A 72089-nucleotide genomic window follows, 5' to 3' on the forward strand; every position below is an offset into this window, starting at 1 on the left:
AAAAACACAAAACTAGCATGAACAGCAAGATAAATTTTATCAGTAATCAATAACTGTCAAGAATTTCCCCTTTTAATATAGCTTGTAACACTTGGATCCAAATTTCACTTACATATGATTCCAAATTCATACTACTTCTTGCATCAAACTTATGGTAGATGACATCAATTCTCTTCTGCACAAACCTACGTGCACACAAGAATCAATCAACCCTTCCCGTTCACATTAGTTAGTTAGATACCTATGATACTGTTATATCAGTTAGTTAGAGATCTGTAATTCTGTTAGCACATTCATTAGTCCGTATAAATAGTCAGTTGTAGTCTCAACGATATTCTTATGAGACTGTGAGTCTCCCCCTTTTCTAATATCACTGTTTAACTGTTTATCATACGAGTCTCTCCCTTTTCTAATATCACTGTTTCACTGCTTATCATGAGTCGCTCACTTTTCTAATATCACTGTTTAACATGCACTCCAATAAGATCCAAACATACAATCTCTTTTTTGTTTTTCTCCACGTATTGTTCATACAGTCCTATTCCCCAGTCACCATCCATTAATTAAGATTTTGATAAAACAATGATGCTACAATGGGATAAAGATTGATTTCTGTACAAATAACTTCATCAAATAATAGTTCATTGGAACTCATAAGTCAGATTGCCTGTTATGAAAGCCAAATGCTCCGTTGTATGATGCCGTATTAGCTGATAATTGATAAGAACCCTCGTATGTCAGACTGCATATTTTGAAGCCAAATGTCCCTTTCTAATGGACATAATGGACAGTTGAATTTTATTTTTTTCTGGGATAGAATAGGAAGATTGACCACTTCTGAGGTATGAGTTCTCATATAAGACAAAACCTAAAGGCTTAATGTTTGTGGGTCTTGATTTTCTTATATACCACTCAACATTTTCATTTCTAATCCAGTTGAGCTTTCAACTCATACTTGGATTCTTAACCGTCTCTCTCACAAGTGCGAGCTGGGTTTTACAACAGGCTTCTATCACAATAGGACATACCTGTTCTACTCATTTATCCCAACACAATTCCACGGACCCTTAATGTGGTTGGGTCTTACTACACTGGGGACATACTTGTCTCCATCTTAGTCAGGCGCTAAGGATGGCAATGCAGGCTGTCACGACCCATTTTGACCCACAAAAAGCAGGTTAGGCTAGGCCGCCCCACATAAGAATATTGACTTGCCCAAATAATAATCGGTCCATGGGCCTGTGAGCCAACCAACATAAAAATCTTGAAAAAAACTTCATACAAATAATGTAACAATAATATTGTTTTAATGTTTCACATCTTTGTTGGAACTCATAAGTTTATCATTGACAATAATCGAAATAAACTAAATAAACATAAAGATTGAGATTTACATCAAATAAATATGTTTTCATGAACAAAAAAAAATTATTGTCTAAGTTAAAAAAAACTATAGCAATTAATCGATGTTAAAATGCAGATTAAAAAAATGACTTAGAGTTTCAAGTATAGAACGGAGGAATTACAAAATAAAAAAATAAAATAAAAGAGTTCTGTTTGACTTAAAATTAAAATATGATAATTATTTTTTTGGGTTAAGCGTGCCAGCCCCATCATTGGCTCATGCGGGCTGCCATTCCTATCGAACATCAAGACCAGTCCGTGGACTCTGATACAGGTATTTGAAAATATTTTAGTGAGATAAACCAGGGAGATTGACCACTGTAAGGTATGAGTTGCCCAGATAAAATACTTGACATCACATTCCACATAAAACCTTAAGGGTTAATGGTTATTGATTTTCTTACATACCACTCAACTTTTGGAAGTTTCAGCTTATACTTGTATTCCTAATACGGATTAGGAGGAAGCAAAAAAAAAAAAAAGAACTCACAAAATGAATAGAACGCATCAAACAGATTCAGACAGAATAATTTTAACTATCCAACATCCTCGATTTCCTTTTATTTTTAATTTTGCAAAAGGGAAGAATCTGTCTACCCTATACGATTAACTTCACGTACTGACAATGTAATGCGGAATCGACAAAAATACAAATTAAAATAAGCGAACTGGAGATAAACGACTTTTACCAAAAAAAAGTCAATACAACAGGTAATCAAGGATTTTAAGGAACGAGCAACTCTCATCAGCAACCTTGTAGTGCGAATAAATTAATTTTCGCGTATAGCATCGCATTATATCTTGACCACAATACCTCACATACAAAAATGTAATTGACGATAAATCGTACACATACAAACAATATATTATTTATAATGGAAGTTCGAAGAGCTTACAACTCCGGCGCTGCTATAGGATGAAACTGTGAGTTTCCTATCGGAGGTGTAGTCCTTAGTCAAAAGATCTACAAGCAATAACAAATCAAAACTGCTTAGTTTAATTTTTCTTCGATCGATAAAAGCGATGAGGAGGAATGAATAACGAAGAATGTTAGAGAGCGTGTTCGTTCACCTTTGGCTTTTTTGCCGATATCGGTGAAGAGACCAGGTCCCTTGCTCATTTTCGATTTCAGAGAGAGATAGAGAGATCTTGATGCACTACGCTTCACGAAACAGGGTGTGGCGAGGAAATGACGCCCTTTTTTCACGTTTTTATTTTAAACGTGAAATAATGTAATAGAGAAATCGCGAATCTGGATGGTTGAACCGGCTATGTCAGATCGTGCGTTTCTAGCCGTTGATTTAGGAAGCGAATGTGATGCGTGGGACCATCGTGCCCGCGCTCTCTCGTTTGATTGAGGGTGATTTACAAGTTAACAATATTAGAATATGAAATGTACAGGTGTTGGTCTTTTATAAAAGAGAAACTAAAAGATGTTCCGTATTGAACGTGGTCTACTCGAAGATAAGAAAAAATTTCCCATTAAGGAAAGGAAGGAGAATTATAACACTTTGTTTGAGGGAGGTGTTCGGTATAAATAATGTCCCATCCGATAAAATAAGAGATGGATATAAGTTTGTATACACATTAGATATCTCCATTGGTAAAAATTTTATAGAGTGGTATTAAAAACAAATCCGTGAAAGCTTAACTCAAAACAGACAATATCTTATCTCTGAAGGACAGAGGACGGTTACATCGAACGATTGTAATTTTTTTATTTTAGAAAACACTTATAATTAAATGAGCTAATCCGTTTAACCCACCAATTCATGATGGGTTGGGCGAGATTCAAATTTTTTCAACTCGCTAACAAGTGAGCCGAGTTGAGTTGCTCACTAAGTGACCAACCATGATGAACTGGACTACGCCTGAGTTATCCATTTTGACAACTTTAAGTCTGAAAAACATACAGAGTTTAAAGTTCATCAAAGTGATAATTAAATTGGAAGTAATAAATTACTTTTAATAAAATTGTCTATTTTTTTCTATAAATACTTTTTTAACTTTAAATCAAATATAAATCTACCGATGTGAAGTTATAAACATTCGATGTTAATTAATTTTATAAATTTGAGTTTTACTAAAAAACTAATTATACTTATTAACAGTTAAGTTTAAAAATATTGAACTTATTTTCAGTAGAGTTAGTTAACTATGGTTTCAGTTTTCCTGTTCCGTTTCTCCATCATTCTTATTTCCTTTCTCAATCACAATTTTCTCCGGACCTTTTGTTACATCCGTCGTCAAAGGCTTTGCCGCACTCTGCTGTCGCGGAACTGTTAAAGGCTCTAGCACCATCGTCGAAGGTTCTGAGAACACTTCTCACCGGAAAGAGAAGCAAATCTGCAACCAGGTTACGGATGTTTTCCCTTCCTTTTCAAAAGAGATAAATAAAATTGAGTGAGTTTACAAGGTCGCCGTGGACTTTTGGTGTGAACCCTAGTCGCATTGTCCATATTAATTTCATAATGCATTAATGGTTCGATGTGATTTTCAGCATTTTTTTACCTGAGGTATATTTGTGTCTTGTTTAGCTTTTGACAGATGAAATCCATGGTCTCTCGGTATTTTTTTCTTGCGTTGATTCTTACCATCTGATTATTGATATTGACTTCAAAAGTCCTTTCGTGTTGAAATGATTTGTGAAATGACAATTGCTTGAAAATGCTCAGTTTTTGCAGCGTCTTGGTTTTGATTACATTGATCTCTATTATCAGCACAGAGTGGACCAATCTACACCTATAGAGGATACAGTTAATGATTTCTTCCTTTCAGAAATCTATCTATGATTTTCCTGATATACAACACATTATGTAATTAAATAGTTTGTTATATTTTAGGTGGTTGAACTCAAGAAACTGGTGGAAGAGGGTAAAGTGAAATATATTGGATTATCTGAAGCGAGTCCAGATACTATAAGGAGAGCGCACGCAGTTCATCCCATCACAGCTGTGCAACTGGAGTGGTCTCTGTGGACTCGTGACGTTGAGGAAGAGATAATCCCACTCTGCAGGTTACTTCCATTTTCTTTTTAACTTCATGCCACTGGAACTCTTGTATGTGTGGATCTGGGATCTGAGTGAAAAAAATAGAAAAAAGAAAAGAAAGAGGAAGAGAGGGCAGAGTGAAATCTTTTATTTATTATCATCATTATTAGTACTTTAATTTTGTTATAATTATTATTTTATCTATCGTAATTCTTTTTTGTACATCCTTAAATACAAATACAGACTTTCTTTCGTTCCACGCCTACATTAAATTCCTGAAAACAATAACAGTGTGAGGATGATAAAGAAAATTGCTGAGTTATGGAGAATGTGCTGGCTGAATTTTTGTGTTAATCTAATGTTTCTATTGGTACAGGGAACTTATTATTGGCATTGTTACATATAGTCCTCTGGGTCGTGGCTTTTTTGGGGGAAAAGGAATTCTGGAAAATGTGTCTGCAGTTAGCAACCTGGTATATGTTATTTTAGCATTTCTAGTTTCATGTGTGTTTCTGCTGTATACCGTGGGGATGGAAATGTTAAGATCTGATGAATAATCAACTCTCATTATTGGCTTTAAATTTTGCTGGTTTTCTTCATTGTAAATACATGTTATTGAATTTAATTTATGTTTCTCATGCATAAAAAGAGGATAAAGTTATATTTCTTTTTTAAAAAATAAAGAGATTATATTGTTTTCTGATGGTTATTATTTAACTTATCAGAAAACACATCCACGTTTCCAAGCAGATAACCTGAAAAAGAATAAGAATACATGAACAAGGTGAGATTATACGACAAGTTTATATATTTTTTAATTTATATTTTAAGTGTTCAAAAATTATGGAATATTTTATTTTATTTTTGTAGAGATAACTTTTCAAGATGAAGTGAGATCTTCAAGTGCTGCTATTGATTTGGATGATTGAAGCTTTGTCACAATTTGTTAGTTATCTAAAGTACATATGCGTAAGAGTATAACCTTAATGCTTTGTTTTTCATATTGTATTGTCTTAGAAACAGTTAATAAATGCTCAATACTGTTTTTTAAAATTACTACCTTTAATGTTAATTTCAATGCTGTGCTACAGGATGATTCATACGTTGAGAGCTACATAAACACCGTCGGAGTTGATTTTGTGAGTAAAATATAACACTTTTTTAACTTGAACTCATTTCAGACTGTTGAATTGATCATTACATTTTACATTGATTAAATACATTTTATTTGTTTAACAACTACACTTGTATCTGCACGTACCTTTTTTTTAAACATTTTTTAGGTTCTGATCTCAATGAGTTACTTTACTCATGGCATTTGTAAATTTACCATGCATAGATTGTATTCTTACTCTTACTGACTACTGAAATCATATCCTCAATCTCCTTTAATTTTAAAAAAGTAAATACGTGAAGCATGTATACTGTGTTTGTTGAGTGCTCCAGTTTGTTATTGAAGTGGTGACTCTTTTGATATAATTCTTGCTCATTTATTATTGTTCTCATAGGTGGAATTGTCGTCCCCTCAAACCGAGCTTAGGTTGCTTGAAGTTTTTTATCACAGGATATACAAGGTGTAGTGTTACCTCTATTTTAACTGATTTTTGCATTTATTTTTTATTATTTTATATTTTTCTAATAAAAATTAATAAATAATTGGAATTCAATATAATACTAAAGTTACTTTTACTTGTGTTCTTGTAATTAGTTTTGCCCTGCCTCACTGCTTGTTCAGGTTTTCCTCCCAATGAGAAGATTGAAAACATTAATGATCAATACTGTACTTTGAGTGCAGAAGAGTTAGATGAATTTGAAATTGCTTAGTTGTTGTTTAGTTGATTATAGCAGTATTAGGTTTGTTTAGATTTTATATGTTCATATTGATAGTCAGTATATTAGTTTTAAATTTCAGCTTTGCATAGTGAATTTTTGCATAGTCATGTAATTCTGCATAGTTACTTTGTTATTAGATATAAACTGACTATTTTATCTCACTATACCCCACTACTCACTCTCTCCAGCTCCTCTCCGACGGCGCTTCTCGCCACCCCGACCTCGCCACCATCATGGCTCTTCCGACTGCCGAGTCCTCCCCCCGCCTCACTGTGGAGGCCATCGGCGCGTCCCTCTCAGGCCTCCATCTAGACGACGCGCGCTTCACATCGCTATGCTTCTGCGCCTCCGTGTCCGCCCGCGCGTGGATGCTCCGGAACGCGGGTTCGAGTTTCAAGGTCCGACCTGGCTTGCTGTTGGCGGTGCTGCTGGGGTTCACGAAGGATCCTTACCCTTACGTTACAGACGCGGCGCTTGAAGGGCTCGTCCGATTCATCGAGCGCGGTGGAGAGTTGAAAGACGTTGGCTTGGTCGATGCGTGTTACCGACGTGCCGTTCAATTGCTTCGGGACTTCGATCCCTGCGTTAGGTACTCTGCGGTTCGCGTGGTAAGGTTCTCTTCTGCTATCATTTTCATCCCCATAGACTCTTCCTCCTTTTCTCTCCCTCTTCCAATAATTTCTTTATTTCATCACAGATTATTTTTACTCCTTTGCCCTTGTAATGGGAAAAACTAATATTTTAACTTAGACATTCTACAAACTAAATTACATAATATAAATTTATGATAACGTTTGGATGGATGAATTATATATAATAAAATTTCAATAGATAAATATTCTCCTATATAATTTTTTTAGTTTATTTAATAAATTATTTAAATTATTTTTATGGTTATTTTTAATTATTTGAATTTTAGAGAAAGAGTAAATTATGAATAAGAGGGTGAAGGAGATCAATTGTGAGACGTAATTTTGGTTGGTTGATCAAGAGTTTGTGTGAATGCACTCCTAAGTGAGTGAAAAAAAGAGAGAATGATGAAAGTATTTAATTTGATTTTACTGGATGATATTCTGCAAAAACGAGATGGAGGTTAAGAATGTAATTTGTGGTCTTAAAAGTGCTTGCATTTGAGAATATAAATTAACTGTTGTAATAATTAATTGAATGTTTTGAATTTAAAGTAAGATAATTTTAAAGATTTTTATTTTTCATTAGTTCTTACCCAAAATGATCATTATATAATTTGATTAAATTATATAAGCTAATTAAATTTTAGAAAAAGACTGGGTGATCCTGTTTTCTCTCCGAGAATCACAAAGACGAAGAAAGCCAAATTCGGTCCTGGCCAGCCATGTTACCACGACTATTTGTTTATGCTGATAAATCCTGCAACTACAGTGTAGATATTTTTTTTAGGATAGTTAACTTGAAAGGAGATTTTAAGTTTGAACACGAATTCCTTAAAGGTGACTTTCAAATTAATTTTTTGGAGAAATTTTTAAAATGACCTTATATTATTAAAGTATATTTCAATTATACAAGTTGTCAATATATAGTGATGCCCATGATTTTTAACTATAATAATTATTGAAATTGTGGACAAATTGCTGGTATTTAAAAACTGCAATACGATAACTGCAATACGATGACTGCAGTGAACCGCATTTAAAACCATGGTGACATCATAGTATTTCAGTCGGTTAATACCATGAAATTGGTCTTCTAGTAATTTGAAGACCAATGGATATATAAACGAAGGGCCAATATGATGTAGAAGTGCTCGTTTTTAGAATGAGAGTATGTACTGCATTTAAGATTAATTTGATATAATCTACATCACCAACAGACAATGCCCAATGTGATGTAGGGAATACTTTTAGATGACATTTAAACGAAGTGTCAAGTCCTTTTTTATTATTGCTAGTTATTGTGTTGCGGAAATATTAGAAATGAGAAAATCTGATATTTTAGTATTAGTGTCAATCAGATAGTGTTCTTGTTGAGTTCAGTCAATTGTCGAATGATTAATATTCTTTTTTGAGCTAGTTGATGGTGGTAAGTCTTTGAATGATTATATATTCCAGGTGGCTTCATGGGGTATGATGTTGGCAGCTTCTAGCTCAGAGATGAAAGCCTATTGGTCCAATGACGTATTTGCCAAGGTGTAGTATTGGGCTTCATATGTTTCAAGTTTTTTGGTCTTACGTATCTGTTTTAGTTTTCTAGAATTTCGGACAGTTGTTGCCTGATCCCTCAGTATGACGTAACTCCTTCACTGTATGTTCATATAGCTATGCTCCATGGCAAGAGATATGAATATGAAGGTTAGAGTTGAAGCATTTAATGGCCTCAGAAAGATGGAAATGGTATCGGAGGATCTTCTTTTACAAAGTTTAGCAAAGAGAGTTTCAGGACATGGAAAGCAAAAGGAAACCGGGGGTCAGAGCACATCTGAACAATGTGTCATGTTGGCAAGTAGTGTTGCTGGTGCACTAGTTCATGGACTTGAGGATGAGTTCTTTGAGGTATCTAAAATTGACAGCAATAATCTGGTATAGTTATAGTGTTTTTTCCTTGTGTGATTGTTTGATAGTATTTTCTTCATTTGTGCCTGATATGAAGGTGAGGAAGTCTGTATGTGAGTCCTTACGCACACTGACAAGCCTATCTGCTGAGTTTGCACGTGAAGCGTTAGACTCATTAATGGATGTGTTGAATGATGATTCTGCGGTGGTTCGCTTACAAGCTTTAGAAACCATGCACCATATGGCAATTAATGGCCGTTTAAAGCTTCATGAAAAACATTTGCACATGGTGTGTTTCTGATCCTCCATCAATCATTTTGCTCTGTTTCTAGTATGTATTTTAGTGCCTACGGTTTTTCCTTTCTTTGAAACTGCAAGATGCATCTCATGTTGGACAAATTATGGAACCTTCTTCATATTGATGTATGGAGATTTATTGGTTATTTGTATTCTTTTCTTTTTCTTAATCGGAAATTTTACTGTGCTACGAGGTAGGACAAAATTTGGGGGGAAAAATCTAATGTTTTATTTGGAAGTTTTATGGTTAAGGAGTTTTGCTAGTGGTGTGATTATTTTCCTGGTAAATAAGTAGGGTTATAGTTGTTATGGTTTTAAATTAATTGGGTGTATTCTTCATTCTCTATTTTTATTTTTAATAACAAAAGTTCCATTTTGTTTTCATTTTCTCACTATTTCAAAAGTTTGTGAAGAAATCAGTGACAATAACCTTTTATGGTTGTTTTTTCACCATGTCCTATACATACTACAAACTTGTGAAAATAGAAAACCAAGTAAAATTAATGCGACATTTTTATCATTAAAAGTGAAAACAAAAGGTGAAAATAGAAATTCTTTTCTCAAACCAAATGGCCCTGAGCTTTTCAGTAGATTTGTAGAATGAACTAGGTCCCTAGGGTTGACCAAATTACATTTGGATAGTGATGAATGACTATCAGGGTGCATGGAAAAGGTTATTTTTGTTGGGACCAATGCTTAGTTAGATTGCCTGTTTGTGGTTTGCCAAACTGAAAAGAATGATTGTTTGTGTGTGTGTCGGTGATCAAGTCAAATACCGGGGACTGTTATGGTTTTTTCCTCTTCTAAAAGGAAGAAACATTTTTACTAAAAACTATCTTAGATAGTCCTTAAGTTTCAGCTGATAAATTTTTTTTCATAAACAAGACCTGACCAACAGCATGAATCAGTGGTGGGGATTTTATTGATACTTGTTATGGACATTGAGTGTTTTCTTAGTTGAATTCTTGATTGATCTTAATCTTTTTCAATAAACCTAATTTGCCAAAATCGTGAATTTTTCTCTAACTGACTCACCTAATGCCATTACTTATATATATGATGCACTTATTGATATTAGTAATATATTTTTCATTTTATTTTTCAGTTTCTTGGAGCCCTGGTAGATGATAGTTGGGATGTAAGATATACTTATAGGAAAATACTTAAAGTAATGAAGCTAAACAATCTGGCATTGTTCAAATCATCTGTTGACAGACTCCTGCGAAATTTAGACAGTTATCCACAGGTTTGCTTTATACTCTGTTCCATTTGTCTTTTATATTTTCAATGGCTACGTAAAATCTCTTGTTAATTTTTTTTTTCAATATTCGAGGTTATTTTATCTGCAAAAATACCTATGTATACTACATGTATTTTTATTTCACCATTCAGGCAATAGCGTACTATATCCTTGAGTTCCTTGATTCCATATGAATATATCTTTTAACCATTTTCTATCCATTTTATTTTCTGTTTTTAGTTTTTAAATATGCAATAATTTGTGTTTTGCTTCATCATCTCTTCTTTCACAGTGCACCATTGGCAATTTTATATGTCCTCAATTAAAGACGTGTCCCTTGAGAAGAATATCCTTAATTACGTGTATTCTTAACCCTTTTACATAATATTTTGATCTTTGCTGCATCGTTGTCTTAATATTCCATCTTGTTTTAACTTTTTGTTATGGCTTCAAAATTATTAGTAATAGCCATAAAAATGTGTAGCAGAACAGGATAATCTAAACAGAGTTATAGATATTATTATTTAAATGAAAACTAGATTAACCACAGCATGGGTGGATTACATACCAAAGTAGTCCCCCGGCATTCAAAACCAGCCATTAATAAAAGAATATTTAATGGCCCTTCAAAGAAAGTTATTCTCTTTCTTTCTTTTTTCATTCCCTCACTTTTCATTATATCATCCAGACAAAGAGGTGTAAAGTGATCCTGTATTAAGTGAAACAACTTACTGTTTTGGGCAGTCTAGCAACCTCTTTTGTACCCCCCGCTTACTTGCTTGCTCATTTGCTACAAAGTCATCCCTCTCACTAAGGGATAATCCTGTTCTTTCAGAAGATGGAGCCAAGATTCTCAATGCAACTACTTTTTAACCAACCTATATTCCATTTAACTTTTAACTTTGGTGCTTCCAGGATGAAGTTGATGTATTTTCTACTTTTTCTCATCTGGGCCGAAATCACAAGAAATTTGTAAGCCTGATTGTGAAGGACACGTTTGAAGAGGTGCGCTTGTTTGGATTATTGCATATAATCATATACAAGAACTTCTTGATCCTTTCACATATTTTGCATGTCAATGAGACAGATGTACAATGTACCAAAATTTCTTTGAAGTAGTGGCACTGATTACTTTTTGTTTTCATTTTTACAGGTAGAAACGGCTTTGGAAGGAAATGTAGAATTTGATAGTGCAAGGATAGCTGCACTGTTAATTCTTTCTATATCTGCTCCACTCTTGAATGTTGATGTAGGCAGAATACCACCAGTTATGTTTTCTTATGCAGTTACGTTCCTAGGTAGAATTTATAATGCTTTTAGTGATATCATGGATAGGGATTCCCTTTTGGCCTGCCTATGTGAGAAAAGCAGATCTACAAAGTATTCTGCAACAAATATTAACCTCACGGTAGGGGAGGAACAGTTGCCTTTATTTGAAGGTGATAATGCTCCAAATTTTTCTAGCAATGAGGTCATTGGCGCACATATCACAAGGGAGCCGAAAGAGTTAGCAGATAACCAGATACAACAACAACAATCTCTTAATGATGAAGTTATAAATTACATCCTTGCAAAGCCCCCTGCTATGTGGCTGAGGATACAATCAGGTAATACAAATGAAGTGCTAAGGTCCTTAAGGTGTGGAATTGTTGTGTAACTTTAGTAACGTACCTTGGTATTTGTTGTTGTTTCTTCCAATATTTGTATCGTGTGAGTTGCATAGTAACCATTTAAAGGTTTAATAGCATTTTTTCTCCCAATTGTTGTCAGAATTATTCAACATGGTCCTTCAATTTTTATTTTTCATCTCAATGTAGTCTTCATTTTAAAAAAAAATGTTAATGGGATTTCTTCTTTTAAATTGGTACTCACATCATTTAGAGAGTGACGAGGTGGCTGTGTATATTGGTACTTACATCATTTAAGTCCAGCCATCTTGATACCACATTGGATAAACCCAGCCACCTTAGTGTCACGTCATCATTTACACTGCCACATCGTCATCGACTAAATAATGTTAACACCTTTAACGGAAAGAACTACATCTTTTTTTAGAAAAAATAGGACTAAATTGAAATGAAGAAAAAAATTGAGGGACTGTATTAAATAATTCTGAGAAAACTTGGGGCTAAAAAGACTATTAAACTTTAAAATAATTCAATTTCCACATATTGATTTATATTTTGTGTGATTAATTTATGCTATATACAGAATATGGGGATTCTAGTTAGTTGGCTTTTTTGCTTGAAATTTAAGATGCCGTGCAAGCTTTTATAATATAATAATAATATAACTTTTTCTTATATTTTTATTGTTAAAATACAGTATGCATGTGCCCAATATTCTCCTTGTTCTTTTTAATCATTTATTTCTGTGCTGATGCCAATGATGCAGGTGTTTGAAGGAGTTAGCTGCCATGAAACATGATTCTTTGGGATCTGGTGATGCTGATGCTTTGGCATTTACTATACTATACCTCCGGGTGATAGAGCTACTTGCTAAAGTATGGGAGCCCTTGCTGCCATCAAAAAAGTTGTGTTCTCAGCGAATAGGAAAAATGGAATTCAAATTGGGAAAGCTTGATAGGAGGGTTAAAGAATTGATGAGTAGGTTTATAGGCTTGTCTGCAGAAGAGGAATTAAACGTCTTGGAGCTAATGTTATTAACGTGTGCTCTCAGGATATGTAAAAGTGAAATCATCTGTCATAATCATACATTGAAGAGGCTGAAAACTCTATATTTATGTGTTGAATCTGTCCTAAAAGAAAGTTCAGCGTTGCCATCCAATTTCGTAGTTGAACTTGGGAAAGTATTAAGTACCATCTCAACGGATGGAACTTCTTGCAGTCCACTTCAGTTTGATGCATGTCTCAAGTTTTTCTCTCTGAAGCAGTTTATGCTTCATGAAACAATCAAACATGTAAACGCAGAACTAAGCATTCCCAACAATGACATGGAACACCCTCTTCCCTTCGTTTCAGGGCTACCCGTTGGTGTACCATGTGAAATCACTCTCCATAATATTTCAAGTGAGAGTAAGTTGTGGCTAAGGATGACTTTGGATGATGGTTTCGTACAACATGTCTTTCTTGATTTGGACTGCTTTGAAGGCTCTGAAGTGGTAAGAAAATTTGCATTTGTTGCGCCCTTCTACAGAACACCAGAAGCTTATTGTCTTACATTGAAGGTTTGCATTGGTGCAGAATGTTTGTTTGAAAATGTTGGTCCAGTCCAAAGGTTTGGGGGACCAAAACGTGAACTAGTACTTCTTTGTAAAGAAAAACAAGTTTATCTTTCCAAGGTTAATAAAGATTAATTTATTATTATCTTTCTGCTTTAAGCTATAGGCTAGTGGAAACTGCTGCACTATAAATACTGATCTTAGTTCCTTTCACCTGTCATTTAATGGTTTTTTTTAACTAAGAAATAAATCACATTTAAAGGTTTTTTTAACCAACATATGCATATGATGTTATATATTCACCTTTTCTTTTATTAGAAAACAAAAAATAATAATTTTATTATGATTATTAACAGATAGATAAAAGTAAATAATTTTTTATAATTTATTACAAGTAGTTAATTAATTTTGTTTAAAATAAATATAATCTTAAAAGATAAAATAATAAAATAATTTATATTAATTAAAGTAAAATTAATAATGAAATGTGTAAAAAAATAAACTTATAAGATAATTACAAAAATGATTTTTTTTATAAATAGATATGAATATTTTTATTTGAAATTAAAATGCAAAAGTTTTCTTATAAGACACTCCGTCAAATTTAACATTTTTCTTTTTTCATTGTTTTACTCTCTTGCTTTTATCGTTAAACTTATAAATGGTGTAAATATGATTATTTGAGGGGTGTAACTTAATTAAATTTAAACAATTTTTTAATTCATGCATAGACATGTTACATATCTTTTTGTATTTATCCGTCACTATATATTAATTTACCTGTCAGTATGATTAATTTAGCACTAAATATAATAAAGCAATTAAATAATTTAATTAACTAAAAATATTTTTTTTAAAATAATTCGCTTATATATTGATGCCCAATTCAATTACTTAACAAAAACAAGGTAAATAAATATCTTATTTCACTTTTGAACTCAATCATTTACTTTTTAGCATTGTACTTTTATTGAAAAATAGTTGTATTGTACTAACATGACTGTAATTTTTTTCTATACATTGAATATATTAAATATTTTTTTAACTACTAGTTATAATATGCTAATATATATATATATATATATAAAACAAAAACACATGATCCGGTAAATATATTTTTCTTTATGATTTTTAAATTTATAAATACTCTCAAAATATTTATAAATACTAATTAAATTTTATTTGAATTTATTAAAAATCTAAACATGAACTTAAGTCTTATTAAATAAAAATAAAAAACAAAATTCTCAACTTTTTATTTTCAGATATTGGCATGAAGATAATATGAAGTCTCTTTATTTCTTTAAGGAGTGTTTTATCCTACACTTCCAACATTTCATCCTACATTTTCAAAAATTCCATTTTTAACCTTCTCACATCTTCACCTCCAACTTTTCTAAAATTTTTATTTTTTAATAAATATATTTTTATTTTCTTCTCTCTTTTATTAAAGACACTTTAATAAATATTTTTTTATTTTTTTCTCTTTCTTATTAAAATCCATCTCCATCATCTTAATAATAATCTAATTTAATTTAAAATTTAAATATTATTTAATATAATTTTATATTTTAATAATTATTAAAATATGATTTATATCATAATAATAGTTATATTAAATATATAAAAATCAAATAACTAAAATAAAAGTAATAATGATAAAAATAAAAAATAAAATAATAATAACAATAATATAAATTTTTATTTAATATATTCAAATATATTAAATTATATAAAACTATTACAATAAATTAAACAGTTATTAAATTTTAAATAAAAACAAATTTTTTAAAAACTTATTTATTGGATATCGTAAAATATGTTAATAGTTTTTTATTTAAAATTTAATAAATATTTAATTTAATTAAAAATAATATTATTATTTATTATATTTTTCTGATTTAATAATTATTAAAATATTATTTATATTTTATAATAATTTTATTAAAAAAGTAAAATAAAATAACTAAAATAAAAGTAATAATAATGAAAATAAAAATAGTATTCAAAATCACATAAAAGATATTTAAATATATTATATTATATTAAAATATTAATTTAATTAAATAATTATTAAAATTTAAATAAAAATAAATTTAAAATTTATTAATCGGATATAGAAATCCGATAATATATGAATCGGATATGATATCCGATAAAGAATTTTTTAAAATTTGGTTTTTTATTTAATTTTAATAATTATTTAAATGTGATTTTAAATATTATTTTTATTATTATTATTAATTTTATTATTATCATTTTTAGTAATTTTAATAAAACTATTATGAAAATATATATTATATGTTAATAATTATTAAAATATAAATTATAATAAATAATATTATAATTTTCAATTAAATTAAATATTTTTAAAATTTTAAATAAAAAACTATTAACATATTTCACGATATCCAATAAATAAATTTTTAAAAATTTTGTTTTTATTTAAAATTTAATAACTGTTTAATTTATTGTAATATTTTAATATAATTTAATATATTTGATTATATTAAATCAAATTTTATATTATTATTATTATTATTTTATTTTTATTTTTATCATTATTATTTTTATTTTAGTTATTTGATTTTTATATATTTAATATAATTATTATTATGATATAAATCATATTTTAATAATTATTAAAATATAAAATTATTTTAAATAATATTTAAATTTTAAATTAAATTAGATTATTATTAAGATGGTGCAGATAGACTTTAATAAAAAAAGAGAAAAAAATAAAAAATATTTATTAAAGAATTTTTAATAAGAGAGAAGAAAATAAAAATATGTTTATTAAAAAATAAAACTTTTAGAAAAGTTAGAGATCCAGACGTGGAAAAGTTAAAAGTAGAATTTTTAAAAGTGAAATTGGAGGTATAGGATGAATCACTCTTCTTTTAAGTATTCAAAATTTTTTGGAGGCCCTATGATATGAGTGAGGATGGTCCTTGGGGACGAGTGTCCTTTAAGACACTAATTGGCAGACCAATAATAGAGATCCTTGTCAGAGGCGTCCTTTCACGCGTTTTGCGTTTTGTTATAGGGAAATATCTTCACGCGTTTTTGCGTTTCAATAATCGAAAGTTTTTTTTTAGCGTACACGGTGAAATAAAAAAAAGACACTAAAGAACATGTTCATAAACTAAAGATGAAAACGAAACCTCTTTAATAAAGATTTTCCACTAGTAATCAATTCTTTTAAAAAAAATTTCCAACTTCCTATATATATAATAACATAAAACCACACAAGAGTTACAAGGACCAGCAGAACAAGCATTCTTACTATTTGACCCGGGTTTTTCCACCCTATAGCCTCCAAAAATAGTTATTCTATCTACTGCTACAAGAACAAGAAGAACAACTTCTCTTACACAAGACCAGGTATTAGAAAATTCATCCTGCTTTTCTACGAGGTCCACCCACACCTTCCTCTCTTTCCACGAAAGTCCATTCAAAGTTGGTGTCTAATTTCCGAGAAAGAGGCTATTACTTGTTGTTATAAAATGGTTTTAAAACCAGGGAATTAGGGACATGACAAACATCCCATCACTTTATATGACCCGGGTCTGACGGAGTCCATTCTGGCAAAGGCATCCACAAAGGATAATAGCTCATAGCAAAGCTAAGTGTTTTTTTTTTCTGCTGTTGTTGTTGTTGAAGGATAATGGAGGGTTATTTGAATGAGAATTTTGAAGTAAAGCCCAAAAGGTCTACTGAAGAGGCTCTTCAGAGATGGAGGAAACTGTGCGGGTTTGTCAAGAACCCCAAAAGACGTTTTCGTTTCACAGCCAATCTCCCCATGAGAGACAAAGCTGCTGCTATGCGTCGTACCAATCAGGTGTCTATTTTTATTCACCATATTCTGATGTTCAGATGATATTTTAGGTATCTATGCTCAGAAGAAAAAAAATATTTTTTCTATTAATTACTCTATTTACGCTCTTTTCATGATTAAACACTGAGATAATTAAATTAAAAAGAAAAAAAAAAACTAGCCGTGCTGTGTTTGACCGCTTTCTTAATTTTGTTTCACAATTTTTTTCATAAACATTTTTCTTAATGTATGACAGACTAAATAACTATAATTCTTTTAAGATACTAAATAGATAAATAAAATATATATGAATTATGTAGCATCATTGTACTTGTATACTTCTGTCATTAATTTTTGGGATATTTTGTTAGACTCTTTGGATATTTTTTTCATTCATAGACTCTTTTGGGATACTAATTGAAATTGGTTTTCTTTCTTCCTCTGAATGCAATAGACTCTAGTCAATTTTGGCACTCAATCAGATACTCCTTGATCGTAAAAAGTGACTGATAGAAGAGTTACAGGTGTTAGAGCAGCGATTTTGAAATTTAGCCAAATCGCCAATGCATGATGATGTTCACATTATCTTCGTTTCTCCCTCGTTCCTCCAACTTCATTCTGTTAAAGCTAATTTCATGATTGTTGTTAATAATAAGTACATACTTGGCACTAAAGAGTTTGTACGTTTTATTGAGTTTATATCTAATTGGCTGTTGTTGAGCAACTTCAAGATACAAAATGCATTGCTACAAGTAATAAACTTCTCAAGATAATTATGAAAACATTAGGAGCTAGCTGGATATTATGACCAACATTTGACTGTAGTCACACTTGCTCTATACAAGTATAATAATAATGTAATGTTCTTATTTTCCTTTTATGGCGTACTGTTGATTCCTCATTTTTGTTGTTGTAGTGTAAATTCTTTTATTCATTTTTTTTTAAAATTTTCTCTTGGTTTGATAATTTCATAATCAGTATCACGCTTTTATCTCCTCAACACGTAGAATGTGACATCTCCATGTTTTACTTCTCCACGACTTATGCTCTTCTTGCTGCAGGAGAAGCTGAGGATTGCAGTTTTGGTTTCCAAAGCAGCTATTCAATTTATCCAAAGTAAGTTTCTTCAGAATCATTCTTATAGCTTTTCTATTTAAGAGTCAATATGTTAACTTGTGATCACATCCGCAGGCGTGCAACTAAGCGATTACAAAGTTCCAGAGGAAGTTAAAGCTGCAGGTTATCAAATCTGTGGCGATGAATTGGGGTGTATAGTTGAAGGCCATGATGTAAAGAAGTTCAGACTTCATGGTGGGGTTAATGGCATTGCAGAGAAGCTTTCTACATCAACCACTGAGGGGCTTAACAGTGACAGCGAGTCATTGAATAGGAGACAGCAGATATATGGAATCAACAAATTTACTGAAAGTGAAGCTACAAGTTTCTGGGTTTTTGTTTGGGAAGCCTTTCAAGACATGACTCTGATGATACTTGGAGTGTGTGCTATTGTGTCACTATTAGTTGGCATTGCAACTGAAGGATGGCCGAAGGGAGCTCATGATGGTCTTGGAATTGTTGCAAGTATCTTACTTGTTGTTTTTGTGACAGCAACAAGTGATTATCGCCAATCATTGCAATTCAAGGATTTAGACAAGGAGAAGAAGAAAATATCCATTCAGGTCACAAGAAATGGATACAGGCAGAAAATGTCTATATATGAATTACTTCCGGGCGACATTGTGCATCTTGCCATTGGTGATCAAGTCCCTGCTGATGGACTCTTTGTTTCAGGATTTTCTGTGTTGATTGATGAGTCAAGCTTAACAGGCGAGAGTGAGCCAGTTATGGTGAATTCTGAATATCCATTTCTTCTTTCTGGAACCAAGGTCCAAGATGGATCATGCAAGATGTTGATTACCAGTGTTGGCATGAGGACCCAATGGGGTAAGTTGATGGCTACTCTCAGTGAAGGTGGAGATGATGAAACCCCGCTACAGGTGAAGCTGAACGGTGTTGCTACCATTATCGGGAAGATAGGTCTATTCTTTGCCGTGGTTACTTTTGCAGTTCTGGTGCAAGGACTTGTAAGCAAAAAACTCCAAGAAGGAAGCTTGTCGAGCTGGAATGGGGATGATGCGTTGGAGCTGTTAGAGTTCTTTGCAGTTGCAGTCACTATAGTTGTCGTTGCCGTTCCAGAGGGGTTGCCATTAGCTGTGACATTGAGCCTTGCATTTGCTATGAAGAAAATGATGAATGACAAAGCCCTTGTGAGACATTTGGCAGCCTGTGAGACCATGGGATCAGCCACAACTATATGTAGTGACAAGACTGGGACACTAACAACGAACCACATGACTGTTGTGAAAACATGCTTTTGCATGAATAGCAAGGAAGTGAGCAATAATAAGACCTCTGGTTTGTGTTCTGAACTCCCAGAATCTGCTGTGAAACTGCTGCTGCAGTCAATATTCAATAATACAGGAGGAGAGGTTGTGGTTAACCAAAACGGAAAACGTGAGATTTTAGGAACTCCAACTGAGGCTGCAATATTGGAGTATGGTTTGTCTTTAGGTGGAGATTTTCAAGGAGAGAGACAAGCATGTAATCTTGTTAAAGTTGAGCCATTCAATTCCACGAAGAAAAAAATGAGTGTGGTGGTTGAGCTCCCTGATGGAGGCTTAAGAGCCCACTGCAAAGGTGCTTCCGAGATAATTCTGGCTGCTTGTGACAAAGTTCTCAACTCAAATGGCGAGGTTGTACCCCTTGATGAAGAATCAACGGGCCATCTTCAGGCCACAATAAACCAGTTTGCAAGTGAGGCACTTAGAACACTATGCCTTGCTTATGTGGAATTGGAAGACGGGTTCTCTCCTGAAGACCCTATTCCTGCTTCTGGATATACTTGCATAGGAGTTGTTGGTATAAAAGATCCTGTTCGTCCTGGTGTTAAGGAATCTGTGGCAGTGTGTCGCTCAGCTGGAATAACAGTACGAATGGTTACTGGGGACAACATTAACACTGCAAAGGCTATAGCCAGGGAGTGTGGAATTTTAACTGATGACGGCATAGCAATTGAAGGACCAGAGTTTAGAGAGAAGAGTGAGAAGGAGTTGCTTGAACTGATTCCCAAAATTCAGGTGCCACATACATTCTATATGCATTATATTTTTATTCCTACATACTGTTGATACTTTAACTAACATAGTGTGTAATTTCTTTTAGGTTATGGCTCGATCTTCACCTTTGGACAAACATACATTGGTGAAACACTTGCGCACCACGTTTGGGGAAGTGGTAGCCGTAACAGGTGATGGAACTAACGATGCCCCAGCCCTTCATGAAGCTGACATTGGACTTGCAATGGGCATTGCAGGAACTGAGGTGAGTGCAATGATATGCAATGTTTCCCTTTGAGAACCACTCATTCTACCCAGCAAAAGAAAAGGAATTTATTGTAATGTTACTCCTAGCTTTTTAGTGGAAGAAGCTAATATCATAATATGTGTATGGTACAGGTCGCAAAAGAAAGCGCAGATGTCATAATTCTGGATGATAACTTCTCCACGATAGTAACAGTGGCCAAATGGGGACGTTCAGTTTACATAAATATTCAGAAGTTCGTACAGTTTCAGCTGACCGTTAATGTGGTTGCATTAATAGTAAACTTCACGTCAGCTTGCTTGACAGGTTAGAAAGTGTAGCTTATTTTGATGTACTTCTCCCAAGCCTGCATGACAGGTTGCAAAAATGTTTTGTTCTTGTTATTTATCTTATGATCTTACGAGCATTTTCTCTCTCCAGGAACCGCGCCCCTCACAGCTGTTCAACTTTTGTGGGTGAACATGATAATGGACACACTGGGAGCACTTGCGCTTGCTACTGAACCTCCAAATGATGATTTAATGAAACGCACACCTGTTGGAAGGAAGGGGAATTTCATCAGCAACGTCATGTGGAGGAACATCTTGGGACAATCCTTGTATCAGTTTATGGTGATATGGTTTCTTCAGTCAAGAGGAAAATCAATCTTTTTACTTGACGGCCCCAATTCGGACCTTGTCTTAAACACGCTTATTTTCAACTCATTTGTCTTCTGTCAGGTAACTTTTCTGAAAAGTTGACAATTTGCTTAGGATTATTTATAATCCAAAATGTTATTCAAAATGTATGTTTGATTTTTGTACAGAAGTGTCTTACCAGATGTGGGCTGATTTGGTTTTGCAGGTTTTCAATGAGATAAATTCACGTGAAATGGAGAAAATAAACGTTTTCAAAGGCATATTGGATAATTATGTTTTCGTGGGTGTGATCAGCGCTACAGTTTTCTTCCAAATCGTAATAGTTGAGTACTTGGGAACCTTCGCAAACACAACACCTCTCACCCTGACACAGTGGTTCTTTTGCTTATTCGTTGGATTTTTGGGCATGCCAATTGCTGCTCGCTTAAAGAAGATCCCTGTTTGAAGCACGTGAATGGATAATCTCTTCCTCAAAAAGCAATCATTGATTATCATCATTAGTTGCTTCAAGGTCCCGTTATTCCTATTCATTCTCTAACTTTGGCTTGGAAGAAAATATGGAGCAGCGATGATCACTGGAGTCTCGGAGCAAATGACCAACCATTAACCATTTTCTTTGATACATATTTTCTTAGAAAGCACAATTATTTATGGCTTGTTGATGTAAATAACTAAATTTTTACTAGGATTCCTCTGTTTATTTCAATTGTTATTTACAAATCCCATTTGTTTTTTCTATAATTGTGGTCCTGAATCGTCCCTTCCATTATTTAAATACGCTATTTCCTCGAGCATAGTCATAATCTTGTCGTGTTCACTGAGTTATAGCAAGCCGTAATACCAAACTAGAACCTCGATCCTCGTTGCTCCTTAGTTAAATGATAAATTTCTGTGCAATTCAGATAAAATAGATAACAATGTTTTGGGAAACTAGATGGGGGTTGGGATGTATGTAATAATAGAACAAGCTAAAACAATCTATAGAGGAGTTGGATACATTTCTGTACACTTCAGGAAAAAACAAAACAACAATGTACTGGTGAACTATCGTTTTAATGTTGCCAAGTATAAAAGTATGTACATACAAGCTTTTATAAATCATACTTATATCCCTACAGAGGAAAGAAACACACAAATCAAATTTTTTAGTCATCAATCAAGGTGACTCTTCCAGTTTCATACAGATGATAAATCCACTGAGGTTCAATCAACTCCTTTGCTCGAATTAGTTTTCCCAGCTCATCTTCATCATTTTCTTCTGCAATTTCCCTGTCTATCTTGGGAAAAAGTTCTTGCAGAGATGACAGCATAATGTCACCCCAATCCCGGTCATCATGTTTAAACAGCTTAAGACAAACAAACCGCAAGAGTCCTAATAACAGCCCAAAGTTCTTCTGTTCTAGCCCAACAAGTGAAGAAACCATGAAAATGTTGCCAACTACATCCATGATATTGCGATTTTTTTTCAGTAATATAATCAACATTGCAAGAAGCTTACTGAAAGCTGAAAATTTTTCTGGTTGAGAACATTCATCATCTTCTTCAGCTTCAGTTACTTCAAAAAGTTCGGTCTTGGCTATAATCAAGGGCCATTTTGGAAAATGCAACTTCATCTGTTCAGATACAGATGAATGTTCCTCATCAGAGTCAGTATTTTTTTGAAAACTTGTAGATCCCAACCCTAGAAGCACATCAGGCAGCCAAGTCTTTACTGATGCAACAAGACGCCATGCATACCCAGAACCCATACACGATTCAATTGAAATGATTAAATCAAGCATGTTATTTGCAAGAACAAAAACTTCTGGTAAAGTACGTGAGGATCCACTAGACCCCGCAAGTATCACATTAAGTATTTTCGCTGCATACGTGAAAGAGCTTTTCAGGCAAATAGCAATATTTCTTTTATCCTCTTCCTTAAATTGAATTTGGTTACGATGTAGTTGGTCCAATGACGATATGATATATTGAACACATTTAGATGTGCAATTTAAGAATAATCCATGCTTGTGAGGAGCAAAACACATAGCAGTGACATCAGCCATGAACTTGAGAACGGCAGTGAGCATCTTTACCATACAAAATACTTGTTGGGCATCATTTGTGGATCCTATGCATGTGTTCAGATAATTAGTCACGGATAAAAGAAATATACAAAGAAATAACATGGATCGTGTCTGCATACACAAATATAACTTGTCAAAAGTTTTGATCAGTGTGTTAGCAACAATGGGCAAAGACAAACACCACCATACAAACACATTCTCTTCTCTTCTGCAGAAAATTGGAGTTTGTCGAGTCCCAAGCTATATAGAAATCAAACACACTCTTTTGTTCTTAATAAGAAAAAAGCAGATGTCTTCTCAACAGACTCATATTTAAATGCAAACTGAGCCTTTACAAATTAAATAACACACATGTTTTTGTAGATATTTGGATGATATTTAATTCCTAACAGTTCAGAATAATAAATTGACATATTTTGCTCATTCTGTAGAACCAATAATATAAACGGTTTAAAGTGCGACATTCTCGTTATGATAGGAATGACTAATGGTACTTATTAAATATGAAGATCAAAAGACGAGAAACCTGAAAAGACTGATTAGAACTAAAAAAAAGTATAAGAAATCTGTGAATGATAATCCCCAGACCCAATAAACCAATATCTTGTTCAATATAAACCATATAAATTTATTTCAATCCAAGGATTGACTTAAGGGTTGCAATCAATTGAACTTCAGGTATTGTGCTTGAGCTGCATTTTTTTTCCTTCTATCCAGTGTGCTTGAGTTACTTACATTGGGTTAAAAGCACCTAATCCATTAGGTGACCAAAAAAACAGTGCCTTATATGTATTTACTCACCTCGGTTGCTTGGGCCACTTGCATCCGTAGGAGATAGCCTACGCCTTTTTGTGGAATTTTGATCCGTTCTATTAGTAGGCTGCGACTTACATGAATCTGCATCGTGGTTTTTCATGATGTCACCTTCTCCAAATAGTTTTTCCAAACAGTTGAGCACATGATCTATTGTCAGCTCCAAGATATTCTGCTTAAATGATTTTTTTTTAGAAAACAGAGGGAATCAAATCAGGCAAACCATGATTGAAACATCAATCTGGTCAATGGATGATGTTATCAGATATTAATTCATCAACAAAAAGAATGGGAGTGTTATGAAAGCTGGCTCAGACCAAACTGTTGCGGCCTAGACGCAGTGATATATAAATGGTTTTAGCTGGTTGTTGTACAAAAAATGTAATGGAATCGATTACTCAGTAAAACCAATTTGAATACAAAATATGAATCTTTAATATTTTTTTTAATATAAGAACTTTTTTGGTTATATACATGTTTGGGAACTTTTTAGTATAGTTAACCAATGATTAGTTTGACCAATAAATTGGTAACCAAATGCTCTGATCAAGTTAATAACTGGTATAAGTCCAAGAACATGGTAGAAGGTCTTAAAAATAAAATTAATTAGTTCATGAAGTATAAACATTATACCATAATAATCTGCTGGAAACCTGAAAATTTCAAGAGATAAACAAATTCAACAGTTTGCCAGACAATTGCTTTTTTTTTGTTGTAGAAAATAATGAAAACGAAAAGTCACCAAAAAAACTGGCAAAAGAAGATATAGGTAAATCAAATTCCATGGCAAACTTATGTTAGTCAATAAGTCAACATGAAATTGCAGTTCCCATAAAGCTCAAACTTTATTGGTGCACACTTCAATTCACCAAGCTAATGCATTTCTAAACTTCCTAGAAAGATTACATTGGTGCTGGCCGCAGGTATCATGCATGTGATCAAAGTTTATAATATATATTTTAAAATTCAAAGAAACAAGAGAAATGAGACGCAAGACAATTATAATTTAATAAATTAAGAAAATCATTGGCATTAATGTGCAAGGCAATGAAAATGTACAAAATCATTCTACGGACACATCAAAATCTGAGAAAATCAGAAATCCAAAAAAAAAGTCAGGTAGATAAATTATAACGAGGCGAATATTTAAAAATAAAGTGCAAAGATTCTACTTGCCTCCGACAAAAATTTAGAAGAATCAATCTTAGTTTTCTTCCTCTTTGAATCACCGTTTTGTATACTTCTGCCAACGTTATCAACAGTCATTTGCAGAGCAAGGGCTATATATGCCAAAACAGGAGATACGTCCATTTTTTTACAGTGCCCACAATGCACAATACTGACTTCAGAAATCACCTTAAGAGAAACAAACAACATCTCTAAACTCTGAGATTTCATAATAGCCTTTCTGAAATCTTCATGCAGAAGCAAATCTCTAACTTGCCATGCCACTCCAATAGCTACTGAATAATCGTCCTTAAAAGACTGCTTTCTGTTAATTATCTTCAATTTAATTGAAAATTGTCCAGCGAATTTAGATTTCTTTCTTTTGGCAAATGAAACACTTTGATTCGGCATGTCTGCACCAAATTTAATATGACAACGATAGGCAGCCTTATGCAAGAAGGCCGTTAAGGCTTCAATCAAGTCATCAAAACCACCCAGTGAAAATAATAACTTATGTACAGACCTGATTTCAGTTTGTCGACCAACATCCTCAGTTAAACCACTGCAGTTTGTGACAACACCCATGCATTCTTCAAGAAGTCCAACAACATCATCTGGACACACAGTAGAGACAATGTTGAATAAAGAAGAACGGACTTCACCTTTAGACACCAGAGATAGTAAACCTCTTAGTTTCTCTCCATCAAGTAACTCTTTGAAAGCATTTATATAGTATGGTTCACTAGCTAAGTCATCACAAACATAGCAAATAGCAGCAAGGAAACCCTCAATCTGATTAGCATCTAGCTGATGTGGTGACAAAATCAAACTCAGGAATACTTTAACCAGTTCCATAAGATGAGATTTAGATACTCCTTCCAAGATGGCAAACTTGCAAAATCTTGCGCCAGCCGTTGGAGCCCTTTTTACAAGTGTAATGCAGCGATTACATGCTTCCTCAACGGGTACTTTTGAGGGAAAGTACGAAGGCATAAGTAATTTTGTTATCTTCTGAGCTACAGGAGGTTGATCGATAGCAAGAGCAGACAATAGCACATCTAGCTCCATCACCTATATAACAAATAGGTAACGTATACTACTAAGAATTATATTAGACATAGAACCTTACTAAACAATTATAATTTAACTCATGTACCTTGTTGAACTGAAAATTTCTAACATCCTTAAGATGGACTAAGAGATCTACTGCAGCAATTCGTACTGCCAGGGCCTTGTCCAGCATTAGGTGCTGCAGTCTTGGCAAGAGCACCTTAAGGATTTCGTGAGAATGGGGACTTCCAAGCAAATAAATGATTCCGTTTAACGTGGAAACCCTAACATCAGTGCATTCATCACGAGACATATCAACAAATATTTTTGTCAATACCTTTGTTATGATTGGTGAAGGAATAACTTCCCAAAACAGATGGAGGACGCGACAAGAACCTTCAACAGCAATTGTTCTCACTTCTGGACAATCATCCATAAGTAGCCTTTCTAACAGGAAAAACTGCTTATCAAGTAATGTATCCTTCTCCTCTTTGGTGGAATCGGGATCTTCAAGGGGAAACATGTCCAGAAGAAGATGCAAAGCATTTTGACGAACATTTGAGTTTGCAACCTAGTAAAGAGAAGGCTATGTAAAACTCTGAATGCAGAGACAAAAACGAGAGATTAATGTAGATGATGTATATATCAGCAATATCACTTTTACTAGTTTAAATTTATTGCAACTCAAACAAAACGGTTTTCGAGAAACTCAACTTAACAGGTTCCCTTTAATTTATATGAGCAGCTATAAAATTATAATTTAGTATAACAGTCATAGAATTAGTTTGGTTCAAATGAGGGGAACAAAGGAAAAGAATGTTAGCGGAAGGAAGGAGAGGAAGAACCCCTTGTTTGGTTAAAAAAGAGGGAGTTGGGAAAATAAAATAATCTACTAGTATACCTTTTCAACAAACAAATTAAATCATTAAACTTATAAATTATTCAAGAAAACTCATATAACACCATTACAAAAAATACCTTCTGAACTTTTTAAGGATCCATCAGTTTCACCTTAACACTTCCCCGCTAGTGATCTTAGCAACCTAATAATCAACATAGTCTACCCGCCAAAAACAAAATCAAAATCAACATACAACAAAAGTAAACCAGAAGAGGGAGGGGTGCGGGGGCGGCGGGGAGGACTTTATTAACTCTATCTTCATTTACCTGCAGAGACCTAAAGACGACAGGCTCGGCGAGACGAAAAAGCATTTTCTCAACCCCATCGGTGGTCCTCTGGTTAATAAAAGCTCCCAAGACTCTCCTAATATACGAAGCAAAAGGTCCGGAAGAAGCATGTATGGCAGCATCAATCAAATCCTGCAAGAACCCATTCTCTATCTCACTTTTCGAATCCCCTTGGGCAGCTCTCCACGCCCGAAACAGAATGTCACCGTAAGCCTCCAGCATCGACTTTCTCCCGAAGGGAATTTGGGACCGAATCATCGCCAACAGTTCCTTCCCAACCTGATGGCTCAGCCCAAAGACAAATGCAAGAAATCTCCTCCCATCCTCCGCTTTCAAATACAAGGGCGAAATCATACACCGAATCAGCAACAGCTTCAAGTCATCGATGCTCTCGTCGTCGAAATCGAACAGAGTGAACGCCTCGCGGAGCAGGCAGACCTTGTGCACGTCCACCTTCTTGTTGAGCGTGAGCGACCGAGACAACAGGAAAGGGAGACTCTGCGAAATCAGCGACTCCCTTCCCACCAAATTCTCTTTCCACCATTCCTCGCACAAACCCTCAATCGCCGACGACAGAGACAACTCCGACTCAAAAACAATCAAATTATCGTGCAGCGCCTGAATGCCGGGAAGCAGAGCAGAGAGCAAGAACGGTTTTCTTGGATGCGAAACGCACAGCAGAGCAATGTGGGCGAGAATTTCGAGGCGCGCGATAAGTCCATGTTTCTCGTCGACTGGTTCAGGTTCGGAGCAGCGGGAGGAGCTTCGGCGACGCTTGGAGGGAGGACAGTGAGGGGAGCCAGGGTTTTGTTCGGAGTTGGACCGTGGAAGGTTCTGGAAGGATTGGACGGAGGCGGAGATGGAATCGGAGAGGGTGGAAGGGAGAGAGGTACACAGAGGAGAGGAGGGTTTAATGGAATGGATTAGGGTTTTGAATGAGGATTTTGAAGATTTGAGGTTTTGTTTGGTGGCTAAGGAAATGAACTCTTCCGCTGAGGATTGCAGAGAAGAACGAAGCCTCTTCTCCATCACGCTTTCTCCACTGTAACATCACTCACCTCCGACCTTCTTTTTTCAAATTCATAAAGAGGAGGGAAAAGATTCATTTTCAAATTCTCGTCTTCATTGGGCCTTTTTAAAATTCAAAGCACAAGGCTCTCCACCTTCAAATTTTGAGTGTTACTCCTTGCACCACCACACAATACTTCCTATACCTTCTCATTCTCCTTTTGCCCTTATCTAATATTTAATTTATTGTGGTTAAAATTTTTAATTTTCATCAGCATAATTTATATCTTGTTTATATCTTCAAACGCATGTGAGTATCAGTTGTATTCTTAATCAGATATCAACATCCTCTCACGGATCTCTAAGTCCGTTTAAGCATAAACGGATCTCGGTAATTAAACGAATATTGTTACAGTTTAATTTTTCACCACCTAGCTTTAAACTCTTCCGCATTCTTTTAAACTCTCCAGCATTCTCAGCTTTAAACTCTTCCGCATTCTATTGAACTCTTCAGTATTCTCTTAAGTTCATCCATGGTCTTATTATATTATGCAGATCATCAAATGTCACATTTTCTTTCAATAGGTCAAAAACAACTGATTGAACCGGAGAATCAAAGGACACGTTTTCCGAGAAGACTATGTTATCTTGATCTGGGATGGGAGAAACTTCTTCAGGAACAACAAGTACTAACCACCTAATTGGTCAATTAGAATATGAGTGTTAATAACTTTAGTGGATATTTCAACACAAATTTGAGCTGAATCCAGACACAAACTTAATCTACTACCGATAAATATGAAATAAATAGTGGTGCGTGATGCATATGGGAAAAGACAAGGAAAAGGTGAAGAAAGAACAGTAGAATAGGAAGAGCAGTGCTGCCATTGCCGCAACCAACTTCCAAAAGCTTAGAGTTTGGGGGACATGAGAGTAATTTTGGGAACTCCTTCAACAAATAACGTCTTTCCTGAATGGCAATAAGCGGTTAGGTTTGGAAATTTGAAAGCGAAAAATGCGAAGAGGAAAACGGAAGGGACCTTGAAGAATTTTCCAAAAGCGTGACGAAGGTGAAATTGCTTCCATGTTAGGACGTCAGATTCGGGTGGAGGAGACGGTGACGAAGAAGACGCGGATTCAAAGTGGTAGGCATAGGAAGGGTTTGCTTCCACCTTTGCTCGTAGGTCTTCCCAGTGGAAGTCCTTGCAGAAGTATTGCGCTTTTGCTTCTCCTTCACTACTAGTTGTCCCTTTCTCCATTTGCTTCCACTCTTTTTTTATAGCTACAGTGATCAACAACAAGTACTAACTACCTAATTAACATTTGCTACAAAGAGCATAAACAAACCTTTATCATCAGATCTATCACATGAGTCAGTGACAATGGAAGAAAAAAATGAAGGAGAAAACGAAAAAAAAAGAAGTGAGAGAGTTAAGAGAAGGAGAGAAAGAAGACGGTGAAAGGGAGTAATGAAGGTTATGTGAGGGTGTGGGGGTACTGCAGCAGTGAAAAAGGAAATGGGAATGAGATAAAGATTTTATATTAAAATATGTAAAAGTAAAAAGTAAATATTTAGATAATGTTACTTTTGGAAATAAGAAAAGTTGGAGAGGTGCAGAAAGGACTATGTGGTGGTGGAGAGAGTAATTATCTCAAATTTTTTTCCTTAATTCCCAAATTTTTCTAAATACCTTATATGAACTTTTTGAATAGGGTAAAAAAAATCTCTCTCCTTATTTTTTAATTTTATTTATTTTTTTCTTTTGTTTAGAGTTTAAGATTTATTTTATGTGATCTTAATTAGTTTATTTATTTTCTTTAAATTTAGTTATTTGTTTGATTAATTGGTTTTAATCTTTATTTCAATTTGTTTGATATAGAATTTGTAAAAACACACCGTGCTTCTATATATATTGGGTTGAGAATTTTGAACAAGGTAAAACTAGGACGAGACTTTCAATATCTCTTGGTAGAAGGGATGTTGTATATTCATCGTGGAAAGGTCTGAGTTAGTAATGTTTTTAATGGTGGATGACTTTTTTAAATTTAGATCAATGAGAAATAAAGTTAATAATTTTCATTGACTTAAATTCTTAAAATTCAATTATATTAGCATAACTTTATTCACTTAAATTCCTAAAATTCAATTGTACTAACATAAAACTTAGTAAATATTTTTCAAATCAACTTGTTTCTTTCTTAGTCTATCTAAGAGTAACTTGCTTGTTCATGTTCAATAACAAATTTTAATAATAATATCAATAATAATAATAATTAAACATCTATATTTTTAAAATGAAATAAATAATACAATTATGCATCTTTACTATTAAATGTAAAAAGTTATTTCACATTAAAAAAAATTACAATGAAAGTTAATTTATAAAAACAAATCGTGTTACATAGATGTATACGTGAAAATTATATACAAACTTATAATACAAAATAATTAACTGAAGTAATACAAACTTTTAAGTGACACGGGAAATTTAATTAAATCACTTAAAATTAAACGAATTGCTTATGCAGGGAAAATCTCCAATTTTTAAAATAGCTATAAAAATGGAGATGATAATTTCTAATCAATATCAAATATATTAAAAAGGCATATACTATATTTTGAAGTATTTTTATTAACTCGTTTATTTTTCAATAAAAACCATTTTAGTAAAATGTGTTTTTCTTTTCATTTTTAATTATAATTTAAACATGTTATATCTCTCATTATTACAAGTGTATAATGTGAGACATCTTGCAAAAATAACAAAAACACAAACAAGTGAACATACAGTTGCACAGTTTGATGAGGTATTACAACTCTGACATGCACGATTATTTGAAAATTATGTTAAAATATAGCAAACAAACAATAATTTTGTGAGAGAAAAAAAACTTTGTGCACATGGCATGTGTTATTAACAGATGTTGATATTTATAGCTAAAAACGAGTGGGGGATAGATTTGAGGTGTTTTTTTAGCTTTATGTTTCCTTTTTCATGGAAACGTATGCAAAATTGCAGTCAGGCTCTGATAACTCATCCTCCTCGCTCTCCTATTCTCTTTTGCATCACCAATCTTCACCCATTTTTGAATTTCTTATGCAAAGCAAAAGGTGGTGATCTTCTTGAAAGGAGAGTTTTACTTCAATAATTTATTTTAATTATATTAGTTAAGATTAAGGTCTTGAAGGATTTTATTGTGATTCCACAATTTTTTGTTGTGTTTTTATCCTCTCTGGGATTGTAAGTTTTTTGAAACAATATTCAGAGGAGCACTTTAAAAGTTCAGACCAGGTAATCCAGTTCACTTTCTTTCTTTATTTTTCATTATTAATTTGGATCATAATTTGTTCTATTGATATTCATTTGTTTATCTTTTGTTGTTTATTTAAGATTGTCAATTGATCCACATAAACCATATCATTTAGATCCTTTTCACGTATGTAGAAACTTCATTTGTTTCACATGGAAAAAATCTCGATTATTTCATGCAGTTTGTTTACAAACCTGCTGAGAGACAATATGCAAAAACTTACAAAAACTTTTCTCAAAATGATATATAAATACATTTTTTATTTGAAATTAAACACTCAATATATAAATACTAATTTATCACAAACTCTACATCATGGTTGGACTTTGCTGTTGTTGCAATTTCTAATGTCATGCTGAAATTTATGAAATGAACCAACACTTCTGGATATGGTATAAAGTATTTGGTATGAATTTTTAGATGTTTAAGTTGGAGGTATAGATCCATTAAAGCTTTAGATTTTTTTAGTTAATAGTTTGCTTTTGTCTAATTAATTGATATAAAATCTCTCTACAACAGTCAATTAAGACAACTGGTTTTCAAAAGTTAAAGAACTGATTATTTCTGAAATATATTTAAAACTATGAAAATAAATATAATATATCAGAATTTTCTTAGAAAAAATAAAGAAAGATGAAACCCACTTCACCAACCTTGGTGTATTAAAGATGTGGATAAAATTTCATATGATACTTTCTTTTCAATTATTTGTGTGAAGCTACAATCAGATAAATCAGCTTAGGTTTATATTTTAACAAGATCATAATAATAATAAACATTTCATATAACATTGATAGTGTAAATGATATCATATACATAGAAAATATGAATATTTTGTTATGCTTCTGATGATATTTATTATAAAGAACAAGACACTTGAAAGTAAAACGATGCTGGGTTTTAATCTTTAAAAAAAATGGAATGGAATTTCATGGATGAAAATGTGTAATATGTTTTTGTATATTAACTTTTGTATAATTATTTTTAAAATTATAGGATTATTTGTTATTACTCATGTTTCTTTTTTTATACTAAGAGTACAAAAAATTAAACAAATTTTAACCAAAAATTAACATAAAAAAATAAGGATCTAAGATATTTTCATCGAAGACTTAGAAAGATGATTTCATTTTTTTTAAGATTTAAAAATAAAAACATTTAAATATTATATTCAAATAAATGTTCGATGTTTAAAGTGATGCATTATTAAATGATAATTCAATGTTTACATAGGTATATAATACACATGTTTCTTATTTGCTCTTAAAATATTGTCTAAAATTAAATGTAAACTGAGTTATGAAATTAGAATAAATATTTTTTTTAAAATTAATTATATGTGATATGAATTATATTATAAATAGTAATTTTTTTACTAAATAACATTTTATATTTGTTTATGTAGGAAAAGAAAAGCGTAAAACAATGACTAACATGATTAACGATCATTCTAAGTCTCTTCAAAATGTCAATAAATTAATTCCTATATCACCTCCTATGCCACGTTCAATATCAATCAATTCATTTTACGATTGTAAGACATCTTATAATTCAAAACCAAGAACACAAAACAACAACGACTCTTCGTCAAGAAAGGATTTGTGGGAGCGCCTTTTCTATCAAGGTTATAAAGCAGATGTTTGCATTAACACTAACAGTGGTGATGTTGTTTATGCTCATTCTAACATTATTGTAAGTTCATTCATCCTATTCCATTAAAGACTCATCTTATGATCGTATTATGAGATTATGATATGATGTTAAATTTTTCTAAAGTATTGTTTACACATAAAATAAAGTCATTCATATTGAGTTAAGGATATTTGGAATGTTTTATATTACTTTATGATATTAATCATCGGAAAATAAATACATTATATGATCAGTCCTTAAAAACACATTGAATATTTTTTTCTTCCATTGTTGAAGTCATTAATTCATATTATTTGAATAGGCCATGGCTTCTCCTGTATTAAAAGGCATGCTAAAGCAAGCACATCGACATGGACGATGGCGAAAAATATCAATCATTGGGGTTCCACATGATGCAGTTCAAGTTTTTATTCGATATTTGTACACTTTTAGGTATGTTTGATCCTTTGTCATGATGTCATGTAAATCATTAATAACACACACAATTATACAATAATGTTTGATAATATTTTGAATTTTGTTTACTACACTTAGATGTAATTGATTTGTTAATGTAATCAAACATGATAGTGAGGGTTTTGATCTTAATTCATTGTCTTTACTCTTCTTTATAATATATTATTTTAATATACATTTGTTAAAACATTGTTAAATTTGTTTTATAGATACGAGAAAGAAGATATGGATGAATTTGTTCTACATTTGTTGGTGTTGTCACATGTATACATGGTTCCTCACTTAAAGTGTGAATGTGAACAAAGACTAGAATTGGGTTTACTCACCATGGATAACTTGGTTGACGTGTTTCAACTAGCGTTGTTATGTGATGTTCCAAGACTTAGTCTCATTTGTCATCGCAAGATATTGAAAAACTTCAAAGTTGTTTCAGAGTCAGAAGGATGGAAAGCAATGAAGTTGAGTCACCCACTTCTAGAAAAGGAAATTCTAGAGTCAATGATCAATGAAGAAACTGTAAGACCATGTTTTTATTTTTCCTTCATTTTATCTTGGCTAACCGATCCATTCTATTTTTTAGATTTGTTTCTATTTTAAATTTTAGCCTGTGTAAAATAAAATATATAAATATCTAAAGTAGTTTTTATGACAATTTATAATCGATAAAAATATTTTTGTTGCAAAGTTATACAATTCAACCTCTTTATAGTCTGAGCAATGTAGATTAAACTTAATTTATATTCACATTAAGAACTAAACTTGTCGTTTTTGTCTGTGAAAACTAAAACTCAATAAAAGGACAAATATATTACGAAATAAACAACTCAACCTTTTTTATTTACCGTGTGGTGTGAAATTTGATTAGTCATATTAAATATAGTGAAGAAGATTAGGAGAAATCTCCCTTATGTGTTTAGCATACACATAGGGTAGTTTATTTATAATGTAAGATAAGGGTTAAACCCTAAATACAGAATGGGCTAAGCCCAATTAACAGAAACACACAACTTAACATCTAACACTCCCCCTCAAGCTGGAGCATATAAATCATATGTTCCAAGCTTGTTACAAAGATAGTCAATTCTAGGTCCTCGTAAGGACTTGGTGAATATGTCTGCCAACTGGTTGCTTGAGTTAACGAACTCAGTCTTGATATCTCCGGATATGATTTTTTCTCTAATAAAATGACAATCAACTTCAATGTGCTTGGTTCTCTCATGGAAGACAGGGTTAGAGCTAATATGAAGAGCAGCTTGATTATCACATATAAGTGTCATGTGAGTGGCATCTCCAAATTTCAATTCATTAAGTAATTGTTTAAGCCACACAAGCTCGCAAGTAGCAGATGCCATAGCTCTATATTCTGCTTCTGCGCTGGACCTTGCCACAACACTTTGCTTCTTACTTTTCCAAGATATCAGGTTGCCACCAATAGAGACACAATATCCAGAAGTAGACCTCCTATCAGAAGGGGAACCAGCCCAATCAGCATCTGAATAACAAACAATTTTTGTATCGTTGTTAGGGCCATATAGCAAACCTTTTCCAGGTGATCTTTTAATATACTTCAGTATGCGAACAACTGCATCCCAATGGTCTTCACATGGGGAGTTTAGAAATTGACTCACCATACTAACTGCGAAAGAAATGTCAGGACGCGTAACAGTAAGATAGTTTAATTTACCAACTAGTCTTCTGTACCGTTCAGGATCTGAGAAAGGCTCCCCCTGATTTGGTAGGAGTTTGATGTTAGGGTCCATAGGTGTCTCAACAGATTTACAGTTCATTAACCCTGTTTCCTCCAAGATGTCTAACGCATACTTCCTCTGAGATATGACAATACCATCATTGGATTGTGCTACTTCAATACCCAAAAAGTACCGGAGTTTGCCAAGATCTTTGGTTTGAAAATGATGACAAAGGTGTTGTTTCATCTGAGAGATGCCAAGATAGTCGCTTCCTGTGAGAACAATATCATCGACATACACTATTAAGTAGATACATCCAGCACTCGAGTGGCGATAGAACACTGAATGATCCGCTTCACTGCGAGACATACCAAATTGTTGAACAACACAACTGAATTTACCAAACCAGGCCCGAGGAGACTGTTTTAGGCCATATAAGGATTTGCGAAGCCGACATACCAATCCAGATGACTCCCCCTGAGCAACAAAGCCAGGCGGTTGCTCCATATAAATTTCTTCATGCAAATCACCATTGAGGAAAGCATTTTTGACATCAAGTTGGTAAAGAGGCCATTGGCGAAGAGCGGCCATGGCAATGAAGAGGCGAACAGAGGTCATTTTTGCCACTGGAGAAAAAGTATCACCATAATCCAAACCAAAAATCTGTGTGTAGCCTTTGGCAACCAGTCGAGCTTTCAGACGATCAATCGTGCCATCAGGACCAACCTTGATAGCATACACCCACCTGCAACCAACAACAGACTTTCCAGATGGTAATTGGACCAGCTCCCAAGTTCCACTGTCCTGTAAAGCACTTAATTCATCCATCATAGCTTGACGCCAACCAGGATGAGTTAAGGCATCACTCACAGATTTGGGAATTGACACAGAAGAAATGGATGAGAGACAAGTATAAAAAGATGGAGATAATCTGTTGTAATTAAGAACAGTATAATGGGGGGAAGGGTTACGGGTAGAGCGTATACCTTTACGGAGGGCAATAGGCAAGTCAGACTCAGTTGCTGGAGCCGGAGGAGACACAGGAGGCGGCACTGGAAGTGAGTCATGAGGGAGACAATTGCGGCGACGATAAACCTGAAGGGGTGGTGGTGAAGGACGATCCTGTGGTGAATGAGAGTCTAAAGAAGGAGACAAAATGGGTGGAGCATCACCAGGAGGATCACAGATAAGAGGAATATCAACAGTAACAGGGAGAGGTACAGAACTAGAAGATAAATGTGTAAAGTAAAAAGAAGATTCATCAAAAGTGACATCAGCAGAGATAAAATGACGATTGAGGGAAGGGGAAAAACACTTATAGCCCTTTTGTGACCGTGGAAATCCTAAGAAGACACATTTGTGAGACCTAGGAGATAACTTATCAAGACCAGGACTAAAATCATGAACAAAACATGTAGACCCAAAAACTCTAAGAGGTAATGGATGTAGAGGGTCTTGAGGAAATAATATAGAATGAGGGATTTTGTTTGCTAGGACGGAAGATGGCATGCGGTTGATAAGATAACATGCCGTGAGAACAGCATCACCCCAAAAACGTGAGGGTACTTGACCATGAATGAGAAGGGTACGAGTTGTTTCAATAAGGTGTCTATTCTTGCGCTCAGCCACCCCATTTTGTTGAGGGGTATAAGCACATGAGGTTTGGTGAAGAATGCCATGAGAAGCCATAAAATGTTTAAACTGTTGAGAAAGGTATTCACGACCATTATCACTACGTAAAGTGCGAATAGAAACCCCAAACTGAGTTTTTATTTCATTGAAAAAAGTTTGAAAAATAGAAAACAACTCAGAACGATTCTTCATGAGAAACAACCAAGTACATCTGGAATAGTCATCAATGAAGGTAACAAAATACTGAAATCCTAAAGTTGACTTAACACGACTAGGTCCCCAAATATCAGAATGAACCAATGAAAAGGGGGATGACGCTCGTTGTGAAACACTACGAGGAAAGGAACTACGAGTATGTTTACCTAACTGACAAGACTCACACGACAAACTTGATAATTTGGACAGACTCGGAACAAGTTGCTGCAGTTTGGCAAGACTGGGATGACCTAACTGAGCATGAAGAAGGGATGGTGACTCCATGATTACGCCAGCATGTGGAGAAGGGCTGAGATGATATAGGCCATGAGACTCACATCCTGTGCCAATCATGTGTTTCGAACTCCGGTCCTGCAACCAAACAGAATCTTTGGTAAATGAAATAACACAATTAAGGGAACGAGTTAGACGACTTACGGACAATAAGTTAAAAGGAGACCCAGGGACATAAAGTACATTATCAATGGATATGGACGGAAAAATATGAACAGTACCAATACCATGAGATGAGACTCGAGACCCATCAGCCATCGTTACCGAAGGTAAATTAGCCGGACATGACAAGGAAGAAAACAAGGACTTGTTACCAGTGATATGATCGGTGGCACCTGAGTCAAGGACCCAAGATCCGAGAGAGTGAGTCAGACCGACAAAAGGAGTACCTGTGCGTGTAACAGAAGCAGATGTAGTGGAACTAGAGTGCTGACGGTCCTCATACCATCTGAGAAATTCCTGAAAGAGTAAAGGGTTATTCATGGTATTTGATGAAGTAGGATGGTCTGCAGACGGTGATCGGGGAGGTGGATCAGAATTAGCCATTGCTATAGGTCGAAGAGGACGTCCATGAAGTGCATAACATCTATCAATTTTGTGGCCTAGCTTGCCACAGTGGTCACATTTTGGACGTCCTTTACCTGGTTGGCGAGACCGACTCCGATCATCAAGGTGGACAGCCATGGAGAGGGAGAAACCCTAAAAATTCAAAATGCTCCGATTGACGCAACGACCACAGATCCAGAAAGAGGGCGAGGAGGCGATCACGGCGGTGCTGATCGGCGGCAGAAAGCTCCGGCGACGCGCCGGCACGCGCGGCGGCAGCGGCGGCAGCGGCGACTTTTGCGGCGGCGCGTGGAGGCGCGTGAGAGGTCCGTTCGCCGCGATCTTCGTACGACGGTGGTCGCCCGGCCGAGACGCTTCCGATGGTGTGGTCGCCGGTCGATTCTGGAACTCCGGCGGCGGCGGCGGCGACGGCGGCGGCGACGGTGGCGACGGCAGCGGCGGCGATTGCGACAACAGCGGCAGTGATGGTGCCGGAGACCGTGGAGTTGACTGGAACTATTCCTGTGCTCTAGATACCATATTAAATATAGTGAAGAAGATTAGGAGAAATCTCCCTTATGTGTTTAGCATACACATAGGGTAGTTTATTTATAATGTAAGATAAGGGTTAAACCCTAAATACAGAATGGGCTAAGCCCAATTAACAGAAACACACAACTTAACATCTAACAAGTCATTTATCTAATTGCTTTTACATTAATTTATTACGCAGATAAAAAAGGAAAGAATCAGAAAAATGAATGAAAAAAAGGTATATCTACAATTGTATGAGGCCATGGAAGCTCTTGTTCACATATGTAAAGATGGTTGTCGAACTATTGGTCCTTATGATAAAGATCTTCAAGCAAACCAACCATGTAAGTATTCAGCATGCAACGGATTAGAGTTGCTTGTTCGTCATTTTGCTGCATGTAAGTTGAGAGTTCCCGGAGGATGTGTTCATTGCAAGAGGATGTGGCAATTATTCGAGTTACATTCTCGATTATGTGTTAATCCGGACGATTGTAGAGTTCCTTTATGCAGGTAATTAATAATAATATGTGTTTTATATTGAAAATGTACTTTTTTACAACTTGTTCATCCACTGCAATAGTAACACATTTTCTTTTTATTTCAGGAACTTTAAGGAACGAATATCAAAACAAAGCAAGAAAGATGAAATTAGGTGGAAAATTTTGGTTGAAAATATCTTGAGAACAAGAGGAATCAAGATAGCATCATGTTTTTTGCAACAATGATTGTGATGTTGTGGTAGATGCATAAATTTTGGATACTAAGAGTTGGTCTAAAACCAAATGCTAATTGTATATTCAATTTCTGTAAGTGTTAATAAGAAAATAAGGTTAAAGATGAAAATTTTCTCTTTGTTACCTTAATTAAAAAAAAAACAAGTAGAAGAACATCTTTTTCTAATATGTTTATTATTTTTTTATGTCAATTTTTTATATATTTATTTAGTTTCTTATTCATTTGGTCATGGAACTGTTTATTTATTCAAAAGTGTGGATATCAATCTATCATTTATATTTATGAATAGAAATTTAATATGTATATGACTTTCAATGATGTCATCTTACATCATTAGTAAGTACATCTTTAATTAATGAGCTGTATGTATTTGAATTAAGCTTTCAATAAAGTGGGTACTTATAATTAAGAAAAACACATAATAGCGAATAAAAAGATTAAATATGTTTTTCATTTCAAACTATTTATTAAATTTGTTATTCGTCACTAATTAAAAATATTCATAAGAAGTGGATAAAATGATCCAGAATGATAAACCAATTTTTCTTTGATTTTTCTTCAACTTTCCAACTACTTTCATGAAAAACCATTTATCTTCAAAATCGGCTTGAGAACCCAATTAGTTTATCAACAAACCCTAAACACACAAAGGAATTTGATAAAGATCGTGAGAGAAGTTTGTGACAAAGATCTTCAACCCCAACCAACACCATTCTAGGGTGTACTTCAAGACATTTGAAATAACTCTAACCCCTTCCCCGAATAAGTAGTTATAGGTGAAAGTTCGTGGTGGAGATTTGTCCTGATAACCACCATCACCACCACCAAGCTCGTCACCTTTAGGGATACCTCTAAGTCTGTCACCACCAGAAAAAGTTGTGTAATAAGAAGAAAAAGTGTAGTAAATTTATATTTATTTATAAATTTGAGGAACGAAACTGATATATACTTCAAAACAACAACGAAATGCAAGTTTAGTAAATAGTTTAGAGACAAAAAAATATATTTAAGTCTAAATAAAATAAGTAAATTATAGTAGATTGGATTTTTTATAATATTTACTTAATATTTTTGTTTATTTTGTAGACAATTTTTTTAGGAATTTTATTTGTTTTATATACATCTCTTTTCAAGGGACCTAGATAAGCTAACCTAAGTAATTTAATACTTAAATTAAATCAACTTTTAATTTTCAGCAAGTGCTATTAAAAAATAGTAAGAGAATGTTGTGTTTTTTTCCTCAAAACTCAAGGTTTCTTTGTGCAACTTCTTGAAGTGCTTGAAAACTATTTGTTCGTGTTTTAAAGTTTTAGGTTGTGAAATTTGAAAACATGTTTTAGATAGTACAATTTGAAATATATTTTAAATAAAAATATATATTTTAGATTTTGTAATATATATATATATATATATATATATATATATATATATATTATTTAGAATCTTCTGTGGGTTACACAAACACCAATAATATTGGAAACTATATAAGGGATCGACACAACTTTTTATCCAAAATCTTAAGACAATAGATTAAGGAGTTTTTCATCTTTATATAGTCTTTATATACTTTTTTTTTTCTCAATTTTATCCAATGTGGGACTTAGACTCACACTTGCATATCCAATAGAAATATGTTAGATATATATTAAGATTTGTATATAAAAGGTTTAGACGAGAGAAAGAGAAAGGAGAGAGATTTTTTATACAGAAGTTGTGTCATGAGAAAACGGATTTGGAAACGCAAACCAACATGAATCCATTTTCTAAGTCTGCTCGTGTTTCTAAATCCACTGTTTTCAGTTTGAATTTAATTATTTTAAATGATTTAATTGTACTTTAAATAGAATTTTTAATTTATTATATTTTTGGTGATTATAAATTGCTTTATTTTTAATAAAATTTTATGATTTGATACATATATATTTATAGTAATTAAATAGTTAATTATATTTTAATTAAATTTTATTATTTTTAATTATTTAATGTTTTATTTGTTTTATAATTTTTAAATTTTTTATAATTTTAAGATATATAGTTGTTTTTTAATGAAATATTAGGATTTTATAAATATATAAATATTTGAATTAATTAAATTAATTATGAATTAAATAATTTTGTTTGTATATATTTAATATTTATTTTAATTTTTTTAATGAATTAATTAAATTGATTAATTTTTTTATTTTAAACTATTTAATGTTTTATTTCTTTTGTAGTTTTTTTATTTTTTACAATTTGAAGCTATTTTGTTATTTTTTTGATGAAATATTATAATTTTGTAATTATATCAATATTTTAATTAAATAAAAATATTTTGAACTAATATTAATTGTTTGTAATAATTCAATATTTAAATAATCTAATATACTTAAAAAAAACACAAAAATAATAATACTTAAGACTACAAAAAAATATTTTAAAATTTTTATATCAATTTTAAATAAATTTATCAATTTTAAATAAATTTAATTTTTTAATCAATTATATAAATTCATATAAATTATCTAATTAAACATTTAAAAATAATATAATAAAATATTTTAAAACAATATAATAAATATTTACAAATAATATAGTTAAAAATTGAAGAAAAAACTATGAAAAATATATATGGATTTTCATATCCGATATATGTTTTTTATACTATTAATTTATATATGTTTTTCAAAACTACCTAAAATTTTTTACAATTTTTTCGTAACAATTTTAAATATCAATCTTTTTAATAAATTAAAAAATTCATACACTTTATGTAACATCCCAAAAATACAGTGTAAGACCATATAGAGAATAATCACATGTTAACAATACTACAGATCAGTTCAACGCTCGATTACCATTACGGTCGAACGACCTTACATAACAGTAGGGAATTTAAAAACTAACGCTAGCTACTATCAGACCGAACGTTTACCAAAAATATACTAATACCGCACGGTCTTTACAAAAGATAACGCCAACACCAGATCGAACGCTCTCAAGGTTCGGCCTTCACTTTCGTTGCATCTTTCAATACTTCTTCAAACAGTTCTTCTCTTTTTGCTCACATGATCATTGCAAAAGGACAACGACAGGACGCACAACACAGACAAAAATTATAAACAGGGTAAGCTTATGTAATTTAATTTATTCAATCACAACATACAACATATAACAAAACCAACAACGACCACATCATAATTCATACATTCATGCATGCAAAGAACGACCACATGACTCTGACTGTCCGGACTGTATGAATCCTGTGTAGCTACGACGTTCGTGCACCCGGGTGATGTAGTAACTGGGATACCCTCAACAGCTGCCACCCGAGGTTGATCTGTTCCGTCCAAGTTAACCTTATGGATTAGGACCTCCTGCCATTCCCACACGTGACTTACTCCTCTCTACATGAGAACGAGTAATCATGGAATATCAGGATGAACGCCCGCTAAGCTTTGCCCACATTCATACTTTACCAATCAATAGCCATTTTCTGAGATATTCCTCCCTGGAATACTCATTCATAATCAACTATTTCATACACATCACATCTCAATTTTCCTCATACTTAATCATCCATACATTCAAATGAAATAAGATCATACGCTCTTATCATAACCCAAGTACCACTGGAATAACGCTTCTTAGAAACTAATGAGACTGAGCGCTACTCATCTACTTCAATAAACAGACTCCTAAGAGTTCAACAGGACGCCACAAAGCCTAGGCCGAGTACTAAGACTCTAGGCCGAACACCTTTTAAAGACCAACACTAATTTACACTAAATACTAATACTGATGAGAAAATATGAAGTAACGGACGCTATTGAGTTTGAATGAAGACTCTCATTCTAAGAACGGTAATAATATATATTACAGAAAACAAGACCCAGTGCTTGGTTTAAGACCGAGCCATGTAGAAACCGAACACTATTGGACGAGCGTTGGTCAAAGACCAAATGCTTATCATGAACGAGCGCTACTGAGACTGAACGCTTGATTCAAGACCGATCACTAATAAACTCACATAAAACAAATGAATATAAATCTATACAATTGAGCCACCACTTAATTCTGAAGGAAAAAGAACGACAATGCCTACGAACTTAAGTAGTATATAACACATTTAACTAAATTGTTTAGGAAGTCTAAAGAAAAACTACAATTATACTGAACACTCATATATACATATCTACTATTATAATAGGCTCTTCATTAACGAAATCCTTTCTAGAAGAAAAACTTAACATGAACGGACGCTCAACGAAAACTGAACGATGAATACAAACTCTCGGTCACAGTTTACCTATTCCTATATAATATTACAGAAAGACTCTTAAACACTATCCCTAACGCATGATAATTCAAGTAAGACCATGCACTCCCAAGAAAAATCGAACGCTCGCTAATGACGCTCGACCATACTATCACCTTTACTCAGACTACCGCAGTTTGAATATCAATTCCTATCTCAACTCAATTCACAACATGCATCATTCATCCATCCACACGTTCAAACAAGCAGTACACACAAATCTCATATTCATCAAATAATCAAACAACGTATCATGCAAACATGCCAACGTTCAAACAAGAATTTAATCAAATTATATAAGCTTCCCTTACCTCGACACGTAACCGAACGCTCAACTATGCAGGATTAAAGCTCCCTACTACCAAAGACTTAGCGTCCGACGGCCACGTTTTAGGAATACTGAACCACATAGAAACTCAGAAACGCTCAGAATTATACTATCTACTCAGGCAACCAGAAATAGAGGGTTGCATGCAAGACTTAAACGAACGCACTAGAGAGAAAGAGACTCACCGGCTCAGAATCATAAATCGATCGGTTTAAATGGAAGCTCTTGACGCCGGGAGTGTTCCAGCGGTGCGTGAGAGGTGATCGGAAGAAGAAATGGTGAGGTTTTCTTAGAGAGGAGGAGGAGATTTTAGAGAGAAGAAGGAGAAAATGGTTTCAGCAGGGTCTGAGAAGAAAGGCATGCAGAGAAGTGGCACGACATTTGAAATTTGGCCTTAAATAATGTCGTCGCCCAAAACGAACGATCACTCTCCTGCAGCCACCTGTTCTCCACTAACTGAGACGCTCACTCACTTCTTGGTACATGGATCCCACTACTTGAAGTTTTTGGGTGTGTTTTTAATGGGTTCTGACACTTTATTTTATAAAAAAAATGTTAACAACATAAAAACTAATAGAATAAATTAATCATATAATTAAATTAAAAAATCATAAACTAATACAACAAATTAAACAGTTATAAATAATCTAATATACTTAAGAATTACTAAAATAATAATATTTAATACTACCTAAAATATATCTTAAAATTTTCATATCAGTTTTAAATAAATTTATCAATTTTCAATAAATTTAATTTTTTAATAAATTAAATAAATTCATACAAATTCTCTAATTAAACATTTACAAATATTATAACAAAATATTTAAAAATAATATAATAAACATTTACAAATAATATAATTAAAAATTACAAAAATAATTATGAAAAATGTAGGATTTCCATATCTATATATGTTGTTTATACTACTAGTTTATTCAAAACTACCTAAAACTTTTTACAAATTTTTCATAACAATTTTAAATACCAATTTTTTTAATAAATAAATAAAAATCATACACTTTATTTTATAAAAAAATGTTAACAACATAAAAAATAATTGTAAATTAATCATTTATAATTAAATTAAAAAATAATAAAATGATGCAACAAATTAAACAGTTATAAATAATCTAATATACTTAAAAAATACTAAAATAATAATATTTAACACTATATAGAAAAAATTTTAAATTTTTCATATCATTTTTATATAAATTTATCAATCTTAAATAAATTTAATTTTTTTCATAAATTAAATTAATTCATATAAATTATCTAATTAAATATTTATAAATAATATAATAAAACATTTTAAAATAATATAATAAACATTTATAAATAATATAATTAAAAAATAAAAAAATTATCAAAAACATTATATCGGATATGAAAATCCGATAGAAGAAACACCAGATTTCGAAATCCAGTGTTTTTTCTTTCAGATTTTCATATCCGATACAATGTTTTTGATACTAATAACTTCTATATCCTACATGTTTTATTAGTTTCATTGGTTATTAAATTTTTTAATTTTCTAGCACAAATCAAAATACCAAACACAACACAAATGCTAACTTTAATGTACGACAATAAAGTCATAAATGAGTAATAATAATAATACAGTGATTAGGATAATATTGATAATCATAAATAATTAATTGGGATCTAATATATTATTAGTTAGGAAAGCTAAAATCATTAAAATTGAAGCAAAACACAAAAAGCAAAAATGATAATAACACTAAGAACATGTTAAACACATATCAGATATCAAAATTTGAAAACCTATATCGGATGTCAAAATGTAATTTCTTTTATATCATTATATAGAAGTCCAAATAGAGGAAGATTCAGATTTTGACACTCAATATACATGTTTTCAGATTTTAATATCCGATCGAATGTCAATAACTGGAGAGTATGTGTTGGATTGTGAAATCTGATCAAGACCTGAAGCTTTCAAATAGACTGATGTACCAGTTTGACACAAAAAAACTTAAAAAATCACTCTCCCCAACTCTAATGTCAATCACGAACACAACAACACTTCCACCACACTTTTACAACGAAAAATCTATCTTAAAACTCTTTGAATGTAACGAAAATGGAAGATATACACGAGGACCATATACCAGAAAAAACAACATGAAAGAAATGAAGAAGAGTGCGGACAAGATACTATAAAATACAATCAGCTCATTAAATAAGTTAGTTAATCACTTCATTATTTTTCACCTGACTTCGTTAATCAAAAGATAAATCTAAAATTGTCCTAAAAAGAATTGTCCAAATGTTTTTTTTTAGATCAACTCATTAGAAAAAAAATGCATGACCATTTATTCTGCACCCTACTTTGTTTGTTCTGCATCCCATAAAAGTGTTAATCTTGAGATTATTCTTTGTTAAAATAATAAAAAGGTTACATCTCTTACTCTTAATATTTTTTGAATTAGATAATTCAAAATACTTTTAAATTGGAAAAATATCTTTTAAAACACGAAAAATAAATATAATCTAGATGGAATGTTTTGAAAATATTTTTCAAAATATTCATTTTAGAAAGTAAAAACAAATTTTGAAACATATGTTCTAGAAAACCTTTCTATATCCAAAATTTCTTGCAGAAAACTTATTTCAGAAAAAAAAATTCAGAATTAATTATAATTATAATAATAATATGATAATATACTTTTATTTGATACATACTATAAAAATAAAATAATTGTTAAACTTTATATTATTTTAAGAAAGAAAAAAATAAAATTGTTTTAAGAAAGAACAGACTAAAAAGTAAATAACAACAATGTCAAATATTTAGGTTGTTAAGTAATCTTTAGTCTTATCACTTATATAATTATTATTTTCAGAACTAGTGTTCCAAAATAAATTTGTATGTCTTTTGAAACAGCTAGCTTCAGGGTTTCTTCTTCTCGAAATTTCCCTTCTCCATGATCCTTCACCGTAGTTACCATCCATCTTCTTCTTCTACAAAAAAATTTCAATTCTTTCTTTCCGCTAAACTTTCCACCATCACCTTTCACTTCACAAAAAATAGGTAGAATCTGGGTCAGTTCCCTGAAATATTGTCGCCGGCGTCGATGTCGCTGCAATCGCCTGGGCTTTTCTAGAAACCGCAGACAACGTCGTTTTGGCACGACTTGAGCCCGTTTTGGTCAACTCACAGCTTCGTTGCAAGTTTGTTGGGGGCAGCTCTCTGCCGCCACGATTTCTCCGTTGCCGTCTCCGGACTTCTTCAATCGTGGCAACCTGTGCAGAGCCCTTTCGAACGAGCAGCTGCGAAGCGTGGGTTTTAGCAACCCCTGCTTAGCAATCTTTCGGTGCCGCCGTTCCCTCAACATTCTCCGCCAAACTCGCTGCCAAACTCACCGGTGCAGAAGGAGACTGGTACAGGGCCGGTACGGGGAAGAAGGAGATGACAAAATCGTCTTTTAATCAAGTCTAGGGAGTGCAGGAAGAAGAAATGGAGGTGCAGGAAAAAACAGCCGAAAGCATGAGTTTGAGGATGCAACTCAGTCCAGTACAAGATAAAAGAAAAAAAAAATGGACATATACCTCTAACTTTCTCTCACCCCTCTCAAGCAAAAACCAGAGAATGAGGAGAAAATAAGAGAAATTAAGACTATTACTCTCCTCTTATTATCTAATCAAACTTCAATAGTTTATTTTCAAACCCACTCAACAGCAACATTTTAATAAATTGAGCGTAGTTGTTCAAATGTTCTAATAGACTCATTTTGACCAGTTCATGCCAACAATATTTTATTTGGTAGATAGTTAGATATTTTTGGTATATGTTACCCGTGTTATTCATGCGATTAAATGGCGTCTTAGTCATTTACCTACCGTTTGCATTTGAATTTCTTTGTCCAAATATTTAAGATCATATTTCTTTTGGTATCATATAGAAAATGTTGTATATTGTTCAAGGATCCTGTCTCTCACGCGTGTCTTTCAGGTATTATCTACAATGGTTCAAGCTGGAAGCTATTTTAGCAGGATTTACTGTGGATAAAGTTACTCCGACGATGATTCACCCTAGAAAGGTACATATATCAGTGTCTGATTGTATTTTAATTACTGGAATTTATTGATGATGGTGACCATTATAACAATGAAAGACTGGTTTAAATCTAGTCAACGTACTACTATCACAATGTTTCCTTACATGTTAGTTTATAAATTGCTAGAATTTTATAGAAATTGATTTTATGATAAACTGCTGTAGAAAACTATCGCCATATTCCCTTCTAGGAGGTATTGGGGTATGCTTAAACTGAAATAGGATTTTGAAACGAAAGATTTGCATAGTTTGTGTGAATTATTAGATTCTTTTTAGATCTCATTTCCTCCTTCCACGTCTTCTTCACTGGAAAAAAATATAATAACCCACTAGAATACGTAACGATAACTTTTTTTTAATTTATACGAGATCTTAGATTAAAACAAACATAAAAGTTATGTATATATAGTGTTCAGAATAGAGGATTTTGGCTCGGTAACCAAGCCAGTGGAACGTTTTGACGATGAAATTTGCTTACTGGTAATGTTCACTTTCGAAACTCACTAACGGATTGGTTTTTCCATAGTGAAAAGAGTGCTTAAGAGATTGGGGTTTATCACCCACTGCAACATTTATTTTCTTATCCCACGTGCTTCAAACATTGAATGTATTTTGTTGGACACACACAAAGAGTTGCTGCAAAATTGATATTTATTATTTATAATTGATTTAAAAAATACATATAGGAGCCTCTTAAGTGAAATCGAAACGTTCTACAATATGACAATTGTGTGGAGCTCTGACCTAATAAAATCTATTTTGACTGTAGAATATGCATTGGAGAAGAAACAAAATGACGCATTCGCTGAACTTCCCATTTAAAATTTTATTTATGCTTCGTATGAAGTAGGATGAGGATGCCACGAACCTTTGCAGCCCATTTCTGTATACCGCCGGTAAACCAGCGAGTTCAGTTTCTTAACCCCACCCCAGCATGCATTTTGGAGTTTTGATGTTTGATGTTCAGTCTCACGGAGGGCTGTCTTTTCACCACCATTACAATTGAAATGGCCCCAATGAATCCAATTCTGGGAAGGTGGTTATCGAAAATCATTCATTTACTTGCCTGTTATTCTGAATGACACTGGTTTCTTTCATATTCACACACTAGGGGGATGAACTTTCCTCGTCTGAGCTTCTATCCTGCTTTGGATGGTTGTTCCTATTGAGAACAGGTAATGATACATTTGGAGGTATTCGGAAAGATCTGCCAGAACCACCAACAATTTTATCATGCATTTTTTCCACTTCTTTGCACACTAGATCCAAAATACTCAGAAAGTCTCTCACAATCATGAAAATTCTGAGAGGGTGGGCTTCTTCCTTTGCTGCATTCCCATGAAAGTATTCGGTGACTTCTTTTACAAGGTACAAAGCTTTTCTCTCATCCGCTTTAATCCTTACAATTTCATCTTCAGCATATTTCAGAAATAGCTTCGTAGAGTTAAAGAAATTGCCAAGCACATCTGGCTTTTCATATTGCAAAACCAATCGCACTTTATCAAGTCCTGTTTCAAGCTTTGAAAGATAGCTGCTCAAGACATCTGAATCCATTCCAGCTGCCTTTTTTACATTACTAAGATCTCTACTGAGCCCTGCCACAACCTGCAATCCTTGCTTCTTAAACTCATCCTCATTAAATTTGGAATCCATTTTCACATTCTCATTTGCAGATTCAGCTCCTGCACCTTCGGATCTAATGATCTCTTGAACCACAAAGTGGAGCAATGTGGTTTTTCCATCTGTTCCTTTTATATCTACTAGTTTCAAGAGTGTCTCCAGTTTGAAAGCTTTAGCATCCCCTCGATTAGTGCCAACATTCATTCTGTTTCCCGTCCTTAGAACAGCTTCAAGGAGTTTGAGGAATAAGCGGCTGTTCTTTAATTCATCACTTGCAGCCTGAAAGATATTAACAACTGAATGATCACTTTCCTGTAAGAGATCAAGAAATCAAAGATAACAAGGAATTTGTGCAAAAAAACAAAGATATAAAGGGTAGAAACTAGACCTCCATGGTTTGAAAAGACTTTCTAAGGTAGTTAATTTCTGCATCAAAGTTGGCTCTATAGAGCATAGCTTCAACTCTTTTAAAGGCAAAAGGGATATCAAGCACTGCTTTAAGAAACCTTTCTGCAGATCCCAGTTTTGAGAGATCACCATCGTAGTTTTTAAGCTTTATCTCTTCCTCTTTAGTCGGAGCCATCTTTACTAGTGTTTCCAATAGCTCAGTGCCCAAACCTTCGGGATTCCCTGTTTCATTGAAAGAAATACTGCCAATTAGCAAAGTGAAAATACATCCTTTGCTGTTCTCAAAGTGAAAATACAGGATGCAGATAAGGAATTGCTTTTGAAAACAAACAATAGGCATGTCAAGGAAAATTTCTTTCAGTACCCTTCTCTTCCTCTACTTCTTTTCAAATGGCTATATCCCATGCAATTTACTTACACACAGTTGCCTACAATGGCCTTCTTTGCCTGTATCCAAATCACCTTATTTTCTAGTTTCTATCAATATTTTCTAGATAGGTATCACACCAATATCTCTTCGATATACAATAATTATGTATTCTTTATTCTCTCGTGTAGTCATACATACATCCATCTTAATATACTCACTTATGCTAATCCCATTTTTTTCTCTTGCACCTTCAAAGCCTAACATTTACTACCACCATAGGTACGGTCAGATCATATAGTAGTATAACAACTTTTGAATATGTACTTTAGAATAAAAAATAATTCCTCATGTCTTTCTCCATTTTAATCACACAACTTGTAACCATATTCATATACTACTCTATCATTATGTAATATTGATCCCCATGTAAATAAACTCAGAAACTTGTGGTATTACACATTTTTCATTTTCTTCTCCTCAAGCAAAAAAACTTTGATTTCAATCTGTCTCCAAAATTCAAGTTTAGAATTCTTTTTATTTTCTTGATTACTCGATCAAGAGAATGCCATCCTTAAAATGCATGAACTTGAATAAAGCCTTCTATATATCCCTGTAAACACATCCAGGACTATATATTAAACAAGGATTTAATATTGAGTCATGGTGTAAACCTATCGTTACAGGAAAGTCCTCATTTTTGCCTTCACGGGTTTTCATGCTAGTAATTACCCTATCATATGTCTGCTTTTAGAAGGATAAAAAGCCTTACGTCCGTCTTTTTCTTTACCTCGGTACTTTTTATCAACCCCCACAGAAGATAAACACTATTAAGAAATAAGAATAGCTTTACTTTAAATTTGAGTGTAAAATATAATGGCAGGCTTTTTTATAGAACACGTTACAATTACTAGTGCTATTTGAGGTGGATGTACAAAAGTAAGGCAGACCCTCTGTTAACGATAAGAATGAATAGACAGTAAACCTGCATGACGTTTAAATCTTTGACAGCAATATACTTTAAACCGTTTCTAGGAAAAACTGCTGACAGGCAATGGATTATAAGGAAATTAGAACTGCTTACTGGCTTGTCCACAGTTTATATCAAGGAATTATATATCAGTACTTCTAAAGAAAGGATATACACCGACACAAAGACAAAAGATTAAAGAAGAAATGTCGTGATCCCACAAGGAAGAATAATCCATCTTTTGGATTAGCACAGGAAGCAAACATGGTGTGTTGGTCTGGTTGTGCCATGTGTGAAATTCATGTGTTTGTTAAACAAGGTCGCCGCTCTGTTTAGTGACAGTCAGAGCCCAAAACTGCACATCTTGGAAGTTTTGGAATTGTAACAATGATAAGCTAATTAAGTACAGTGACCATGTCAGTATTGAGTTTAGTGACAATAATTCCAATAGAAATAAAAGAATAGTATGTGAATAAAAGATCTTTCTCAGTTTGGAGTGGAGGATGAAGTGGGTGTGATCCCACCTTGGTGGATGTTCAATTATTCTTTTATACTTCTAAAGGATGTTTTATGACCGAGAGTATTATAATTTATGAGTTGGATTGTATCTATATTGCACTTTTAAGATCACAGTTACTGAATACCTAATTTCATAGCTTAACATAATAATGCACATGGCATGATGCTGCTTAGACATTCTCATACTTAATTTCAGATGCTATGATGGTGACTTCAAGATGAAGTCCTTGTACTATGCACTCTGTCTTCTTGTATGATATATTCTCTCTTCATCGCTGGCATAAACAGTGATAGAACTTTATGCCCCTCACTCCATGTTTCCCCACACAGTATACAGAATCGAATATATTAACATATCTTAGAAGCATTGTTTTGGTAGGTGACATTAACAACCTAATTAAGGGAATACTGCAGAAGAACTCAGTAGTCAACACTGTAGCTTAGGGCCCCAAAAATGTCTAACAGTAAGATGAACGAATCACCCTTTTAGTATAATTTACCCAAATTAGAAATCTGTCCTCAAGTATCAAGTCTAATTTGATCCCCTAATTTGAAAAAATGAGAAAAGCAAGTTACCATCTAAAAGAGCTTCAGACACCTCCTCTCTGGTCACATTCAAAGCCCTGAGCAGTATAGCTATGTTCTGTGACTTCTTCGGGTCTAACACCCTGTTCTCCTGATCAACAGAAGGAAAAACTGATTTTCTGGGAGGTTCTTTCGGAGCAGAATTCGTGGCTTTGCATCCAAACAACGATTCCATCATGTCTTCATTTAACCTATTTAAAGAAAAACGCCATATCATAGAAACAAAGAAACATTAGCTTCCAGTTATACTAATATCTGAATACTGTTAGTTAACTAATTGAACTCACTGAAACGAGCTTGATTTTATCTGGTCCCACACTGTAGCACGGTCTGAGGTCGCACGCACTTTATCCCAATGCAGAGCCTTTAATTTTGGTTTGGCTCCATCCCTGTCATTGGCTTCAAGCCTCTCGGAAGAACTCACACTCTGTTCAACCTCTTCTGAACCTTTCGTCACACTACCTTCAATTGGTGACAAAGACTGCCTCTTTACAGATGCAGAATTAGAGGAGACACTAACAGCCGGAGACTCTGATTTTCGCGGCGGCGGTGGAGGAGGCGGAGGTGGAGGTGGTGGAGGAGGATTGAGTAAAGTATTTGACACGTGCGAAACAGTGTCGGTTGTTGACTGAAGATGCTTCAAATTCGGAGGTGGGGGAGGCGCCGAAAATTTCGGTTTTCTGGAATGCTTAGGTAGCGGCGGCGACGGTGGAGGGGGCTGCTTTATCGACGGAATGATGACACGGCGTATCTCCGGCGAGGGTGCCGAAACGCGTGACTTGGGCGAAGTTCTCTTGGAAAACGGAACAACGGGTGTGGGCGTGGAATTCGTGTCACGCTTCGCGGGACTACCGTTGACAAGAGAGCTCTGCCGCGAAGCCGGCGTGTAGTACCCATCGACCGACGAGTTCTGCGGCGAGTGAAACACCGTGCCGCGGCTTTCCTCATCGGACTCCGATGAGGAGGAGACCGCCGGCGGGTAGTTTCCGTCGGGAGGCTTACTGAGCGGTGGCATTGGCTGCAACTCAGGACTTGGACGGTAGCGATCGGATCGCTTGAGCTTGTGATACGGCGATCTGTTGGCCTTATTAACATCTCTGTTGTCTCGCGAGTCGTTGGTAGAGGCTCGCGTGGGTTCCACTGTCCCAATGTAGAGGAAACTCGACGGTGGCGCAGTTGAATCAACCTCGTTTCTGTTTGAGATATGGCTATTGTTATTGGTATTCCCACTCCCAGCGACCAGTTTCTGAGACTCCACTGGGTGTTTGGCTCTGTGTTTGTACAAAAAGAAGGCCAACGCTGATAGCATTCCAAGGGTCACAATCCCCACTGAGATCGCGATTGCTACCTTCTTTGTTCCCTTTGCGGGTTGTGTTGCAGTTGGGTTTGCAATTGAAGTGTTGGAATTGGACGGGGCTGCTTGGCTCTGATCCGGTGGGGGCCCCGCCGGGTACTCGTGGAAGAAGGGGATGTTTCCGCCTTCCGGCGATGGAGGACTCTCCACCGGAAGTGGTGGCGGTGGTGCCGAACTCGCCGGGAACAATGGCTGGTGCAGAATTCTTCTTGTACCAGATTCATTAGCGCTGGTATTACTATTGACCCTTTTTGCAGTGTTGACTGGTATGGATAGGAAGAGGAACAGTGTGAGGAGGATGATGTAGAAGTAGAAGAAGCTCAAGTGAGGAGCTTTCATGGCGAATTATCGTGGGGTTCGCTTGTTACCTTTTGTTTCACCCAATTCATGTCTGGGTTTCGTTTCTTTCCCGCAAATTCCTCTCCTCGAAATAAGAGAGAGAAAGAGAGTGTGTGTGTCTGAAAAGAGAGAGAGAGAGAGAGAGAGGAAGCTTCTTTCGGCTGTAATGTAAGATCTGGATGCTACAAAGCTTCCGTCAGCAGGAGCCGTTTTTATTTTATTTTATTTATGTTTTTTACTTTAATCTTTTTTTAATTTATGTCATTCTCAAGTGCAATGTTGTTTCTAAATTTTACTAAATTATGAATTTACGGTGTAGTAAACGAAGTCAATGATGAATAGAGAGGAAAGATTATAAGCATTATACTATTAGTGGGAATGAAACGTGGCAATGTTCTACGTTCTTCATTTTCGCATTATACACGTGGAAGTAGATAAACATATTGTGGATGTATAAGGAAAATATGACATATGGTTATGTAGTGGTAATGTTAAAAGAATAGTACCTTAAGATCCCTTATTTTTTGTTTGCAAGTAATGAGGGAAAAGCACAAATTCCCCCTTGTTGGTGTTATATTCTGCTTGTATGGCATCCCTTCTACATTCTTTATCCAAATGAATAATATTTAAATATAAGTTAAAAATTAGTTAATTCTATGAATTGTTATCATTATAATTTTCTGCACAGTTAGGGTTAATTTTGAATAGAATCATTTTGTCTACTAATCTTTTACCATTGTGTCTTGAATACACTAGTCAGAAGAAAAAAATAGTAAAAATAATTCAAAAAAAATAGCAAACAGGGATCTTGTGGAGAAAATGTGACCACACACCAAAAAGTGGACAAGCAAAATAATGAGAAGACATAGCCATTGGATTCTAGAGGTGTATCTATCTTCGTCTTGGATTGTGTTTGTTTGTGAAAAAAAATCAAATGGACGGTTTGTTTATTGATGGAGATCCTTAATTAATAAACAAACGTATATTTTACTGTCAATAATTATCATAATTTTCATGAAGATAAATTATTTTAAAGAGGGGAGCTATTGTAGGTTTATTTTAAAAAAGGTTATAAAAACATACTTTTGATTTAATATTGTTTAGATAGAGATATATACAAATTGAGATTTCCTCATTTAATGTGTATATATATATATATATATATATATATATATATATATATATATATTACACTTAATAATTATACTAAAAAACCATAATAAAATAGTACTAATATAAAGATAAAAAAAATAGAAAAAAATGAAGGAAAATGATAAAAAAAAGAAACTAACAAATAGCAGAGATAAAATACCACAAATTTAAGACAAGAAGTAATTGCTTATATATAGGATTAAGTTGTAGATGTCTAAAATATTTGATATTATATAATTATTATTTTTTTATCTCAACATCTTCTTTTAATACAATGTATAATAATAATTATTTTATTTTTATTTACCAAAAAAAATCACATAAATTAAAAGATTATATATATATATATATACACACACACGAACAGAACCGCTAGTATATATATACGTTTGTTATAATGGACATTAATATTTATGACTCATAGTCATGTGATAATCAAAAATTTATATCAAAATAAATATTTTCATTTTATTTTGAGAACATCTAGCTTTTGATTTGTCTTTAAACTCAATTACTTATTCTCATTTTAGTTTTTAAATTTAACCATTTATTATTGTTAAATTTAACTCAAGATTGTCATTAAGCACTAAAAAAAAGAAAATTCAATCCACACATTCTCGAAATCCGTTGTGAATGTTCTACTCTTTTCTCACATAAAATATATCTTAAAAAATCATCCATGTAGTCCTTTAAATCTCCACTTTGTCGTGTTCATTCATATACACCACTAACAGATAAAACTTATAGTGGGAGCACTTTAATGTTCCTTTGTTATCTAAAATTTACGTCTTTCTTTGATTGTATTTTACTTTTCGTGCTTTTAAAATTTTGAATCGTGGAATATATATATATATATATATATATATATATATATATATTTTTTTTTTTTTTTTGTTGATATAAATATGCTAATAATAATTTTAGATACAACCAACAGGGACTTAATTGAAAAATTAAAAATACTTTTATGAATGAAAGCAACAATAAATTATTATATTCAAGGATCACATTGATAGATTAAAGATTAGACTAGTAATGGTATATTTAAGACTTCATACATATATTTAAAGAGTACTCTAAACCTCATCTTCCATATATAATAAGAAAATAGAAGTGGTAGCCTTTAGCATTTGTGGAGTAACTGAAAAAATAACATATCCTGGTTTACTGTATCATTTTTTAAAAAAAGTCAAACATGTAAACTATAATCCTTTTTATTACAATAACCAATGCGTGTTAAACTATAATCACTTTTAGCTTGAATTTTAAATACGTCCCTGGTTAGAGCCTGGTATGTACGAACATGATCAACAATATTATTATAACCTATTTTATTTATTAATTTTATTAATTTAGTTATTACTGCAGATCTATCAATTGAGGCAAAGGTAGGTTTCACCTGCTAATTAGAAATTAATTTATCTGGTGAAGTATGTCTAAACCACCTCAAATATATGTTATTTTCAAGTAATTATTAGAAAAGTTCATCGCCTTATTATATATTATAATTAATAGTTTAGATGATAAAATATAAAATTTCTTCTTAAGCAATTAACATAAACAACGATAAAATTATGGAAATTTGTAAAATAAAAAATATTAACATCATTTATTTATTCTAATAAAGTCTACTTTTAATTCTTTAAGTAATAAATAATAAAGAGCCCTTATTAACATGATGTCTTTTGATATTAACATTTAATTTATCCACCATATATATCTTATTTTTTTTCCTCTCCAATGTGAACTCGTATGAAATCTCATAATTCGTAAGTATTTGTTATTAATAATTTTAGCCATGTGTTTCGTAGCTATACATATTGTGACAGGAAACATGGGTGAGGTTCAAGTTTTTGGCATCTTGCCATGAACCATGTGAATAGGTTTCACTGTATTTGGTCATTTCTATATCAACAATTCGAGCTAAGCAACAATCTTCTGAACTAAACTACATATTTATTGATAATTTAATTGACTCCAAGTGTTATGAGTCTTATATAACAATGGTAGTTCGATCCAAAATTAATCATCAACTCTAGTGTTGTTGTTGGATATTTACGTTTATATAATGTTTAAATGTGAAACTTATGTTTATATTTAAATTTTTAATAATATATATTAAATTGACTTCATCTAAATTATGACTTCCAACAATATTATGTTATAATTTATTTTGGTGAGACCAATTCAAATTATAACAGTATGAATGAATAAATATAAATATTTGAAATAATAAGTGAAATACGAATACATAGTCGTGTGTGTGTGTATATATATATATATATATATATATATATATATATATATATATATATATATATATATATATATATATATATATATATATATATATATATGAAGATATTTTGGAAAAAAACTATTAAAATTGCAATAAATTTTATCCTTTCAAAGATTCATTGATGTTAATCAAACTGAATACAATTTGACAAAATTGATATTGTATTTTATGGTCACTTATGACAGAACTATCTGAATGAGACCGAAACGATCGGTCGAATAGTTTTCTGTCAGCCACCAAATTTCATATGATTCAAATAATTAACATACACACCTTTCGATCATAGAAGAATGGAGACTGAACAGACAACCTACAACCATAAATCATCCCTAAACATCACCTCTAATTAAGATTACTGAAAAGCATTACTTAGCAGGTGGTGCGCTATGATTGGGTCATGATTAGGGTTTCACTGATATCAAACTCATATAGAAACCTATAAGTAGAAGTCAAAAATAAGAAGGTAGGTGATTACATTTATTACATATTTAAGACTTTGTTGTGATTCCGAATTAACTATTGACTTGTGCGTCCAAATGCATTGACAGATACAATATGACAGTTTAGAATGTAACCAAAGAAAGACTTTGAATAAGAACACTCATAATTACTTAAACCAACTTGGAATAAAATGTTATATGGATATCCTCAACTCTACGTCTAAAACATTTTTAATCATGGAAAAAAAAAAATGGTTTATGAGTTTAGAAAGAGTCTGTATTAAAAGACTTATAACTGGTACGAGACAGTACCGGAAGAAAAGCATAAAAAGAAAAGAGAGGTGGAACGCTATGCTTGTCGGATCCTGCCGACGGAATGGAGGGAAGTGATTAGGAAAACGGTAAACATATTTATTGTAAACCCTGGAGGTGTATTATGTGTGAGAGGATGTTGTAATAGAATGTCGGGAAGCAGTTAATCTGCAATTGTGGGAAAAGATGTAACCGTGGGGTCACCTTTGACATGGTCTTCTTCCACTTTGTGCTTTGTTTCGTTGATTCGCCGACCCTGTTTGTGGTGTGTGGGGAACATGCACACGCCCCAGGCTAATGCTTTTAGCTTTTCTTTTCTCCCTTTTCACTTTTGTTTGTATTTGGACTCCTCCACTACGCAATCACACTCTCTTACCATAACTCCTTTTCTTCACAAAAGTTATGCCTTTCTTCACCACTATGCATTTTGTCACTTCTAACTACAGGATTACCTTTCATTTTTAAACAAATACGTAATCCTTTTCTTTTCACTCTTCCATCAACTATCACTGCCCTTCCATCTCTTTTTTCTCTTTCATTCAACATAATATATATCACGTTATTCTATGAGATCATTCTTCTTTCTTTCCACTCTTTATCTTTTCCTAATATATACTTACTCCTTATCATCACTATATTAAAACCATAAACATATATAAACAAATAAATATCAAAATGAATAACATGTATTTACGACTTGTTGCACTTCGCCGAGTAGCGTAAATGAATTTAAAAAATATATTTATACTTGTTAAGAATTTAAATAAAAGTAGAAGTTTATTTGGTTGAGTATAAAGGAGAAAGATAATATATAAAAAGATAAATATCAACAGTACACTTTAAGATTTTGTGTTGAACGTTTTATCATCATATTAAATGTGCAACTCCTATGTTAGAAGTGGTGAATTTTCTTAGTCTAACCTCATAAAAAAGTTTCAACAATGATATCACTATGGTCAGAAAAAATATGAATTAGATAAATTATGTCTTATATTATGATAAAAAAAACAAAACTCGCAAACATTAAGGAATATATATATATATATATATATATATATATATATATATATATATATATATATATATATATATATATATAACGTCTCACAAACATAACATAAATATTAGATTTTATGTTAAAGATAATACACTTTTTTTAATTTTCCAACTCTATTTAGCAGACACCTCTCTTTTGTTGTGTTAAAATGGATTACTATAAACTAAATATTGAAGTTCCTTGTTTTGGCAGTTTCTTAAATGTGGTAGTAGGTCAAGAGTTACAAAGCTCCACTAGATTCTTTTGGCTCTCTTTTGACCCTATTTATCAGGCTAATTATATATTATTAATGTATCCGTTAACCATAATTAGGAATAGTATTTGGTGTTGAGAAGGTAATTGATCAAAATACCCACATTTTTTAACGAACCCTTGTCAGCGGTTCTTTAAGGATGCTATGGGAAAAGTCTTACCCATATCCTTACATGTAATTGAATATATTCTTAGATCATGTGGAATAAAACCAAACCATCCTGTAATGTTACATTGTATTTAATGTTTTGCTTCCTTACTAAATGGTTGCAGATATATTCCCCTTTATGTTTCTCCTACCTAATCACAACAAAAAGAATAAGCCATTAATAGAAAATATGTTTTGTATGCATTTTTTTTTTCAAATACACCAACCCTTTCTCATTTTCCTTCTCAGTCTAACTTAATTATGGAAAACATGGGATAAACCCTTGTTTTAGTAGCAGTGTTCTACATTATGAAAAAGGCCTCTCTGAAACTTAACCTAAGCTAAATTATATCCATTTTTACACAAAATCTAAGATCTATGTTGTTTTAGTTAATTAATTAATAAACACGTTTTTGTCTAGTTTTTAAAAAACTAAGAAAATAATAATGATGTTTTCTTTTATAACCAGAGTTCTTTTGATTGTGATGATGTCTTTAATTAAGATCTAAATACCATTGATGTGAGTCGTCCCAAAACTAAACAATTTTAAAAGGTTAACTTAAAAAGGAAGTTTTCTTTATTTTTTTTTCTTATAAAAATATGCTAATACTTTTGGAGGTAACACAGCATGTACTAAATAAACAATGCCGAGATTTTAAACTAGTGTTAAGTTGATAAATTTTAAAATATAATTATCTTTCAATTTAAATTATCAATTGTTACATAACAGACAGATTATATGTTGCTTTTTCATTTAAGTAAATTATTAGGTCATTTATAGAATGGAATGATTTGTTTTTCGATAACTACTTGAAATTTTTTAAATTAAATAAATTAAATGAAAAATTATCAAGTAATTCTATAACTAAGTGCTTTAAGGTGAAGTTGACTGTTTAGAAAAGTTGAAATTGACTCTTTTCATTTATTTAACATTTTATTGTTGATCTGTAGTGACAAACAATTACAAGTGAATGTTATGTTTTTATAAAAAATATTTTTATTCTTTTATTCCCTAAGTAATGTAGGGGTTAAAATGGAAAGAGATTTATTTTAACACTTTTATTATACCTATCTCTGTGTGCTCATATTAATCAGAAAAAAAAAACATATATTGTGTCTTGTGTATAAAGGTTGTATTTAATTTTATTTTCGTGGCTTATATATACCGTAATGCACATTGATTTTAAGTGTATAGTCAAAGAACAAATTTCTTAAGGTTTTAGTTAAATTTATTCAAAATTTAAAATTGTTTGTACATTTTTTTAACAATTATGATTCTCATCTTATAATTACTTTTAAAAAAAATCATATTATCAATATATTAAAAGGAAAATTCTCGAATTTATAATTTATCTTGGTTGATATAAAATAAAATTAAAATAGCTTGAATTTGAAAAATGCGGTTATTGTCTTTAAAGTAATATATATATATATATATATATATATATATATATATATATATATATATATATATATATATATATATATATATATATATATATATATATATATATATATATATATAATTAATTCATCGTGATTCACAGACAAAAAGTTAGTCATTTATTTGACATAACAACAACCTTTTATATTAATTATTTTAGATTTTTTTTATGTTTGTTTTAAGCTCGATATTAATATAGAATAGATAAATTTACGTGGAATTATATAAAGTTTACATAAAAATGACAAATTTATGTTGAATTATATCATATTTGACTTATAAAAGTTTGCTACCAATAAAAAAAATTATAATAAAATGAGTATTTTTAAACTTTCTCAATTTGTATGTGTTACATATTAAATGAAGTTGGACTCTAAAAAATTGAGTTAGGTATTGAAACATAATTGTGAAATTTTAATCTTTCTATATCATTTTTATTTGTATAATTTAATATTCTTCCCGTATGACTGTTTGACGATGGTGATGGATTAAAAGTTAAAGGACAAACATTTTTACCAATGCGAAAGTTGAGGTTACTAATATTTTTATCAATAATGAAAAAACATAATATACAAATAAGATGACAATAATTACCAAATTCCTAAAAAAAAAACATACCAGTCACAAATGAAAATACATATTTTAACAAACAAACCTCATCTAAAGATGAATACTTAATCATAAATAAATCCCAAACCCACAACATTTTGACATAAAAAATAAATATTAACTCAAATTAATGTTTTCCTCGTGTTTTCACACAAAACAAACTTTAAGTTTGTTCTTTTAATATTTGACATAAATTATATATTTTATATTAGTCAATAAAAAAATTGATGTTAATATCTTCGCTCATTTAATAAGTGTCATTTTTATTAATTTTAAAATTTTAAATTTTATTTATATATTTATAGTAACTATCCTCTTATGTATTGACATATATTAATTTAATACATATAATAAAAGAAATTAGAGAATACCATAATTATTTTATTTTTAATTAGAACCTTTACAATCATAAAATGAAAAGATAAAATGTATTTAAAAAAAATTGCATCAAATTTATATATCTGCTCATAAATAAAGAAGAGGGACATCCCCTTAATATTTTTTTAAAGTAAAAACATGATTATTTTTTTAAATAAAATACAGAATAAACTGTTATTATCTTAATTAATTTTTTCAAATAATTACTTATTTAATAGTGATACATACCCAGTGTTTTAAGATGAAGATGTAGTGCACGCATATTTGTTCCCTAAAGAACAAACCATTCACGCCACTCTTTCTACATGTTTCTTCAGTAGCAAGTGAAATTATTAAGCCCATCAAGGACCTCCATGAAAATTAAAGGTAAGAATCTATTATTAATAACATTTCCTTTTGCTTCTCTTACTCTCCATTCAATTCATCAACAAAACCATTATAAGTTTACAAATGAATGATATTGTTCATATTAATACCATTTATCATATAACTTCAATATTAATTGAATATTTATACTCACTATATATATATATATATTATGATTTAGTTATATTGTATGAGATTTTTAATATTTTATATTTTTACTTAAAAAAAACAACTTGTATAAAATTTTAGTTTCGGACATTAAACTATGTACTCTTCTATCTAACATTAAACACTTTTTTATTATTTTTCTTCTTATCGTATTATATATTTTACAAATCTATTATTTAATTTTTTTAAAGAAGTATCTACTATGAATATGAATATTTTGGATATGTATGAATATTTTTTTCTTTATTTTAATTAGCTTACAATTGACACAACATGTAAACAGGGAGAGTAGTCAATTTATATTTGGAAGTATATCACCCTGTTTTATAAAGAAGCACATAAGCTTAAGATTCCAAAGGTGGAAAAAGAAATTCTAAAAAAAGTCAGAGATATGGTTTGTGTGGACCAACCATCATGGATTCAAGCTAGGGTTCCAGCTGGAATATGGTGTTCTGAACTCACACCGAACAATCTTTTTTCACACTGAAATAGTGAGTAACGTCTTTCTTAGCTTATAACATAGAAAAAAAAGAACACTAACATCTCAAAGTTTACATGGATGTTGATTAACATGATTCAAGTGTTTCAGATCATATGGTGAAACAAGAGTTTTTTTTTTTCCTTTTTGTTTAATATTTCAGTTAATTTAAATATTATATATGTTCCTGGATAAAAAGCATTTTTAGTTATTATCAAGATATTTAAATTCGATTTTAATCTTCTAAAAACTAACCCATTTTCTACTGGCCTAATTTTGAAGTATTTTACTTTTATAGTTCTTAAAATAATCATAATTTATATTTAATAACGAGAATAGACCACCACAAAATAAGTATTGACATATAAGGGAAATACTTTTAGATTAGAAGGAAAAAATCTATTGAGAAAACTAAAATCGAATTTGATAAGTTTTAAAATGAAAACATATTTTATATTTTTAATCAACTAAAACATGTCGGTAGATATTTTAAAACACTTTTCATTATTGGTTGTAATTTATAAACAAAAAATTTACAAAAAAAATAAAAATTAAACAAAATTCATGAAATGTCAAGTTTTCTTACAATTTTTAATTAATCAAGTGTGTGTTTTCAGTGTATTTTATCTAATATTAAACTAATAATCACTTTGATGATTTTTCTCTTCTTTTTTTCTCTCTATGTAAATATATTTTTTTCCTCAATCATATAATAAAAAAAATATAGTTTTTTTTCTTTATATTTTTCTTTTCCATTTAATTTTCTTTCACACGAATACCTAAGAATGTATTTTAGGCAAATAATGATACCCAAATGATTTATTTTACATACTCATTTAACACTTATTATTACTCTTTATATAAATTGAATATTCGGGTTGAGTAGTTGGAAGCAAATATAAATGGACCAACATCTTTTTTCCATAGAGTTGAAAAACAAACAAATAGAAGAGTTCAATACATAGAAATATGATTGATGGGAAATTCTCATTCCTATTTTCTAATCAAATGTGACATATTAACTACTAATTAACAATTTATTTATAATAATCATTATACAAACAAGACGTATTTTTCAACATTAACTAGAAATAACTTTTATAAAAAAAAATAGTTAATCATTTAAAGAACAGGTATTCTAGAACCTATTATTTTTGTTTAAGAAAAACATATTTAACACAAGTGATATCAACTACTTAAAATACAAGTAGCCACTGGCTATTTATGTCAAGTGACTCATTTTAATTGATGTCTCTTGGGCCTAGTTCTGTCCAATGCTGCTATTTTTTTTAATTGGTCCAGTTGCTCCCTTTCAATATATTTGTTTAGTAGCACCTTTCAAACGTGAAAAAAAAATTACAGAGTGTAAACAAGCTTATGAACTCGATTTATGGAATAATTAATTAAACTGTTTTCTTCAGGTAAATAATAAATAATTTTAAACCTAGTTGTAAGTTTATTATATAAATAATTAATCTGAAAATTTACTGTCATAGACATGATAAAACATAATGTTTTACTATGACAGCCATGAACGGAAAACAATATTGTTTAAGTTGTTTGGTGGAATTTTGATTCAGTAGTTGTACGTTAGGGGTAGGAACCGTCAATGAGGCTATTGTCCTTGACAGTCTCTTCCAGCAAGGTACTGAGAATTGGGCCATTGGGTCTGTGGTGGGCTCATTGTAACGTCTTGATTCCTTTTCTGTGCTCGTTCAGTGTGGGTCTTTTTCTTCAATTCACGAGTTTCACGTCTTTTTTGTTTCACGTGTTACGTTCCTTTCGACAAATTGACATTGAAAATGATTGATTTAGGTTATTTTAAAAAATAATTATAAATAAAATCAAATTGGGTTAAGTAGATATGACTTTATTATAAATAAGTTGTCATTAAATTATAAAATTTTAAAATTTTGAAATTAAAATCATGTTTACAAAACATCATTTTTGTGTTAGTGATGAAGATTAAATATAACTTTATTTAAAATTAATCCCGTTTAAATAAAGTTGTGTAATATATACCACTGCAAAATAAAGCTTCAAAGTCTCACGTTCAACTTCATAAAACAAAAAAATTAACGCTAAAAAAATTATTGTTGATATTTTTGTAAATAGAAGTTCAATTAAGACGTCAGAATTTGGACTTTTTTTTACGCAAATTGGTTATAAGATGTCAGAAATTTAGAATTCTGGCATCATATTAGATAAATTTTTAGCGCAAAAGTGAAAATGTATTTACATATGACCTCAAAGGCCCTAGTTTTTATAAGACATCAAAATATCACTTTTCAAATGTTATATGTTAGTGAATTCAATAAAAATTTGGGCGAAAGATTTTTATTTTTGCACGAGACTTTCTTTTCTGCTTAAACTTTTAACCCACAAAGTTTGTCGACCAACACATGTAATCTCTCTTTCATTTTATACAAATGTATGTTGATTAACTACTTTAGGTATGATTTTTGTTCGTTTTGACTTATTGGTTTCATGTTCTCTATCATTAGCGTGTTCTCCTTTCTCTTTCACTGGTGACAACACTTTATTTCGACTAATCTTTCTTCAAAAATGTTAGTTTTTGTTTTCGTTTTGAAGAAGGTTGAACCTATTGGTATTAATATTGATATTGATATTGATATTGTTGAACTTGTTTGCTGTATTGTTGAATTTGTTTGTTGTATTGTTAAACTTGTTTGTTGTTCATACTAAATGTTGTACATCACAACTTGGGGTAAAACTGAAAGTATATTCAAAACAACTCCAAATGACTTGAAAATTTGTTCAAGCACCAAAATATGAGAAGCTCTCACAAAGAAAAAATTAGATCAAGATTCAAAGTTTAAGTATGTGAAATATTTTTGCAAAGTTTGTAAAAAAATTAACAAAAAATAGAAAACAACCTTTTTTTAAACCTAGAAGGAACAACCGTCTACATGAGCTATCACGTGATTGAAAATTTTGTTCTACCCTAAATCAACATATAATAACGACAAATCGGTCAATCGAAACTAATGATATGGTTGTTTAAAGATATATTACAATTGACTTTCTAAATAATTTTTATATTTCATGTAGACTCAAAGTAAAGACTTTTGGTGTTTTTTTTATTCTGAAACACGAGTTCTAAAGAGTGGTAAAAAAAATCTAACAGAAAACAATAACCATAACTATCAAAACAATTTCAAGTTCATACTACTATTCACCATAACACTATTTACTTGTGACAATTTTTTTTTATAGTTCATAGCTTATAATCAGTGCTTTATAAAATGCCAAAAATTAGACTACATCTTTTTAATTTTCTTCTTTTCATATCTTGTAGAATTGTAAAAATAAATCACTTTTAGTTAAAAAAATAAAAAAAATTGACAATGACAAAAAAATAAACATAAAAAATTTTCATTTTTTAACATTAATTAACACATTATCTTATTTTCAATGTCAATTAACGTCCTAATTTTTTTATCTCTGACATCTGATAACCGTCTTCTTATACAGCGTTAATTTTTTTTTTTTTACTTTAAAAACTAAAGAAAACACATGTCAGTACATTTTTTTGCATTAGTTATTCTCTGCTATACTTTTTTTAAATACGATTAATTTTAAGTGAGTTTTTTCACAACATCACCGCTATGAAAGTATGTTTTATAAACATAATTTCAATTTAAAAAATAAAAAATTATTTGATTTAATAATGATTATTTTTGTAGTATTTATTTAGGACGCATCTATAATTTTTATAAAAAGTAACTTAAATATGTAACTTTCCCATCAACTAACCTAAATTAGTCAATTTGGCGCACTTTTTCCTAGGTCTATTTTCTAGTACGAGTTGACACAAATTTTAGAATGATTTATTGTTTTTGTCTTTTAAAATTTCATCACAATCATTCAAGTTGCAATGAACACATTTCAATTTAAAAATCACCATTGTATTGATAACACCATGCTTAAGGCAGTTGTTCTTTTTGAATGAATTTGAGGGAGTGAATTGGAGGGGATTTGAAGATAAATTTTTTTATCATTTATTTGAGTGAATTTAAAGGTAAATAAGAGTGAATTTGGAAATAAAATTTGTGAGAATTAATATAGAATTGTATTGACGTGACAAATTAAAAAAATTTATTTTCAAATTCACTCTTATTTACCTTCAAATTCACTCAAATAAACGACAAAAAAATTTATCTTCAAATCCTCTCAAATCTATTCAAAAGAATAAGGTCTAAATGAATTAAATAAGTTGGATACAACGCAAATATTAATATTTTGAGTGTTCAATAAATTTTAAATTTACAAAATATTCCTATTTATAAGTGGTTGGATTGTATACTTGGAGTTGCATCTACTATTTATGGGTGTATATAGGTTCGATTTAAGTGAATTAATTACTGAACTTGGAAAGTAGAGATTAATATTTACATTTTTATTAAATTTAATCTAACTTAATTAATCTTTAATAGTACTAGTTTGAATCACAAATTAATTTTTTTTTTCGTAAAATTTGTAGTTTTAAAATGTTAATTTTCAAACTGTTTAAGTTTTTTTTTTTTAAAAAAGGATATATTGTCCAACATGTAAGGAATGGAATTATTTAATATTAAAAATACACGTTTAGTTCATAAAGTACATTAAATAACTTATATTATTATTTAATAATTTTAATCAAATAAAATTTTATACTTAAATATTAAATAGGATTGGATTTAATCAAATAAAATTTTATACAAAAATATTAATTTTTATACAATAAATATTAAATTTTATACTAAAATTTTAATCAAACAAAATATAAAATAGATTGTGATTTAATTTTGGTAAAGCATTACAAAATATAGAATGTTTAATTATATGGTAATTTTAATGGTGTGATTTTGTTGACATTGTTAACATATAACAATTAATTTCTTTAACTTTACATTTTAAAATTTTATTTTATTTTACTTATTTAAATTTTAGGAAAAATGTTAGTTAATAAAAAAAATAAAAATATTAATATTGTTTCGTTAAAAATATAAAAAAGGTGAGTATTTATTTATTTACTTTTAAAATAGTATGATTATTATTTAAAATACTAGGAAAAAGTATATAGTGTAACAATTTACCTGAAACAATGTAAATACTAGCTTTAATATTATATTGTAAGTGAAGTCTTTCACTGTATTATTATTACCTTTGGGTATTTATCATTATAAATATATATTCAGTTGGTCACTTTTTCTTTAATTCTCAATATTGCATGACCATTAATTATGTGTACTGATGTTATTTCTCCATTTCTCTTTGTAAGAATTTGTTAGCATGTTTGTCCTTTTTGTGTATTTATTTATTTTCTCGTACTGTTATTACACGACGAGTCTTATTTTCTATTTTTCCCCCAAATGGTTCAAACTTTGGATGTGGAACTGCAGATGTAGGCATTGTGGAGAAAGAGAAACTCATAAACATCGCAACACGAGTTAAGTGTTCTTCTGCGCTATTAAAAAAGGTCACATTTCCAATATAAGAAGTGCATGAGCCCGAGAACTTCCCAGCAAGTTCGAGTTTGTTTAAAAAGTGTGCTTCATACAAAAGCTCTGAAGAAAATGGGGTGGCTATGTCCTATTTTCTTTCTTTGTTTTCTGGGTCTTACTGGTAATGTGTTTTGTTTTCATAAAGTTCTCAACTTTGAATGTTGTGCAGTGTGTTTTTTTTACTTCTTCTGAATCTAATATTTGTTTTTTGTTGGTTTAAATTTGCAGTAACTGGTCAAGAATCCATTGAGTTCCTAAACCTATGTGAGACGAGTGATGACATTTTACAAGCCTCATCACAAGCTGATGAGCTTCCCTTGGCTGTTTCAGTGAGCGCTGAAGACCTCAATGAGGTCTCTTTCAGTATTCTATTGGCTGAAAGATGGCTCAGACACAACGTTCTTGCACACTACCCTGCCTCCAATATCACCACCATAGTTGTGGGAACCACTGCTTTCTGCCAACAGCACCAACACAACCACCTCTCTGAGGTTCTGTCTTCCCTGAAAAATGTCTACCACTCACTCAAGAGGTGGGGTTTGGAGAAAGACATAAAAGTTTCTGTTGCTTTTACTCTGGAGTGTTTGTCTCTAAACAGAGTTTATTCTAACAATGATTTGAAAATGGTCAAACCCCTATTAGAGTTTCTCCAAGAGGTAAACTCCACATACTCTGTGATCCCACATAATGGCTTCTCCCATTTCTCTGATAAAAGTTTGAGCTTGGTGTCTTCCCACTTTGAGTCCTTGAAAAAGCTTGGATTTTTCTGTCTCGGCAACATAAATGTCATCGCCATTGTTACAAAAGGGAGAAAAAGCACGGCAAGAAAGCTTTCAGTTGTTGATTTTAGCCCAATAGGTTCTTTACCAGTAAGGCCAGCTCCAACACCAGAAATAGCCAAGGCACCAATGACCCCTTCCAATGTACCTTTGCCTCCTTTAGCACAAGTAGTTTCTTCACCCCCACCAATTCTTTCTCCCGCTTTTGCCCCTGAAGAGCCACCATTTGGTGTTCCAGCTAGTTCACCTCATGGTTTCACACTCCCTCCTTGTGATCCACTACACAATGGCTCACCTTACCCCCAGATATTCCCTGTCCAGAAGGTGTGGTGTGTGGCTAAGCCCAGTGTTCCTGAAGAAACCCTGCAACAGGCTATGGATTATGCTTGTGGAGAGGGTGGTGCTGATTGCATGGAGATTACGCCACAGGGAAACTGCTATTATCCTGATACTGTGGTTGCTCACGCTTCCTATGCTTTCAACAGTTACTGGCAGAAGCACAAGAGAAATGGCGGAACATGCAACTTTGGAGGCACTGCCATGTTGATCAATGCTGACCCAAGTAAGCATGCATTGTCCATATTGTCTTTGTTTTCTCAAATCTGTTTTAGCTTGGTTGGTGCTATTGTTTTCTTCTCTTGTTCCCTTCATTATGAAAGAGTGGTATTGATTTGCAGGTTTTCTTCACTGTCGGTTTATTCTTAGCTAAGCGAAATCAAAGTGGTGCTGGCGACCTTCTTTTTCTTGCAGTTAGTGTTGAGGATTTTATGTTAAGGTGACATTGCTTTTGATTTCCTTGCAATCTGTTTATTTATAATGTATGGACCTAGGCAGCTTCTATATTGGGAATAGAACAAGGACTAACTTAGATACGTTCCAGCATAATCGTCATGTTGTTTGTTTTCCCATGGTTTATGGATATATGTAGTAACTAAGTTGTAGTTCTGTTCTGAATTACTTTTCCGATCTATATGTCTATTTTTCCTTCAATTTTCTACTAGAATTGTCTTTTGTTGTTTTAGCTGTAAGAATACAAATTTTATCAGATGTACCAACACATTTTTGTTTCTTGCATACCATTTAAATCAGTTAGAAATTTGCGTATGGAAATAGAACATCTTGAATGGTTAGTTTTCAAAACAGGATTACAATTTGTCGTTTTGAATCCAGTCATTGTTGATTATCTTCCCCAATTCAAACATCCTTGCTCTGTTTGTCCGAAGGGTCTTTTCTTTTTGATCTACAATGTTTTTTTCTTGCTCTGTATGACAGAAATGTCTTTCCTTTTGTCATCTAAAATGTTTTTTTCCTCAAAAATCTAAGCCGGAACTACGCTAATCATCTAGCACATAAACAAAATCGAGGTATGTCAGCATTATAGTTTTATTAGAATTTCATGTAAGAGTAATTTGGATTGAATATTGGGCAGTGCTGTACTCAGATGTCCATTTTTCCTTATAAACTGATAATAAAGTGTAAAATATTCTATTGGAGTCAGGTTAGAATGATTTGAGTTTTATACAATGATGTTTGATTTGGGTTATACAATCGAAAATTTTGTGCAAGGTAGTTTGATATTTGTGGAACGTTTTAGTCCTTAATTTGAATTTTTCTTCTGTAGCATTTGATTTTACTTTTTCTGTAAAAGGTTAAGCATTATAACGCATTTATGAATTTTGTGTAGCTATCATTTAAGAAGGGTTTTTAAATTTTACTGAAAGGATAAAATGTTTGATTATACAGTTCTGATGAGTGATTTAAAAGATGTGGGGGGCAGTGTTAAGTGTTGTCCTCTCAACTTTTTGGGTTTCATGGCCCACCTGCTGCAGCTTTTTACAGTTTGTTTTATATTTTGGTGTTTCCGAAAGAAGGTGAAACAAAATTCAAGAAAATGCTTCTGCCTAAAAAGCATTATTGGATGGGTTACAGTAGGATGAAAAAGGAGCAACGGTCAGCCACAGTGTGTATTCAACGCACTTGTTTGTATTTGAAGAGATCTAAAAGGTTTTGAAGAGGATATAGGTGAAAAAAAGGGTAATTTTGGGTAAAACCTAAGCACCTCAAGCTGCACCTTTTATTCTCTTTCTTAATCATAAGATCAAGACTAATTTAGACAAAAAAAAATTTATGTACACCTCTCAATTTTTATACCTCTTTCCAACACTCAATAAAACAATATT

General features: G+C 32.2%; 7 protein-coding genes across 7 annotated transcripts in view; 4 read left to right on the top strand and 3 right to left on the bottom strand.

Moving 5' to 3' along the window:
- LOC124829923 (mitochondrial outer membrane protein porin 2) overlaps nucleotides 1-2633 on the bottom strand; it is a 5467-nt gene extending 2834 nt beyond the window's left edge. The window contains exons 1-2 of the mRNA XM_047303510.2: nucleotides 2476-2633; nucleotides 2301-2368 (exon numbers count right to left, since the gene is read on the bottom strand). Coding sequence (XP_047159466.1) covers nucleotides 2301-2368; nucleotides 2476-2524 — 117 coding nt within the window. The 5' untranslated portion in view covers nucleotides 2525-2633. The remainder of the gene's footprint in view (nucleotides 1-2300; nucleotides 2369-2475) is intronic.
- Nucleotides 2634-3565: 932 nt separating this feature from the next.
- Nucleotides 3566-12826, top strand: LOC148191957 (protein SIEL-like; the record flags this gene model as incomplete). Its single annotated transcript, XM_088099979.1, has 14 exons — nucleotides 3566-3760; nucleotides 4080-4160; nucleotides 4248-4420; nucleotides 4771-4867; nucleotides 5486-5533; nucleotides 5903-5968; nucleotides 6416-6835; nucleotides 8315-8392; nucleotides 8522-8755; nucleotides 8853-9044; nucleotides 10158-10298; nucleotides 11208-11297; nucleotides 11446-11899; nucleotides 12687-12826. Coding segments are annotated over 14 exons (2277 nt in total), but the record flags the coding sequence as incomplete, so codon positions are not given.
- Nucleotides 12827-16721: 3895 nt separating this feature from the next.
- Nucleotides 16722-22053, top strand: LOC148191958 (calcium-transporting ATPase 2, plasma membrane-type-like). Its single transcript, XM_088100768.1, has 7 exons — nucleotides 16722-17317; nucleotides 18355-18409; nucleotides 18485-20430; nucleotides 20516-20674; nucleotides 20809-20980; nucleotides 21095-21393; nucleotides 21518-22053. The coding sequence occupies exons 1-7, from the start codon at nucleotides 17144-17146 to the stop codon at nucleotides 21755-21757; spliced, it is 3045 nt and encodes a 1014-aa protein (XP_087956894.1). The 5' UTR covers nucleotides 16722-17143; the 3' UTR covers nucleotides 21758-22053.
- A 228-nt stretch (nucleotides 22054-22281) lies between these two features.
- On the bottom strand, nucleotides 22282-29381 carry LOC124829925 (uncharacterized). Its single transcript, XM_047303514.2, has 5 exons — nucleotides 27576-29381; nucleotides 26515-26979; nucleotides 25368-26429; nucleotides 24180-24363; nucleotides 22282-23422 (listed from the first exon to the last, which is right to left on the bottom strand). The coding sequence occupies exons 1-5, from the start codon at nucleotides 28623-28625 to the stop codon at nucleotides 22458-22460; spliced, it is 3726 nt and encodes a 1241-aa protein (XP_047159470.2). The 5' UTR covers nucleotides 28626-29381; the 3' UTR covers nucleotides 22282-22457.
- A 3958-nt stretch (nucleotides 29382-33339) lies between these two features.
- LOC148191959 (BTB/POZ and TAZ domain-containing protein 4-like) lies at nucleotides 33340-39639 on the top strand. The gene is made up of 5 exons (XM_088099932.1): nucleotides 33340-33608; nucleotides 33871-34001; nucleotides 34235-34541; nucleotides 39114-39424; nucleotides 39519-39639. The coding sequence occupies exons 1-5, from the start codon at nucleotides 33342-33344 to the stop codon at nucleotides 39637-39639; spliced, it is 1137 nt and encodes a 378-aa protein (XP_087956058.1). The 5' UTR covers nucleotides 33340-33341.
- Nucleotides 39640-48991: 9352 nt separating this feature from the next.
- LOC124829927 (formin-like protein 6) lies at nucleotides 48992-54891 on the bottom strand. Its single transcript, XM_047303516.2, has 4 exons — nucleotides 53115-54891; nucleotides 52819-53018; nucleotides 50367-50608; nucleotides 48992-50257 (listed from the first exon to the last, which is right to left on the bottom strand). Exons 1-4 carry the CDS (start codon nucleotides 54518-54520, stop codon nucleotides 49466-49468), a joined length of 2640 nt encoding a protein of 879 aa, XP_047159472.1. The 5' UTR covers nucleotides 54521-54891; the 3' UTR covers nucleotides 48992-49465.
- A 14098-nt stretch (nucleotides 54892-68989) lies between these two features.
- LOC148191960 (glucan endo-1,3-beta-glucosidase 13-like) lies at nucleotides 68990-70906 on the top strand. Its single transcript, XM_088100270.1, has 3 exons — nucleotides 68990-69251; nucleotides 69359-70471; nucleotides 70587-70906. Exons 1-3 carry the CDS (start codon nucleotides 69131-69133, stop codon nucleotides 70616-70618), a joined length of 1266 nt encoding a protein of 421 aa, XP_087956396.1. The 5' UTR covers nucleotides 68990-69130; the 3' UTR covers nucleotides 70619-70906.
- The last annotated feature ends 1183 nt before the right edge of the window (nucleotides 70907-72089 follow it).

Source organism: Vigna umbellata, chromosome 10 (genome assembly GCF_029865625.1).
Source record: "Vigna umbellata cultivar VRB3 chromosome 10, Vumbellata_1.0, whole genome shotgun sequence".
NCBI lineage: Eukaryota > Viridiplantae > Streptophyta > Magnoliopsida > Fabales > Fabaceae > Vigna > Vigna umbellata.

Coding starts and splice junctions, on each gene's coding strand:
- LOC148191958 (XM_088100768.1), top strand. CDS start 17,144: ATGGAGGGTTATTTGAATGAGAATTTTGAAGTAAAGCCCAAAAGGTCT. Junction 18,410..18,484: donor AGCTATTCAATTTATCCAAA/GTAAGTTTCTTC, acceptor TCACATCCGCAG/GCGTGCAACTAAGCGATTAC. Junction 20,675..20,808: donor TGGGCATTGCAGGAACTGAG/GTGAGTGCAATG, acceptor TGTATGGTACAG/GTCGCAAAAGAAAGCGCAGA.
- LOC124829925 (XM_047303514.2), bottom strand. CDS start 28,625: ATGGAGAAGAGGCTTCGTTCTTCTCTGCAATCCTCAGCGGAAGAGTTC. Junction 26,980..27,575: donor TCGTCTTTAGGTCTCTGCAG/GTAAATGAAGAT, acceptor TCTCTTTACTAG/GTTGCAAACTCAAATGTTCG. Junction 23,423..24,179: donor AAGTGGCCCAAGCAACCGAG/GTGAGTAAATAC, acceptor ACACATGCATAG/GATCCACAAATGATGCCCAA.
- LOC148191959 (XM_088099932.1), top strand. CDS start 33,342: ATGACTAACATGATTAACGATCATTCTAAGTCTCTTCAAAATGTCAAT. Junction 33,609..33,870: donor ATGCTCATTCTAACATTATT/GTAAGTTCATTC, acceptor TTATTTGAATAG/GCCATGGCTTCTCCTGTATT. Junction 34,542..39,113: donor CAATGATCAATGAAGAAACT/GTAAGACCATGT, acceptor TTTATTACGCAG/ATAAAAAAGGAAAGAATCAG.
- LOC124829927 (XM_047303516.2), bottom strand. CDS start 54,520: ATGAAAGCTCCTCACTTGAGCTTCTTCTACTTCTACATCATCCTCCTC. Junction 50,609..52,818: donor GTCTGAAGCTCTTTTAGATG/GTAACTTGCTTT, acceptor TCAATGAAACAG/GGAATCCCGAAGGTTTGGGC. Junction 50,258..50,366: donor AGTCTTTTCAAACCATGGAG/GTCTAGTTTCTA, acceptor AATATCTTTCAG/GCTGCAAGTGATGAATTAAA.
- LOC148191960 (XM_088100270.1), top strand. CDS start 69,131: ATGAGCCCGAGAACTTCCCAGCAAGTTCGAGTTTGTTTAAAAAGTGTG. Junction 69,252..69,358: donor TTGTTTTCTGGGTCTTACTG/GTAATGTGTTTT, acceptor TTAAATTTGCAG/TAACTGGTCAAGAATCCATT. Junction 70,472..70,586: donor GTTGATCAATGCTGACCCAA/GTAAGCATGCAT, acceptor ATTGATTTGCAG/GTTTTCTTCACTGTCGGTTT.